Source organism: Falco punctatus, assembly GCF_963210335.1.
Source record: "Falco punctatus genome assembly, chromosome: 7".
NCBI classification, from domain to species: domain Eukaryota; kingdom Metazoa; phylum Chordata; class Aves; order Falconiformes; family Falconidae; genus Falco; species Falco punctatus.
Window position 1 is genome coordinate 12,090,984 of NC_137587.1, and position 71,244 is coordinate 12,162,227.

Below are 71,244 nucleotides of genomic sequence, written 5' to 3' on the forward strand. Positions count from 1 at the left end.
AGCCGCATCCAGCCTGGCCTTGGACTCTGCCAGGGATGGGCACCCACAGCTTCTCTGGACAACCTGTGCCAGTGTCTCACCACCCTCACAGTAAAGAATTTCTTCCTAATAAATGATCTAAATCTACCTTCTTTCAGCTGAAAGCCATTGCCCTATCGCTACATGCCCTTGTAAAAACTCCCTCTCCAGCTTTCTTATAAGCCCCCTTTAGGTACTGGCAGGCTGCTATAGGGTCACCTCGGAGCCCTCTCTTCTCCAGGCTGAAGAACCCCGACTCTCTCAGCCTGTCTTCATAGCAGAGGTGCTCCAGCCCCCTGATCATCTTCATGGCCCTTCTCTGAACTCGTTCCAACAGGTCCATGTCCTTTTGTTGAGGGCCCCAGAGCTGAATGCAGTACTGCAGGTGGGGTCTCACGAGAGTGGAGTAGAGGGGCAGAATCACCTCCCTTGACCTGCTGGTCACGCTTCTTCTGATGCAGTCCAGATTAAGGTTGGCTTTCTGGGCTGCAAGCTCACATTGCCAGGTCATGTTGAGCTTCTTGTCAACCAATGCCCCCAAGTTCTTCTCCTCAGGGCTGCTCCAAATCCATTCTCCGCCCAGCCTGTATTTGTGCTTGGGATTGCCCTGACCCATGTGCAGCACTTTGCACTTGGCCTCGTTGAACTTCATGAGGTTTGCACGGCCCCACCTCTCAAGGCTGTCAAGGTCCCTCTGGATGGTGTCCCTTCCCTCCAGTGTGTCAGCTGCACCACACAGCTTGGTGTCGTCAGCAAGTTGCTGAGGGTGCACCCAGTCCCAGTGCCCATGCTGCTGACAAAGATGTTAAACAGCGCCTGTCCCAGTACCGACCCCTGAGGAATGCCACTTGTCACTGGTCTCCACTTGGACGTCGAAACATTGACCGCAACTCTTTGAGTTGAGCCAATTCCTTATCCACTGAGTGGTCCATCCATGAAACCCATGTCTCCAATTTAGAGACAGGGGTGTCAGGTGGGATAGTGTTCAAATGCTCTACACAAGTCCAGGTAGATGACGCCAGTTGTTTTTTCTGTGCCCACAAACACTGTAACCCTGTTGTAGAAGGCCACCACATTTGTCAGGCACAATTTGCCCTGAGTGAAGCCATGTTGGCTGCCACCAATCACGTCCTTATTTTCCATGTCCCTCAGCATAGTTTCCTGGACGATCTGCTCCATGATCTTGCTGGGCACAGAGGTGAGACTGTCTGGCCTGTAGTCTCCTGGGTCTTCCTTTTTTCCCTTTTTAAAAACGGGGGTTCTCTTTCCCCTTTTCCAGGCAGTGAGAACTTCACCAAGCTGCCATGACTCCTCAAATATGATGGACAGTGGCTTAGCCACTTCATCCGTCAGTTCCCTCAGGACCTGCGGATGCATCTCACCATGTCCCATGGACTTGAGCACATTCAGGTTCCTTAGATTGTCTTGAACCTGATCTCCTCCTAAGCGGGTGGTTCTTCATTCTCCCAGTCCTTGCCTTTGCCTTCTGCAGCTTAGGTGGTATGGCTGGTGCACTTGCTGGTGAAGACCAAGGCAAAAAAGTAATTGAGTACCTTAGCCTTCTCCATATCCCAGGTAACCAGGTCTGCCATTTCCTTCCAGAGAGGGGCCAGCTTTCCCCTAATCTTCCTTTCACCACCGAGGCATCCATAGAAGCTTTTCTTGTGGCCCTTGACATCCCTGGCCAGATATAATTTCATCAGGGCTTTAGGTTTCCTAACCTGATCCCTGGTTGCTCCGACAATTTCTCTGTATTCCCTGCAGGCTACTTGTTGTTGCTTCTACCCTCTGTAAGGCTTTCTTTCTGTGTTTGAGTTTCTCCAGGAGTTCCTTGTTCATCTGTGCATTTCATGGTCACTGCAGCCTAGGCTGCCCTTGAGCTTCACATTGCCCACCAGCCCCTCCTTGTTGGTGAGAACAAGGTCCAGCATAGCACCCCTCCTTGTTGGCTCCTCTGTCACTTGGAGAAGGAAGTTACTATCAACACATTCCAGGAACCACCTGGATTGCTTATGCCCTGCTGTGTTGTCTTTCCAACAGATATCAGGGTCGTTGAAGTCCCCCATGAGGACCAGGGCTTTTGAATGTGAGGCTGCTCCTTTCTGTCTATAGAGGGCCTCATCTGCTCAGTCTTCCTGGTCGGGTGGCCTGCAGCAGACCCCCACTACAATGTCACCTGTTCCTGCCCTCGCTTTAATCCTGACCCATAAGCTCTTTCCATCCCCAGGTGGAGCTCCATGCAATCCATCCATCTGGTCATTGACATAAAGGGCAACACCCCCTCCTCATCTCCCCCTGCCTGCCCTTCTTAAAAAGCCTGTATCCTTCCATTCCAACACTCCAGCCATAGGAGCCATCCCACCAAGTCTCCATGATGCCAATAAGATCACAGCCCTGCAGGTGTGCGTGCATCTCTAACTCCTCCTGTTCATTTCTCATGCTACGTGTGTTGCTTTTGCACAGAGGCATTTAAGTTGGGCCCCCGATGAAGCTGACTTACTGGCTGGAGTGCCTGGAACTCCTCTGTGCTGCTTTTCAGGTGTTCTGCTGACGTGTGATTCCTCTCCAGGCTCTGGGAAGCTCTTGCTGGCACTGGTATCAAACTGGTAAGAGTGGGATGGATTGAAGTTCCTCTCCCCTGGCAACTTTAATTTAAAACCCTCTTCACCAGCTTGGCAAGCCTATGACTGAAGATGCTCTTCCTCTTCCCTGACAGATGGACCCCATCAGCCCCCAGCAGACCAGGTTTCTCAAAGCGAGTCCCACAGGCTGCATAGCCCAAACCCCTGGTTGTGACACCAGCCCTGTAACAATTTGTAGATTCACCAGATTCAACTGGCCCTTTCAAACCCCTTCCCTCTGGCTGGGAGGACTGATGAAAAAACTGCCTGTGCTCCAGAGTCCCTTACCACCACTCCCAGGGCTCTGTGAGCCTTCTTGATGCTCCTCGGTCTGCTCCTGACTGTATCACTGGTGCCCACGTGAAACAGCAGCAGCAGGTAATAGTGGACTGCAGGAGGCTTGGTAGTCTCTCAGTGACATATTGATCAGAGAGATGTAACAAGAGACAGAATTCTTAAAAAAAACCCAAACAAACATAAAATCCACCAACAAAGAAAAAACAGAACAACAAACTAACCTGGACACCTCTGTTATTATCTTACTGACATTTCAGCAGGACAGTAAGTGCTAAAAGCCAACTGTAATCATCAGCACCAGCTAGAGATTTCCCAGAAATGAAGTTTGCCTGTACTGACAACTGCACAGTGGAGGCTTTAATTACAAACCCCAGATGATAAACTGTAGCTCATTCATTGACTAACAGAACTGAAAAAGTAGAAAGTCTGATCCCTAAACTGTCCATTCCATCCCCAAAGAGCCCCCCCCCCTTTTTTTTTTTTGTTGAGAAAGGGGATTTTTGTTTACATCATATATTTATTGTTTTCCTTAGAAGCTGTGGGAGAATTAAAAATGTGAAAAATCAGCAGCTGCAAACCAGGAGGGAAGATATTTTAAACACTTTACCTCTTGCTTTCCTCCTCTTCACCTCTATTGACGCTAAATGACCAGTTAATGTCTTTGAGGAAGAAAAGACATAGGAAAGATTTCGAAGCCTGGTCTTTTCAGTAGAAATCTCTTTAATGTTAAGAACTTTGATTTCTGGTTAGGGCTCTCTGACTTGACATCCTTGGCAATGCAGCTAACTCGGTTATGGCTTCAGTCTTCCGATCGGTGGATTATTGCTTTCCCAGACAGATTCCCTATTGTATTACAGTGCACCATTTGGGGCAGACTTATTTCTCTGTTGTCAGGATTTACTGTTTAATCCCAGAAACACTGAGATACACCTGGTAGCAAAGGATATGGTTTCTGGGAAGGAATATCTATTTTTAAAAGGTAATCATAATAGTATCTATGGTCATTTTCTATGTAATTTCAAATGTAAGCAGTGCCTTAGATGTAGTTCTTACCACTCCATATCAAAAGGGTAAGACAAACCCCTCTGAAACATGGAACTGTATATATGGATGTCTGTACGGTGAGATACCTAAAAGGGATGTTAGCAATTTAAATATCATTGAATCTTTGTTTTACAAAAATACTACGCTAGCAAAGTTTACTGCTTTCCCTTGTTTGCACTATTTACTTATGCCGTGACCCGGCAGGCTTCCCGCCTGCTACTCAGAGCAGGGAATCCACTTCAGCAGTTATGGGCCTGGGTGGCACAAACACACACTGGGACTCACAGAGTGATTAATACGAGTACTTTAATAAACACCATAAATCAATGCCCACAAGCAAACCACCATCCTTATGAATATAATGCAGGCAGTGATCATATGTTGATCATCTTTGATAGGATTATAATAAGCAACACACAGAAAGGTAGGAAAAATAGACTACGGAGCTGATTAAAACTTCACAGTAAGCTACAAGCAAAAGAAAGTAAATAGACATACGACCTGCTCAGAGGGAAAGTGCAGTGTGGGGATGGTAGGGAATCTCAGGTGGGCTGAGAGGGCACTCCATCGAGTGCTCGCTGAGTCAAGATTTTATACCCTTGCAGTCCCGTAGGCTTTTCCTATGGATAATTTCGATAAGCAAGACTTTTTTATCAATTTAGACAGAACACAAGCTGTTAACAACACTGGATGTGTGCTCCCCCTGCCCTGATAGACAGTTTTTATCTCTTGGGTTTTGTTCCCTTTGCAGAGGGTGTGAGTGAGGCAGTGTTATCACATACGCACAGTGGGCATCGAGCCTCAGAAAGAAGTGACCCAGCCTATGCCCCGTCCTGCTCCTCTCTTACAGCTCCAATGGCAGCTCCCTTCTTCAGCACACTTATTTTTTGTTTTTCCCAAACAGCAGCCTGAACCTTACAGCTGATAGCCATAAAATTAACTGCCAAGTGCTATACTGTCAGACCGTGCATTAATTGGGTGTACCATGCAACTTCGACTGTTCTACTTGCATTCTGCTCACTGGCTAACTCCCTGCAGGATGGTTTTGAACACCCCACAGCTCTTCAAACAGCTGACAGCTTGCCACAAACATCCATTCCTCCAGGAGAGATGCATGACAGGCCAGTAAAAGCTGCAAGCTTACAGTTCCGCATATCTCAGGGACTGCTAGAAGAAGATAGGGGCACTAAATCCCATCAGCTGGGAATCTCACTTCCAAAGGGCTATTTGTACACCTAGAAAGCTGCAGAAAGATTTTGAGAAAACACTCAGTTGTCACTGATGCTAGCTGAGCTCCCATAGTGCTAACAATGTCTTGGCTTTTCCCAAGACTAGGATTTGGAAGATAGTTACTGGTACATCGGTTAGCGCGTGTTCACAGCCTACTACAGATGAGGCAATCTTTGGCAGATGTTAAGCCGAGTCAAAGCCTACCCTGAAGTTTTATCACACATTAACTGACTCTGAACCCCAGCGAAGAAAAGGTGCCAGTGAGAGCTGAGGTATCAAATTGTTCATCCCTGCCCAAAGGGGTCAGTCCCGGTGGTCCCCATCCTTTCAGTGGATCTCATGGGACTTGACCCGAGGCGATTCAACTCCCTGACCTGGCAGACAGTGACTGGTCACTGTTTTGCTCAGGATTGCTTTTCTGCCACCTTAGCAGATGGGATTGGCCATGGAGGAGTCCAAAGTGTGCCAAAGCAAGTGCAAAGAGGGGTGTGGGGGAAGAGGCGCTGAGCGAGTTGCTAGATCAGCTCAAGCTGTGACACGTACCTTTGCCCTCACACCTGCTTTCAGTATGACATAATATGACAAAGGTGCTGACAAAGGAGTTCTGGCAAGTCTCACTGTTGTTGTCGGAGGAGACACCACGCCAAAACATGGCTGCTCCGCCAGGAGCTGCTCCCTGAGCAGCAGAGGAACAGGTGCCAATGCCCCAACCGCTTCTGTGTAGAACTGAGCCCCCACTGAAGGTGGGTTTGAGGCTCTGAGCTTTGCACTTTTGAAGTGGCTGAGGTACAAACCCCACATGTTCCCTTCTGTCAGCCCTGCGGAGGAGAGGCTGAAACCTGCAGCAGAGGGCTGGGAAGGGCAGGTGGGGTTGGTGGCCACTCAAGCAGTCATAGCAAGGTGTGCTGGTTTGTCATCCCTGTAAAAACACTGCCTGTCCCTCCGCCAGAGGGGTTGTCTAACCATACCAATGTTGTCAGAAAACTTCCTTCCGTAGGCAGGGCTTCAATTATTGTCTTACTAGATCTTGTGACACCAGCTCTACAAATCACATTATGAGCTTTAAAAAATACTATTTTTCAGTTTCTCGCTGCTACAAAGAATACACTTTCCTTCTTCCCTTTCTCTCGCTGGGGCCTTTGCAGTTGGGCTCTTGGCACTGAAGCAGTCTGGCTTTCCAAAAGGAAAAATTTGAAAACAAGATTCAAAATATTTAAAACTCACTGCCCTGAAGAAGTGTGAAGTGGTTCATCCGTAAACTCCACTGTCAAAATAAGTGTGTTACTGTGTAATAAGGTATCCAGGCTTTACTGACACTCATCAATTATTCTCATCCTCTGAAACAAACCTTCTTAAAATCATTCTGCCAGCATGCTAATGTCCTGGTTTAGTGTACTGAACTCTATTAATATGTACCATGGAGGCAGGTGGAAACAACAGGTATAGAGGACTCCAAAGTTTTGCAAATGAGATTCTAGAATGGAAAAGAAGAAAATATAGAATTAATTTTAGAAGGGAAAAGAAAAGTTTCTACAGTGCAAGAATAAACAGAGCTTTACATGGCAGAGGGATAGCTCATATATAATTGAATGATGTAGGATTTTTAATTAAAATGTGGTGACGCCTTTCATGGCTGTGATACACAGTAAACAAACTTTGTGCCTGTCCAAAGGTACAGGTGACATTGTGAGTTTCCTTATTTCACACCTTCATGCCTTTATTTGTGACCTGTGCAACACCCGTATTGTACGTGCTGCGTGATAGCTCTTGTCGGGAGCTGTGGAGTGGTCACAAGTGCTTGGGAAGGTTCAATGTCTGTTCCTGCTGCGCCTCTTCTGTTCCTCTGGGTGGTCCTTGTGCAGGATACTATACGTTGAGGAGTGCTTTGCCCCTTTATGGGCCATGACTTAGCTTGGGAGTTACTACAGTTGCAGCCCAGCACCTCTCTGCTCAGCATTGATGCCCCTAAGGGGAATGAGAGAGCTCTTGCAGGGTGCCTGTGGGCTAGGCAGGAATTTGCCCTTCCTTGGCAATGAGGAAGGGGTGTGATAGAGATTGTGACCGCTTAGGTTACCAGCATAATGGCATGGAGATTGGTGCAACCTGTATGTGTGCTGAAAAGAGTTTCCAATCTAAGCAGTCACAATATCACACACCTTCATCATCATCACACTTCCCACAAAAGGCAGGGGCAAACAGATGAAGTAAAATAGCACAAGTAAATAAAAATAATTACAATCGCTACTTTTTGGGCTTGTTTTTCCTGGTGTTTTATCTTGCTGTGGAAAAGTAATGTGGCTGACTGCTACTGCAAACACTGGCTGTGAAAAAAACATCCTGCTTCGAGGGAACAAGCACACTGTCCACCAGAAAACCCGATTTGCCAACAAAGGGCAGTGGATGCCCTCCTGAGGAAAACATGACTTATCAATGCTTGTGGAATAGAGGTATTTACAACACTGTGAACATCACTCTGCAAGCGGGGCTGTGGACTCAGCTTTCTTAGACAATCTCCAACCCTGTACTGCGGCTTTTCTGATGCAGATCTGCCTAACTCATTATTTCAATCTCTCAAAAGGAAAGAAATAGAGCTGTAATGACCAGATTAAGGTACAGCCAGAAGATATCCCTCTGAGCCCTTGACTTGTCAAAGTGGCAGGATTACCCTCGATAAAAAGGCTGGATGTTCAGGGTCTATAAGGAACTTGACTCTGGCACAGGACCATGTGCACGCATGTACATGTAAACAGGAAGGGGGGAGGAGGGGGAATCCAAGAAAAATCAGTGGATTTTGGCACATTATGGCTTTTACCTGACAGAAATGCGTGAACAGTACAACAGTGCAGCAATAGTGTTTCCTAATGCATCCAAATTTCATGACATTGACATTTTGCAGTTGAATTAATCTTGCACCCCTTGCTGATTATTATAGCTGCTCTTAGCTTACCATGCCTGACTGATTTTTCAGATAAGCATTAAGCGATTAATAACATTCAGAACTGTATCTTATTAATTATAACCACACTTTAATGTGAAGTGTGTACCTAAATCAAATAAAGTCCTTTGACAATCCGTATCTGACCACATATGAATTTATCTGATGTAAAAGTATTGCTTGGCTTGTGATGGAGCTGTCAGGGGGTGACTTTAGAGGACTAGACCTGCGCTGAGTGTGACGCACCCGGGGGCAGATACCGCTGGGTTCAAGGACAACAAGCGTGGGGGTACGTGACCCGCTTCTGCATGTGCCAGTCCCTGGAGCTTGCAGCTCAGGCAGCATCAGCAACACGGGCTGCTTGTGATCCCGGTGGGATTTGTGGCTTGAAGGGGAAGCAAATGACCAGCGTGGATTTGCACTTTTTGGGGGTGAGATGTGCTGGGTTCCAGCAGAAACGCCTGTAAGGCCGGTGCCGCGTTGTGCCGTGCCCGCTGTGCCACAGCGCCGGCCCCCGTCGCACGGCCTGGCCGTGGGTGAGCCGCCACCCGTGGGCACGTCCCCCCGGGGACACGGGGGGAACACGCAGCCCGCGCCCGGCGGGGGTCTCGGGGCGCAGCGGTGGCGGTGCTGGACCGGGGGGGTGCGGGGCTGCGCGGGACGCGGTGCCACCGCGCGCGCGGGTCAGCGCAGGTCGCCGCCGTGCGGGTGGATGCCCCGCTGGCGCGGGCGGCCGCGGGGGGGCGGAATTAGTGTGTGTAGGGGGTGATGTCGGTGAGTTCAGTGACAGCGAGCTGGGCAGGGACGCCTTGTCCCGCCGGGTTTGCAGCCCGGCCTGGCCTCAGGCGGCGTCTCTGCGCGGCGTGCCCCGGCGCTACCCCTGCGTTCTGCGGAGGCTTCGCGTGTCTGCGCCGCAAATCCGGCGCGCAGTGCGCAGCTGGGGAGTTATCCGCTCTTTGCTCTTCCTGACGCGTTTCTAACGGCACCCGTGCAGTTCGGCCGGGCTGGGGCTTGGCGGCCGCGGCTGCGCCAGGAGAGGCGCGTTTCCCCTCGGACGCGGGGGATGGAGCCCGCCGCGGCGTGGGACGGGCTGTCCCGCGTGGCACCGAGTCCCCGACAGCCCGGGAGGGGCCTCCCGCCGGCGGAGCCAGGCACCCCGGCGGGCCCGCTGGGGGTGAATCGTTCAGGGGGGCTGCTGGTGCATAAACCTTGTCAGAACCAGCGCATTCCTCGCCCAGAAGAGCGGTACTTGCCGCCAGCGCAGTGCTTCCGTCTGGTGCCGGAGCGGCGGGAGGCGGGTGTAAGGGGCGGTGGGAGAGCGCCGGGGGGAGCCCATTTGCAAACGTCGCTTGGGCCCACGGCGGAGCGGGGCGAGGTGAGGCGAGGCGAGGCGGGGCACCGGTGCCCCCGCGGCGGGACGGGGCGGCGGGGCCGGGCTGGGAAGCCGGCGGGGCCCGCCGACATGCGAGGGGAGAATTCCTCAATGGCGCTGGCCACGCCCGCTCCCCGGCGAGGCGGGGCCGTAGGCCACACCCTCCAGGCGCACGTGCGGGAGCCCCCGCCGCTTGTTCCCCGCAGGCTGGCCACACCCCGCGCTGGCCGATTGGCTGTCGGGGCGGGGGTGGGCGGGGTGGGGGCAGGGCGAGGCGCGCCGGGCGGGCTCCACCCACGTGCGGCGGGGCCGCGCGAGCGGGCGGCGGGGCGAGCACACATCCCGCACGTAGCCGGCGCATTAATCAGCGCGGGGCCATCTGCCGCCGCCGTCCATAAATCGGGCGGGGCTCCCGCGCGGCCCCGGGGGTCCCGGCGCTGCGCGGGCGGCGGCATCAGGAGCGGCAGCAGCAACAGCAGCAGCGCGGGGTTCCGGCGGCACCGCCGCCCTCAGCAACGCCGGGCCGGGGAGCCCAGCCCGCCGCGGCGAAAGTTTTGCCTCACCTGGCCCCGCGCGGCGGCGGAGCCCCTGCCCGGCTCGGCCTGGAGCCGGCGGGCATCGCCTCCCGACGCGGGCGCCGGCGGGGCAGCGGTGCGGCCGTCCCCGCCGCGCCATGCCGCTGGGGCACATCATGAGGCTGGACCTGGAGAGAATCGCCCTGGAGTACGTGGTGCCCTGCTTGCACGACATCGGCTTCTGCTACCTGGACAACTTCCTGGGGGAGGTGGTGGGGGACTGCGTGCTGGAGCGGGTGAAGCGGATGCACCGCGACGGGGAGCTGGCCGATGGGCAGCTGGCCGGCCCCAGCCGCGGCGTCGCCAAGCGGCACCTCCGCGGCGACCAGATCAAGTGGATCGGGGGCACGGAGGAGGGCTGCGAGGCCATCAACTTCCTCCTCACGCTGATAGACCGGCTGGTGATGTACTGCGGGAGCCGGCTCGGCAAGTACTACGTGAAGGAGCGATCCAAGGTAAGGGGCCGCGGGGCCCCGGCCCGCCCGCCGGCACCGGCTGCCTCCCGCCTCGCAGCCGCCCGTGGGACCTGGCAGAAAGTTTCCGCGGGCGCCCGCCCACCTCGCGTCCGCGGCCCCGGCAGCCCCGCCGGGCGGGCCCCGCCGCTCCGCTCCCGGTGGCGGGGAGCTGCCCCGGGGACGCCCGCGGCGGGCAGCCGCTCGGTAGACCGTGCCGCCGGCGGCCGTGTGCGGAGAGCTCGCTATAACCGCGGCCGCGGGGCTGCTCCGCCGGTGCCGGCAGCGCTCCGAGGCTGCACGCCGCAGTGCTGGGTCTCCGCCGGCCTCCCCGCCTACCGGCCGCTGGCCGGGCCCTTGCCCGTAGCCCCGCGTGCCACCGGTGATGACTTCGCAGGCGTCCCGGAGGCTCCCGACGGCACCCCGGTTCCCGGCCGTGGGGCCGGAGTCCGGCTGCGCCCCGCGGCTGGCTGCGGAGTAGGGGGGGCCGCTGCGGCGGGGCGAGCCCCGGCGGGGAAGCCAGGCCTTGGCCTTGGCCGTGACCGCCCTTCGGGGGATTGTTTCGGGTGGCGGGGAGAGCTCCCTGCCCGCTCCCCGCACACCCGCGGGGTCGGACCCGCCGACCCGGCCGCTTGCGCCCATTGACAGCGTTAGCCAAAACAGTTTCGATGGTCAACTCCTGCCAGCGTCCTACGGCTGCAGAGGTGATCGGTGCTGCCGGGGTTGGGCGTGCAGCACAAAGTAAGGGATGCTCGGTTTGAGCACGGCAAACTTTTTTTTTTTTTTTTTTTTTGTGAAGTGTGGAGTTGTTTTTTCTAGGCTGTATTGCTCATAAATGGAGAGGACACTTGTATTATAGGTTTCTGTCCCAGTGAAGTTTATTTGCACTTGTAATGTCATTACTTCAGTTTGGGACGACTTGGCTTTTCTTTCCTTGTCTGTTTTGTGGTGGCAAAGCAGACTGGTTTGGAACTGAGTTTGCCTCATTGTCCTGAGTGCTGAAAATGTCCCCGCTTCTTTATTTCTGACTTATAAATTCTATAATATGTAGCACATTTTCAAAGCATTCACTGCTTTAGAGCTATGCCAGGAATGATAAAACTCTTTTTCAAATAATTACAGAAGTGTAAAGTCAGGCATTTCTTGTGGTCCTAACTTGTACTGAACTAAGGGGATGTGTTGAGTGGTACTGAGATATCTCCCCCCCACTCCCCTTCCCCCCAAAACAAAGGAAACCATATGGTGATATTTACCAGTTGCTTGGGAACACCTTAAAACCTGTGCATGCAGGCCCCCCCCCCCCCCCCCCCCCCACTTCCACACAATAGTGGGAATAATAAAAGGTTGAAACATTGCTCCTGGGCTGAGGATCTACTGATCATCAATTTGGTTAAAGCTTGGGTAGATCTGGTTTAAAATGTGGGTAGACTGGATTTCATTTATTCCTGCTGGGAGCCTGGTGTTAGGAGGTATAAATAACCATTCTGCTTTGGCATGGCTTTAAGGTCATCCTAGTTCTTTCTTTGGATGACTTCTGTTTGCCTGATTACTGCTGGAAGTGCATTGCTGCATTGCATTGCAGATGACCTTGGGGAGGGAAACAGGGGCTTACATTAAAGCTGGCCCGGAGTAAAAGGAGGCTGTCCCCTGCTTTTACAAGGTATTTGAAGAAAGAGTCAGCTGGATGGGTGAAGGCTGTTGGCACCAGCTGGGAAGAAGGGTCTTTTGGAGGGTGACCTTGCAGTGTATAGATGACTTTAAAAACTGAGTTGTGGTGTTCTTGCAGTCATTTTTGTACAAATAGTAATAACAGACAAGACAGAACTTGTTTTATAAGTTAGATACCAAGCTACTTGCTACAAAGACTTTTGGCCCTTGTCTTCAGCGTGGAAGATGTCAGGTTCTAGATAGCACATGGAACAACAGTTCAGGCCTGAAAGGCACTTGGTATTATTTGTAAAACTAAACGCAGAGAAATTTCCATCATAAATTAATAGTAATCAATGCCTTTATTATAATAAGTACCATGGATATGTGAGGCCCTGGAATAGCAGCTGCTGTCCGTAACTGAGATGTGGGATGCCTTCAGCAGAAAGATTATTTCTGTGACTAACGAGCTGACTACTGCAGTGCATGCAGGTTCCTACATCACCTATAGACATTTTCCTTCCACCACTATACCTGCCCATTTTGCTTATCTAAAGTCTTGTGAATGCATGCACGGAAATCCTAAATGTAAATTCAATGTATTTTTTATTTTATCTGCTACATTATACACATAAATGGATGCCCAGTAAACTTCCGCAGCTTAACATTTGGAGGAATGTGGGGTGTTTCTGAGCAACTGGACCCGAACTTCTTACCTGGATGTATGCTATTATAACTTATTGTTTTGGGGTATAGGTATTAGATGGAGCTAAGTGGCCCAAGCAATTTGTTTAAAGTGTAAGTCTTTGGCTACATGGTAACTCCTCTTGTCATGAAAAGGAACCTGTGCAATATCAGCCTCATCATTATTTAGAGGTTTATGCTTTTAAACCAATAGTATGACTTTAATCTTCAGCCCAGGTGTTGGAAAAGCGGGAGAAATTTGCTTTGTAAATGAATTTGTCAGCTTTATGTCTGCTTACTGTGAAGTGCTGCTGCACATTGGTTTTGTAGCTACACAAACATAAGAAGTCAAGAACTATTTTTCTCCAATAAAGGAGTCTTTCATTGTAGCTCCATGAGAGAAATGAGTCAGTTAGGGTTTTGATGTTTCCAAATGAACATCAACAGCTTTGCAAGGAAGTTAAGATCGCATCAAAGAGAACGGACAGAAGTAAAACTTCACAAGGGTACTGGATACTCTGAGGAGCTGTTGGTTGATACTTGAGGGCTGATAATGAAATGTAACCTTCCATCTTTGCAGACCAGTGATCCAAATCTATCATTGCAGTAAGTCATATTTTAAAATATTAGTTGACATGGTTAAACAATCAAAATAACCAGATAAGATTCTTCTAAAGGACTCTCTGTCGACAGACAAAGTGTACTGCTTGTTGGCTTCTGCGCTCTCCTCAATGAGAGCTTCCATTTTCTAGTAAAATAATAAGTCGTTCTCCTTTTCTAGTGAGTAAATGGCTTAAAGATATCACTGAGGCATTGTTGACCTGGGTTCAGTTGTTTTAGAATGAGAAGACTCACGTCCTTGTGCATAGGGAGGCCTGGCTGGCGGACTAGGGTCACTGGCTTTGAGGACCTGTGCCCACTCTGCTGGAGTGCTGATGCTTGGTGGAGAAAAGCTGGCGGGTGGTTGGGGCTGGGAAGCAAAGCTGCCGCTTGGTCTGTGAGGCCAGTCACCTGGAGTGCCCCCAAGTCAGCTGATGCTCCAGGGACCAGGGTGAAAGGGTGATGTGCTGCAGCTTCTGGCTCCTCAGGTCCCAAAGTCCTTTCTTGGGGTTAATTGGTGCTTGAGGGAGTGCCCTGTAGAAAAATCCCTGTATTATAAGTAACTAAAAGCAACAGTGTGTTGTTTTTTTTTTAAAAAAGGCAGGAAAATATTCCAGAAGAAAAGCCATTTGAGAAATGTCTCCTTCAAGACATAAGTGCCTTTAAATGCTGCTGCGCTTTTTTTTTAATGTAGAAGCTGCAGATGTGCCAGGTGCTCTGGAATTTGGGATATCCATCCCTTTGGCAGGCTCAGATGTTGTAGAGACTGGGAAACCCAGGGCCCTGGAAGTCCCCCCTTCAGGGAGGCAGGGGCTGGGGGCTGGCTGGTGTGTGGACACGTAAAAGCTGCGTTTGCAGCGGGATGTCTGGGTAGCTCTTTGGCTGACGAGAGGCTGTGGCAGTTCCCCCATTCTCATTTTGCCTCTGCCAGAGAAGAGCAGGTCTCCCTGTGGTCAGGCAGGGAACCAGAGTGATGCCGGCAGTGCCTGCTGCCCTGGGCCGCGTTGGCTAGGTCAGTGCCTGACGTGCTGCCAGCAGGCTGCATTGGTCCTCAGGGTGAGGGGTGGAAGGTACTTTGAACTGGTGTGGCTGTGCTCTGCAGGGACTCTGCACCCTGGTCCTGACAGGAATGTATCCTACTGTGAGTGACTGGTACCCTCTTGGGTACCATCGTGGGTTGAAATCCATGTTAGGGCTGCCTTTGGGTACCTTGAGCTCATCTTGCACCTGCTGGGCACCAGTGAGCCCTGCTGGTTAGAAAGTAAGGCAAGAAGTCAGAATCCAAAGAGCTGACCTGTGTTGAAGGAACCCCATGACTGGATGTCTTCAGCTCAGAACCCAGCTGCTCACATCCAGCATCATGTATGAAGTGAAATGTGTTTGCAATATGAGATTAGTTAATTTGGAAGTCTCTGTGGGATGCAAACCCTCTTGAAAACTTGCTTCAAAATCTCTGTGTGGGCCTTTCACTATTTTATGGGATGTTTTCTGCATCTTCCACTTGTAGCCGTGACACCTGCCTGCTCACCCCACCCTGGTGGGCCCTTTCTGACTGTCACAGCAGAAGCAGGTCTTTTGTGGTGGCACTTCAGCAGACACCCACTAGCCATGAAAACCAGAGCGGGTCCTTCTGCCTACTGCATGAGGGGTGTTCTTAGGTGGATTCTGAAACACGGTCTGTCTAGCAAGCTGTTAGCAAAATTTCTGTTCCTAAGAACTGAAAAAAAAGTGCATGAGATGTCACAGGCTTGGGTTGAGTAGTTTTACAGAGTCCCTCATAACTCTGTTAATGAGGTGAAATAGTTTTGCATTTATGTATGAAGAAAGAAAAGTTCTGTTCTATAGCATTCAAATTCTATCTTTTGCAATTAAAATACAGAGTGAAATGCTGAATTTTCTGATGTGAGTTGTGGATGTAAGGAGCGTGATAACAGAAAACTGGCTATAGAGATGAAGGCAATACTGCCTATAAAAATATACGGGTTTATTATATGTTACAAAGTATTTTTGATACTTGTGTAGCAGCATGCCTTGCAATTAGTTTACAATGGGAGGTCTGATGAATACCACCATCCAGAAGAAATATGCATAATTTTTCTTTCTTCTAATCAAATGCACATGTTCCGGCATAATGGGTAAGTTCAAATCTGTTCTTCTGGCCGGCTGCCGGCAGAGTCCAGAGCCACTGGAACTGTAAATACAACAGACAAGTCGTTTTATGCTATCAGACTGAGGAATTCAGTGTTGGCACAGATCCTAGAGTGGTTGCTTTGGCTCAGTGTCAAAGCCGATGTTTATATCTGTGTTTGTCAAGCAAGATTAGTTAGCCTGGTTAATTATACACAGGAATGTATAATTTTTACTTGACAATCAGAGCATTAGATGAGTATAAACCTGGGCATATTAGCTCTTGTTTTTGTTCTTCATCAAATTATTTTCAATGACTTTTTGAAACTTTTGAAAGATACTTCTCTGCAAGAGGCACTCAGAATCTTTCAGATTGCCGCTTCACTCAGCAGGGACAGGGTATCGGAGAGACAGGTCAATATTTTACAGGCAGTGATGCACGTATCTGTAAGTGGGTAGCCTCTGTGGAATGGTGTGTGAGCTCATTAGCTGGGTGTTGCAGTTATGAGCAGCTTGAATTCTGTACCTGCTGTGTGTCATCACTCTTAAAAACCTGACTGTAGTGCACTTATTCCACAGTAGGCAGTGGGAAAAAAAGTGCTACCTGCAGCATGTGACGCCAGAGCCTCAGGCAGCCAGGTGGCTGCTGTTGGGCCTCCTTTCCCTCTCCTGTGCAGAAGTCTGGAACCACCCAGCGACCTCTCTTCGGCTGCGTTCGGAGCCTGTCCCTGTGCTTTATGGTCGCAGTCACAGAAGGGCAGAAGGTGGCTGATCCCGTATGAGAAGGGAAGTAAGTCTGAGCTCTCAGGCGATGTAAAGAGCCTGTTTATCCTGAGTTTGTGCACGTGTTTGTGGCATTAGGGCAGGTTACTTGACTCTTTTATATTGTCTGCAGTTTTGCAGCCAAGAAGAGCTTAATGAGTCTATTAGTCTCTGGAGCTACACAATGATGGCAAAGCAGTGAAGTTTTTTACAATCTGTCCCATACCGGTAGTGCATTTCCCTCGGTACGTTCTTACGCCTTGCCATGGACTGCTCTGGTACCGCTCCTTCCCAGCGCCACTACATCAGCTCTTAAAGCTGGAGACTTGCAGTGGTAGCCCTGCTGGCATGCCTGCCAATATCCCTATTACTTGCAAGCCCTAACTATGTGGCTCTCAGTTTGATTTTGTAGGAGGGGTCATGAAATGTTGGTGTGAGCCTTCTGCAGCTGTGTGGGTGGGGAGGGACACTGTAACAGAGGTGGCATTAGTGCCTCTGGGTGCAGGGAGCATTTGCCCTTTGGACTGGCAGGGGTGTGTGCAGCATTGCAAGGCACAGTATCTTTGGGAGAGCCACTGGGGAAAATGGCAAGATTCAGAGTTCAGTGCCCCCTCCCACTGAGCCTGCCTTGTGGAAGGGAGGGGAGCTTGTCCTTACTATTAATATTTGTGCACAGACTCTTCCCAAGGTAGTTATTAGTGAATAGTTCAGTTCATTACAGCTCACTGCTAATAACAGTATATGTTTAAATGGAGATGCATTGATGCTCATAACACTGATGCAAGGCAGCATGTACACAGTCAAACTGAACTTATTTCTTTGCATTAAGGATTCCAGTTGTCTGTGTTAATCCCAGTGTCTTTATTTGATTTCACAGTAAACTCTTCTTTGACTTCAGAACTTACCTGGATGGTAGCTCAGTGTAATACAGCCTTACCCTGCATATTGCTTCCTGAGCAATTTGCTTGATGTAGTACGTGGAAGCATCTTCCTTCTTTTTCTCCTATGCTGCACAGATATATATATATTTTTTTCCGGGGTGTGTGTGGGGTGATGGTGGTGGTGGATGGTTCAACAGTGTCTGTATTCCCTCAGCACTTCCTTTCAATATGTGGAAGGGTTGGGATAGAGGGAGAAGATAAAACCACAATGACCCAACCATGAATGCATTTTTAATCAGATGAAATCTTGATGTTTGCTGAACAGACTTGACACACTTGCAAGAGATCAATACTTTTATCAAATGTTTCAAGATAACTCCTACAAAGTCAAAGTACTTTTTAAAATGTGAATATCTAAAAAAAAAAAGTTTTTCTCCTGTTTCAATTGGATTCCTGTTGTGTAGGTTAGGGGCAAGTGGTCCTTTGGCACCAGCAGGCCACATCTGCCTTACAGTGGATGGCTTCTGAGAATGAGGAGGTCAGAAAAGGAAGCCTGTGACTAAGTGTTGCTGGTTTTAGACTGATGGAGAAGGGGGATGTGTACATACCAACTTGAGGGAATTTGAAGCCCTGGATTTGATTTATCGTGACTGTAATCCTTCTGTCACAAAGCTGAAGACTGAAACAACGTTGTTAGAAAGCTGCCAGCAACATGAGGCTTCATAAGCTTCTGTGAAAAAGGTTTTATTGGATTAGGAGAGGAGGTCTTGGGTAGAGGTGCTTTGGGAACTCCGTCTGGTACCTGTGCCTAGGGCAGCTGGTGGGCCCTGTGGTGCGCACCAGAGTGAATAACTGATGTGTCGGCACAGAACGTGGTGGGGCTTGACAAAAGATTTTGATTGATGCCTAACATTACATAGCAATTTGTTTTAGACCATAATTTTATTGCTTTGAAAAGAGATGGCAGGGAGTTGGTCAGAAAAGCAAGGAGAAGGTCCCTAGCTGTTCAGGCAGTGATGTGGAGGCTCATGCCAAGTAGACTATCTCCTACTGCTTAAACTCTTTGCAGGCATGTTGTCCCATCAGCATACTACTCCTGACCATTCCTGCAAGTGATTTGGAGAGAGCTGTAAGCCCCATTTCCCCTCTGACACTCAGGCACATACATGCATCTGCTATCTCTCACTGACAGAAAGGAGCTTTTCCCTACAGTCGTTTTTCTCTTGTCATTCTGTTTTGATAAGATTAGTAGACAAAGAAACTTAGTGCCACCATGCAAAGCACTTAATAGAAAGCAGTTGATTAAACAAGCTACTTGTTGCTCTGATTTTGCACAAATAAAGTAATGCAAGAGGATTTTCCTGACCATAATGGTTCCATGGAGGCTTATAAATGTTCGTGCCACTGGCCAGCTGATTTAAAATGAATAGTATAAATTGCAGGAGTACAGCGTAGCACGCTATCTGCACAGCCTGGAAACAGCTCGTCCAGCTTTGTCAGCTGGAAATGGCAGGGTGGCTGCACCTTGTGCCAAACATTAGGGAATTGCATCCTACTTTGTAGCAAAGATAACAATTTTGAGCCTCATATATCTAGTTCATATGAATCCTTTGGTTACAATAGACTCTTTTCTATGCTTTCTTTTTGGACCTGAAAATTCAAAGAGGAAATGTGTTTACATTTTTCCTGTCTGTAAGTCATGATAATAATAATTCATCATTGCTTATGTCATTTTGCACTGTAATTTTTTTATACAAATTGATAAGGCATTTTTTTTTTAAAGTTTTGGCCCCAGTTCAGCAATTCACTTAAGTACTTTTTTTGTTTTTAATATCTCTTTCAAATCAATGGGACTGAAGCACATCCTTTGGTACTTGGCTTAGACTACGTTAGGATACGTTTAGAAAACATCAAGGAAAGTTGCGGTGACTTCTTGTGCTGTCTCTGGTATTTGTCTACATTTAGTCTTAAATTTGAATTACGGGTCATCTTTTACACGGTGCCTTGGCAGGGAGCAAGGTCCCTTAGCTGATGGAAATTATAGATAGCAGCTATGATTTGTAACTGACCTTTGCAACTGACTGTCTTGCAGCAAACCTGTCCTATAGCATTATCGGTAGCCATTATTCCAGTCGTGCCTACAGGGAGATAGATAGGTGCCAGTCAGGGCAGGCTGGGGAACGCAGCCCTGAGTGGGAAAAGCCTGGGATGTGAGATGCTGTTGGGCAGCGGGCTCCAAGGCTTCGTGCTGGCATCCACTGCCTCCCTGCTGCCCCGAGGCCCCAGGGAGTGAGGAAGGGATCTTGCACACAGCCCCTTGCTGGACCGTGGGGATAGAAAAAGAATGCAGAACTGGGGGGATCTGGAAGAGGAGACTTAAAAAAGAGGGGAGGGAGAGGGGAAGTGTCAATTAGTCCTCAACTTGCCTCTTCCTAGGTTGTTAAGTCTTAGGGTGTTGTGCTTGCTGCTGAAGACTACAATGTATGACTGCACCTTCCCCTTCTGATTTCCCACAGGGAATCAGGTGGAAGTGGTTTGAGAAGTGGAAAAAGGAGAAGCTTCACTGTAAATACTCTCACCTCTCCTGCTGTTCAGACATACAAGCCACAGCATCTGACTAGGTGTGCACAAACAGAATGGGGTCGCCCGGGATGTATTGATAACTTTGTTCTTTACAGTATTCACCAATGTTTCCGCGTCCCTACGTTAACTTGTCCTCTGCCTTCCGTTGCCTGCGGCACATATGCGTGGTGCCGCAGCAGCAGGCGGGCAGGAAGGGTCGCTGCCTGGTTAACTGCTTTACAGGCTTCCTCTTCGCAGGGGAGCAATGAGTGGGTTTGCGGATGTTGGTCCTCATTGCCAAATTTACTATAATTCAGCATTTGGTGGTGGTCAAGGGCTGACATGTCAAAGTTGTGCGTTTTACCATTATATTTCTCAGTGCATAACTTGACATCTAACTGGTGACCTACAGGCTCGGTGCCAGAGTGACACTGACAGTGATTATTTCTTGGCAAGGATGAAAATGTAGTTGACTTGTGTTTTTTTGTTTCCTTACACTTACCTAAGAAGTCTGCAACTGAAACAAATACATTTTTTTTCTTTCTTTCTTAGTTTACTTTTGTCTTTTGCTGGCAGTCGGTTAAAAACCTGTTTTACAGCTTACAACCAGTAGAAGCTATTGCTGCTAATTGAGCTGTGTTAGTACCATGTCTTGGCTGTGGTTAGGAAAGGCACCAGTTGCACCAATGGTGACCATAGCTATGGGCACACACAGTACCTACTTCACCCCCACACATAAATATGCATATATACCCCTATAGCTCTGACTTGCCACCATGTATCTTGTGCCACACACCCCTAGTAAAGCCAGCTGTAGCCCCTCAATGGGGGGTTTCTTACCTCCACTCTTTCCACAGCCTGTTGTGCCTGTGCAGCCACTGTCTCTCCTCTCCATCCCAGGCAAGAGGAGAGACAAGGATGAGGGCTGCTTCCTCGGCTACCCAACCCCCTGGCATCCTGGGAGGGCAGCTCCCGTCCAACCTCCAGCTTGGCTCAGCCTTGGCCACCCCTGCCGTGGCTCCAGTGCACGCTGCTCTTGTCACACTGGCTGCCAGAGAGGAAAGGTTTTGGAGAGGAAGAGGAAAATAGAGGGAACAGAGCCAGAAAGACCACTGCAGGCTTTCTGCATCCTCAGGAAACACCCTGAACGCACACCAGAGAGACCACCTCCCTTCTCAACAGCTGCTGTGCTTCCTGCAAAAGCTACCTTCAATGCTGAAGAGCATTATTACATTAAGACCCGGTCCTGGACTGAGTCTTGAGAAACCTCCCAAGGACTGTTGCCTCACTGAGTTGCAGTGGGAATGGCAAACGGGGTAGGGCTCCCGAGGGGACAGCGGTGGCGCAGAGCTGCCGCTGTGGAGGGGGAGCTGGGCAGGGGACCCCTCGGGCGTGGCTGTGTCCCCTGGCCGGAGGTCGGAGCCCCTGGCAGCAGCAGCGGTGCAGCCAGCCTGTAGGGTTGGGCTCTTCTGTCGGGTGGTGGCAGCATAAATCCGTGGGAGAGGCTTAACCAGTGGAAAAAGTGAAGTGGGAATTCAGCAGCCCCTTCAGGTCTGGAGTCTGGTATTGCCCTGCAGCTGGGTTTAAGACCAGGCTTCCATGTCTAGGAGTTAAGAGCTTTTGTGAATAGCTTTAAGGTGTGCAAATGTAAGGCTTGAGCCCAGTTTGTTATGTGCGTGCATGCCTGTGTTTATGCATGGTTGCTTTGTTCAGAGTTGCCTAGTTTCTGTCTACACACACCTTACTGGTGCAAGTACCAGCTGTGTAGGTGGTGGGGATGACAGGCATTACAACACTTAATAGGAATTTTTTTTTTACTGATACATTTTATTGCCTAACCTTAGAACAGGTGTATAGTTATTATTACAAAATTGCCTTGAATCTGAGGAGCTTGTTTCCCTTCCTGTGTATACACGTTCACCCCCTTTAATTGCACCCACACTAGAGAGCTTGCACCGTTGTAACGTACACGTGTAGTCAGAGCAGTACAACTTCTCTAAGGCTTTGCCTGCATGTGGTAAAGACTACACATGTTATTTAAGCATAGCAGAAATTATTTCTGATGGTAATTTATTGTGGGTAATCTTAATGAGTTTTATCCATAAATATTCATTTAGACAAAATCCTATGCAGGAATGAATGCTCTGTTAACTAGGCAAGGTCCTCTGAAAAGGTGGTGGGGGGTGAGTGAGACAGCTTCCTTCCAGAGTTAACTGGTCTCATCAATTAGCCTTAATTTGGTGCTACTGCTGTGATAACAAACACTTGAGAACGGTTCATCTCTCTGTGTATGCGGTGCAATAGTGTCACAGCAGCCTCAGAAGCCCAGACGACTCTGACAGTTTTGGAAGGACCCTTGAGGCATATTTGGGGTACCCGCCAAGTGTGACGGCGCTAGTCTGAACCCAGCCTGCCTCTGGCAGCTGGGAAACTCTCGCTGAGCCAAAGGGGACAAAGAAAAACATCTCCCCGGTGCAGCGCTGCCCCTGCCACTGTGGGAGCATGTGAGGCCACGGAAGGTGTCTCAGCCGCTGGCCCCAAGGAGGGGCCATGCTGGGGCCTCCCTGTCCCCATGGCACATCTGCTTCAGGGTGGTGGCTTGTCACCTCCTGTGCCTGCGGTCGCCCAGGGGTGCCGGCTGTGAGCCTCTGAAGGGGAGCGCTCAGGGCGCGTTAGGGGTGCTGCGTGCCGGCTGTGAGCTGGTGGAAGTCTTGCAGGCAGTGTTGCTCACTCTCCCTGAGCCTGCGGGCTAAAATTAAATAAATAATAATAGAAAAGGGATGTTGGCCAGCTCGGGCAACTCCAACACCAGCAAAACACAGTTTGCCTGTGTTGTGGGTGTGTTGTTAAAGGTCGGGAAATAAGGCCACAAGACCATCAAAATACATAGTTCTTTAAATGTTGCAGGAAATAAAGTGGTGTAATCCTCTGGGTGATTAGTAGCAGAATTGAAAAGGTCTTAAGTGCTGACAAAGAATGAAAGGCTGGAACATTTAAAGAACTATGAAATTATCTTTCTACCACACAGATGAGGATATTCCACAGAGGATGTCTGTGCTGGTTACCATGCCTTTATTCCCTGCTGAGAACCTGAACACACGGGGGACGGTCCTTATAGATTTCCTTAATGAGCCTGCACTTACTTACGAATTTGCTTTTCTGCTGGGGTGGCGCTTGTCACCGTGTCCCCTGGGACTCATTACAGGGGACACTTTCTCTATCTGCATTGATTGCTTGGGATGCTTTCTTGTCAGTGCAGCTCGTCCAGGTTTGGCTCTTGAGGGAGAGGAGGGGACTGAAAGAGTTTTCTGGGTGATGAAAGAGGGCTTCAAGAACAGGCAAAAATAATGCTAAAATTTAATCAAACAGAGTATATTTTTTAAAAAAAGTGTGGGCAATAAGCATGTGTGCTCAGGCGTGCAGCAGGAGGGGGAGGGAGACCAGTAAGAACCAGAACAGAGAAGCGCTTTGAGCGTCTGTGTGCTGCAGGCGTGGGTTTCCCCCTCTTCCCTCCACAGCGTCTGTGAAGTGCACTCTGGAGTAAAGTTTGCGTTTGATCGCCGATCGCCTCACGCTCCGCACGTAGCACTGTCGTTAAGCCATCATCTCACTGGCCCCAAGCCAGGGCTCAGTGGCGCAGGGGCGGGAGGTCTTTCTAAACTGAAACAGCCTTTATTGATACATTGATGCACTGCGCATGTTTACAGCTGCTAATTGGAGACTTAATTTGAATATCCTTGACTGAACTAATTCACTGGCAATAGCCTTTTAAATTTCAGGTCCTGCCGCGATGGCATGCCTGCTCTTCACAGCACGCTAATCTCTTCTGAAACTGTATTGTCTCTGTGTGCATGCAAGGCACAACAACCGAGTAATGTTGCAGCCTAAAATGCAGTGTTAGGTCAGAGGAGGATGTAAAATAAAAATCTTACCTGATTTTACCATTGCAGGACATGAGAGAAGCACTGGGGAACTGGAGAAAAGCGTTAATTGACATACATGCAGAAATATGTAGATTAATTAAACGTACAAGGAAGAAGGTTAATCCTTTTAACTATTAGAAGAAACAAAGATGCTCGCCGCAAAGACGGTTGCAATCCTATGGTAATTCTAGATTGGTTTCCTTCAACTTCAGCCTCTGGGCACGGCCAAGAGGAAATGGAATACTGAACATGGAGAATTTGGGTGGTGATCTGAAAACAAGAGGTGTTTTTTTTACTGGCCTTTAAAAAAACAGATGCAATGTAGACAGTATACAGTGGCAGGTGAACGCCTGGCTCTCTTCTTGCCCAGGAAACCCCATGGGAGGCTGGAGAACTCCCTTTTTGCCCAGGAAACCCCATGGGAGGCTGGAGAACTCCCTTTTTGCCCAGGAAACCCCAAGGAACGCTGGAGAACTCCCTTGGTCAGGTTCTTTCACAGCTTCCTGAATTGCCTCTTCACTTCAGGATCCCAGAGATCCCCTTCGCATTAGGATCCAGCAACAGGGACAGCTCAACAAAACTCTCCACTGCCTCCAAAGCTTGGCTCGCAAATGCTCCCTGTTCTCTTGGCAGTCGCATACCACCGACACGAGGCATGGCTGTTCCATGCCTTCCCACTTCACAGCAGCACTGCCCTGGCAGCCAGCTTGAAATTGAAGGGCATCCAGATTTATCTCTAAGTGGGTGTTCTGCTAAGAAAAGAAATAAGAGTCACAGGCTGAAGCTGTCCTTCATGTTAATGGGACTCTTCAGGCCATGAACTAAATTTTGTTGCCAATCATTAGAAAAGCTTCCTAAGCCCCATCACAGATTCATTTAATAGGGAGCTCATTTTTAATGTAGTATCAATCTGTGATTTAGCTTCCTTACAGACAGATTCCATAAGATTTGAAAGCTTATTATGGGCTCCTTGAGCTACCACTAGATAACATGCCAGTCATCAACAGCTGTGTGGCATGGAGATAATTCATAAGAAGATCTTTTATGGGTAGTTTTTTGTTTCTACCCTTAGTTCTAGAAGATTTTTAATAAGCAGGAGCAGTTTTCTACTAACCAGTATCTTTCCATATCTTTCCTGCAGATAAGAACAGTAGTCTTTCCCACAATTCCCACTCTCAGGCTGTTCCTCAAAAAAATTCTCCAAAGTGTGCCTCTATGTACCTGGAAACAATAATCAAGCTGCAGTGGTACATATGAATAATCAAATAGAATAAAAAGGGAGAGATGAGATTTGCAGTTCTTGGAAGATCTGAATCTGATGATCAAGGTCGCGTACATGCAGGGAGAAGCAAGTACCAGACCACCTGGCTAAAATGCTATCCATGGAAACATGGTTTTTGTACACTTACAAATACTTGCCCAGCAGGAGGGTATTATTAGAAAGAGGTGGTACTGGGCACTGCAGAAACAGCATTGTGTTGCTGAGAACTTTTGAGCATGACTGTATCTTTACTTGTGTGGCTGCCTCTCTGGCCATAGAAACGCCTTCTCCTTTCCCCTAAAATTTTCAGGGTTACTGATACAATACAAGAGCAAGAAGCAAAATTAGCTGTGATCGTCGCAATCTAAAGTGTAGTGCTTCAGATGAGTCACCTGCTGGTACAGGGTCCTATCAGTCTTTCATATCTTGTTTGCCATGGCGCGTTTGGCCCTTCAGCAGACAGCTGTCACCTGCATCCAAGGTACCGTCCTTGCGTGGGTCTGTTCCTGCAAGCTAATGAAGGAAGTGTTCAGCAAACTCTGCTTGTGGCTGAGTTTGCGGAGTTTGATCTGCTTTGTATTTCATGAAAGACAGTAACTGCCCCAGGGTTTCTGTTGTTACTTCTGTTGGCTTTTTTGCTTTTTAGATGCCTTCCATATGGCTTCAGTTTAGACCTCTGTATGAAGATGAAAGGTGCAGGTGTCTTGCCCTGCCAAATTCTAGCACTTTCCCCAGTGTTTCTTAATGTCTAGGTACAGACTCCTTCCTCACGTAACTCTTCCCCTCTCTTGCCTCCACCTCTGAGCAAGAAGCTGATCAAAGAGGGTGGAGGTGGCTAGGTTTAGCTCTGTAACAGCTGCTTGATTGAAGACTGATAACCAGGTTATGGAGGAAGAAAATGAAGTACTGGTTTCTCATGCATTCTCACTGCTATAGTAGCCCACTTCATGTTTTGTGTGACTGAAATGAGCAGGGTTTTACCCCTGCTTGAAATTGGTGGCTCCCTTTCCAACAGGCGCGTTTGTGTGTGCTGATGTCTGATTTTTTTTTTTTTGCTGTTTTAACATAATTTTCTTCTCTCTGTTCCCTCCCATCTCCACAGAGTATTAAATTAGACCAACCTTCCTAGGTCATGCTTCAGTGTAGCAGTTGAGCGTTTTAACTTTTCATTAATTCAAACAAACTAATATTTAATAATGTTCATGAATATTTTATACTTAACCATTATAAGCTACATAGTAGAAAACACTTGGGCACAATTGGGTGCAACAAGAAAGTACTTAAGATACACCCCGTTGTGCCTGTGTGTCAGACAAGCCTCAACTGAGAATCTCTTGTCTTTGATCGTGAAATGTCAGACTGCTCATGTTCTTTTATTGTAGAGCATGCTGTGTGCCTTTCCCTTTCTGGCTGTACAGACTGTGCGTGTCTACAAACTAAAATCAGGTTGAGCATGATATGCGCTCAGACCTACGTCAATCAGGTGAATCCTTGTAGTCCTCATTTCCTAAAGTCTGATTCAAGTGTGGTGGTTTTTTTTTTTTGTTTGTTTGTTTGAGCTCAAGTTCAGGACTGAGAACCATGTCTTGGACTGAGATTTGGGAAACTTGGGAGTGTGCAGCAAAATAAAAATGTATTTGAAAGCTGCAGTAGTTAGACCACCGTTAATTCTTAATACCATTGTTTTCTAGAGAGCCATGACAGTGATATTATAGATCAGTGTTGCCTTGTGTCTGTGTAGTACCTGCCTTTCATCTAACAGACTTTACAAATTTCTGAATTTAACTACTTGATGTACAAGCTGTACGCAGGGATGATCTACACCAGGGTTCAAAAGTAGGAGCTGTGCAATAATATATAGGACAAATCAGGTACAGAAGGTGGAAAAGCATATTGTGGAGTCTTTAGCTTAATCTGGAAGGGCAGTTGGTGTTGGCAGGGTAGAGTTACAGAGGTCAAAGTTTCCTCTGCTGGTTGCTAAGGTCATACTAGTTCTGAGAGGAAAATACGGGATCAGTATAGGGTTTCAATACCACCTATACGGTCTGCACTAGGAGTACACTGGGGCTTACTGCTAGTAGGCACGGAGAGCATCTCCTGACCTGCTGCCATCACTGCTTCCTGTTAAGCACTGTTCATTTCCACTTAGGAGCATCTGCCAGCTGAGGTATTCTCTGAAGCGTTTTGTTCCAAGTATCAGTCTACTCGAGCACTGCTTATTTTATGAAATACAGCAGAATGATGCCGCACAGCATGGTCCTGGCTATCAGCTAGAAGGATTTGTTTTTCCCCTTGCTAGAGGCACTAGGAGGCAAGGAAAAATCCTCTCTAAGGAACTGTTGTTTTTTATCCGCCTCCAAACTTTGCTGGTGTCTTGCAGTTTGACTTGCAGATTTCTCTGGCTGACTTGAGTGTAATACTTAAAAACTGAATGATGAATAACTTATTTTTGCAAGCTTCTGTGCAGTGCTGAATTTACTGATGATTCTTGGTTACTTACTAAAGCTGGTAATTACTGCTTGTTTAACTGGTAGTTGATTTGCACCCTCTTGGGAAACCTCACATCTCTGAAAATGACAGTGCAGAAACTGCAGTCTTGATTTGCTTTACATTTTCCAAGTTTTGTAGGGTTTTAATTTATGACTGTTGACTAGACCACCAGAGCATTGGTCTTCAAACTATGGGGGTATGTGCGACTGCAAAGGCATGCATTTGTGTATCAGAATTTTTGACTGTTCAGCTGTTTAAGACTAATTTTTTTTTTAACTTATAATGGGGGTGGTGGTGTTGCTGAGCTTGCTCTTGAGTGCTTACACTAGGAAATTAAGCCAACTAACAGCCATTGTAATGGGTTGTATTGTGAGGAAGAGAAAAGTTATGTACATTCCTGCTTCCTACTGCCTGCTATAGCTAGTTTAAGTTTGGAGTTGGTTAATGAAGGGAGGTGCTTCCAAAACCAGAGTGTGCTCTTCTGGGAACAATAGTTGAAAGTATAGGAATTCTTTTTTTGTTTGTTTTGTTCTGACACTCAGCTTGCTCACCTGGTAAATGACTTGATTATTATGATCTACCCTCTGGTTTTTGTAGCTAGCCCATGCGCTGAACTGGCAAATACCAATTACCTAAATTAAGTCTGGGTCACGCATCTCATCTCCTGTTTCTTGTTTGCTTTGAATGAATCCAAAAGTAGTGCTAACAGCTGGAATCCCTGCTGAGGCCAGCTTGATCTGCTCTGGAGCTGCTCCAGCCAGTGCTCTGATAAAGCTTGATATCATTTCAACAGGCTCTAGGAGGACCAGAATGATTTCCCTTCATTGTTTAAGGTTTCATTCAAATATTTGTCACGCCAGGAAAAAGGATATTTCACTTCTGCTTTTCTCCCTTCACTGCTGCTACTAGAAAACTTTTTTTTCTCTTTTTTTAAAGTTAAGCTAGAGTGTGGCCAGTGCTGTCGGATTCTATGGGGAATTGTTCTACTGCTTCATCCCCTGGGACTCTACGTTGCAGTTGCAAAAGGTGCACGCTGTAAATAAATAATGCATAAATATCTGAGTCAAAGCACATATTCTGCTAAGAGAACATATTATGTGGGGGAGGCTGGGGAAAACTCTGGCCCTCTGCCCAGATTTTGGTAGTAAGTAAAACACCAAAGTCCCTTTAAGGATCTGGCCTGCAGTCTGTTCTTCTTTCAGCAGCTTTTTGATTGTGGCATTAAAAAAATAGTAGTAATATTGGATTGATTTTTAGGCAGTTCAGTAATCTTGGAGTAATGTCTGCTCTCCAAAGAGACCTCCTTTGAGCCTCCATAATTTTGCCTTGTACATCAACTTAAAAATGAGGTATTATCAGTCAACAAAGTTTTATTCCTGCCATGCATCATCCCTCTGGTATGATTAGCAGAGTTGTGCTGAGGCGAGCCTCACGCTGGCTGGGTAAGGCGTGCGTCCCCTCGGCAGCAGCCGCGCTCCCCCGGCACAGCTCTCCCTGCCCGTCCGTCTGCTGGAGTCGCTGCGCCCTCTCCTCTGCGCTCTTGGCTCCCAGGGTGTGTTGGGGTTGCATGGCACCCCCATGTTTTGGCAGTGGGGGGCTATGTGGTGGCTTGTGTGAGGAGCTGCCGGCAGCTTCCCCCATGGCGATGGAGCCGATGCCAGCCGGCTCCAAGACGGACCCGCCGCTGGCCAAGGCTGAGCCCGTCAGCGACGGTGGCAGCGCCTGGGGGTAACGTATTTCAGAGGGGGGGGAAAAACCTGCGCAATAAATCGCAGCTGGAGAGAGGGGTGAGACTGTGTGAGAGCAGCAGCCCTGCCGGCACCCAGGGCAGGAGGAGGCCGGGGGGCTCCGGGCGCCGGAGCAGAGACCCCCCGGCAGCCCGAGGTGCAGCCCCCGGTGCGGCAGGCTGTGCCCCCAGCCCACGGAGCCCACAGGGGAGCAGACACCCCCCCGCAGCCCGCGGAGGTTCCTAGAGAAAAATCTATTGCCTTTAGTAAAGCCTCTACTGTCAATCTCGTGTGCTGTCAGCTGTGCTTGGCAGGTTATTGTGGGCAGATCATGCAAGTGGTGCACAATCTCATCCTCGTTCTGTGGGACAGGTGTGTGCAAGACTCCTGTACCTGAAGTTAGGATGTTATGGGCTGGCTGGGTGGATGGAAAACTAGATGGGTAAAAAACTGGTTGGATGGTTGTGCTTGGAGGGTGGTGGTTAATCAGTCATATTATACCTAGAGGCTGGTAACAAATGGAGCACCGCCGGGATCTCTCATGGAACCTGACCTGTTAACCACCTCTATCAGTAACACAAAGCAAGTGGCAGAGTGCACTCTCTCAAGTGTGGAGATGGCACCAAACTGAGGGGGACCAGTTGATGCACTCAAGGGCAGGGCTGCCATTGAAAGGGCTGGAGGAACGGACCAACAGGAACCTTTTCAAATTAAACATGGACAATGCAGAGTCCTGCCCCTGGGAAGAAAGAGCCCCCTGCAGCAGTACAGGCTGGGGAGCAGCTCTGTTCCCTGGGGACCCTGGTGGTCTTGGTGGGCAGTGAGCTGAACATGCCTGCAGCGTAACCCTGCACAACAGCATCCAGGGCACTGTTTACAGGAGCGCAGCACATAGGTTGAGGGGAGTGATTACTGCCCTCTCCTCAGTCCTGGGGAAACTGTATCTGGATACTGTGTCCAGTTTTCCAGCCGAACTTAGCCCTTCATCTCCCATCACAGTTGTTGCTAATACTGTCAAGCAATGAAAGTATGTGTCAGAGGAGTGGGAACAAGACTTCTATTGCCACAGCTCTATTGGAGTAAACTCCATGGAAGGTGACTGATATCACTTCCAAGTAGTCCCAATATTAAAGACGTGACTGAGACAAATATCGGGTATCCTGCACCAAGCAGTCTCACTTTCTCTTCCTTGCATCCTGCTTAGGCTGCAAATTGTGTGAACTCAAGTTTAGTAAGTTTTTGCTCTAAAAACCCTTTTAAGACCTTGTGACTGTTGTGTGGTTTGGAGTAATTCATGTGAGGCTTGTCTCATCATTCAAGGTGAAAACTAAACAAATTATGAATTATGTGATTGTATCAGCAAGTCTGGAGATGATCAAAGAGAGAAGTATGCTTCTGAAAGCTGTTTGGTTAGTTCTGTGGTTCAGTCCATGAAAGCAAACATGCGCTGCCCTGTGCAAACACAGCACAAAGCTGCAGACTTTTGCAGACTTTGCTCTGTGGACTTCTACCCACATCTCCTGGGGACCCTCATTTTGTGTTGGACCATAGAGTTGTAAATGACAGGGACTGAAAGATATGAATAGAGGAGAATGGTGGTGGTAAAGCAATCCCAGGATGTCATGCCTGCTACTTTCATTATGACTGGCAAATTGGTTTAGCAATGACTGCTCATCTTTAGAAACCCAAGCAAAATTTAGGTGAAACTGCCTTTGAAGTCGCATAGCTTGTAGAGAGAAATAAGCTTGTATCATGTATACTAGTGTTTTAGTTTAATTCAGTATTTTTGTCTCCTACTTTATTGTATATATTGCGAAATATAAAAGATATTTATTTCATACTGGCTGACTCATCCAGTGAAAGAAGCTTGTGCAAAGATACCTTTTGTTGGTGTCTGCTGCAGGTTTTGCATTGATCATCTCAAAAAATACTGAGCCAAACTGGTGGTGGGAGAATGCCTAGCAAAGAAAAACTGCAGATGGGCAACCTGTAGGATTGATTTTTATTATTTTTTTTTAACTTAACGATCTTTTTTATCTTTCAGGCTATGGTTGCTTGCTATCCTGGAAATGGAACTGGGTATGTTCGTCATGTGGACAATCCAAATGGCGATGGGCGTTGCATCACCTGTATTTATTACCTGAATAAGAACTGGGACTCCAAGGTGAGTAAGCCACAGGTTTGAGGCAGAACATGAAGGAAAAACTACTTCAGAAACAGAGCTCTGGAGCTGTCAGTTGCTTCTGTGAACTCTGTTGAACTTTCAAACAGCTGGTCCATTCTTCATTTCTACATTTATTTTCTTGGTGTTTATGGCAACCCTTTGGAAGTAAGAATCTGAACTGTTCCCTTATAATTCTCTCTCCCATCCCACACACATACTGTTTTGTTGCTATAGAATGAAGCTTCTAAGCACTGGCCTGCTGGCTTTTACACTTTGTTTAGAGGAAAGAACAATGAACCACTAGAAAAGAAAACATAATCCACTAAAGAATAAGTGGATTCTGGAAGCAGAATAAAATGACAGCCCAGACTTGGGGCTCTAGTGTTCTTGATACTGTTCCTTCAGGCTAACATGCAGAAGATCTTCAAGTAGTTACTGTTGTGGCTTTCTTATTTATGAAGTGATGGGACTTAGTAAGAGCATCGAGCACATGGCTTGGTTGGTCCTCTCCATCTTTGACTCCACCAGTGGGTCTCCTAACAGAATGGTGTGCTTGTAATACAGGGAGAAAGAAACTATAAGGCAATAAAGTCAGCCTTGAATTTACCATACCTTTACGTTAGAAACTGAATAAGGGTTTGTGAAATTACAGGATGACTCTTTACACTTTTATTGTCATAATGCGACACAAACCATTCATGTGGATTATCTATTAAAAGTTGCCAAATGTTTGTTTTGTCTCTAACCTGTCGTGGCCACTCTAGTTTGGTGCTCATTAAGCACGTGTAAAAACTATGAACCCCCAAAAGTGAGTTCAGATTTAGAGGCAATGTCAATGAAAAACATGCTGTTTGTGAAAAACACGTTCCTTTATGGAGAGTACGACAGTGAAATACCTCAGTGTAATAAAATGGAGGATATGTAGGAGAATATGTGAATACCTAATTTTGTGCATTGCACTCTTACTCTAATAGTGAGGAAGCACCCAAGTGGATGAAGAAAGCTAACTGAAATCCAGGATGCTGGTGGAGAGTATTATATGTGTGTGATGGTAATTTTATGCAAATGCTGGAGGAGATGCAATATAACCTTACCGGTCTTTGAAAGCAACCACGTTGCTTTAAACCTGGCCTGACAGTTTCTTACTGAGGTTTGCATGCCATGTGGAGGTGTGAAGTCGGGTCAGTGCTGGGCTGACAGCATCTTCCCTGCGCTCTGTGGTGCAGCATAAAAGCCTCTAAAGAGCTCTCTAACAGCAGCAGGGAGGAGGCAGAGTTCGCGGGCATCTTTTGAAGTTCTACTGTGTGTTCAGATCACCAGACACTTTCCCTGGCACACTCGTGGCATGTAGAAAGAGAGAAATGATGTGGTAGAGAAACCAGGCTATGCCGTAACTAGGGAAAAGACTGGCTGGGAGATGTAACAAACATCTCAGAAATGCATTATAAATCCAACAATAGAACAGACTTCAGTCTTCCCAGGGCATAAAAGTTAAATCTTATGTGATCAGATGCAGGGTCTGAGATACCGTAAGGAGGATCTAGCAATTGCTGGGATGCGGTGGAGCAGCTGGGAGGAGGCTGGGCAGGTGGAGCAGCCTTACCTGCCTTGTGGTATTCCCTGGTTCTAGAGACGTCACTGGGAGCTCAGGAGTTCCCCAGTGTTTGTTACAGGTCCAGTGTTGTCTTTATCTTGGTTCATTTACTTTAGCCAGATATTTATCCTCATAGAATCATTAAGGTTGAGAAAGACCTTTGAGATCAAGTCCAACCATTAATCCAGGGCTGCCAAGTCCACTGCTAAACCACATCCCTAAGCACCGCATCTGTGTTTTTTAAACCCCTCCAGGGATGTGATTCCCCTGCCTCCCTGGGCAGCCTGTTCCAGTGCTTCACCACTCTTTCAGTGAACAAATTTTTCCTAATATCCAATCTGAACCTCCCCTGCTGCCGCTTGAGGCTATTTCCTCTTGTACTGTCCTTTGTCTGGGAGAAGAGGAAGAGACCGACCCCCACCTGCCTACAGCCTCCTGTCAGGCAGCTGTAGAGAGCGATAAGGTCCCCCCTGAGCCACCTTCTCTCCAGGCTAAACAACCCCAGTTCCCTCAGCTGTTCCTTGTAAGACTTGGGCAACAAAGCTGGTGAAGGGTCTGGAGCACTTCTCTGGACATGTTCCAGCACCTCTATGTCCTTCTTGAAGTGAGGAGCCCGAAACTGGACACAGCCTCACCAGTGCTGAGTACGGGGGGACAATCACTGCTCTTGTCCTGCTGGCCACACTGTTTCACATAGCAGCCAAGATGCTGTTGGCCCTTTTGGCCCCCTGGGCACACTGCTGGCTCATATTCAGCCAGCTGTCAACAAACACCCCAGGTCTTTTTCCCCCAGGCAGCTTCCCAGCTGCTCTGCCCCCAGCCTGTAGCGCTGCGTGGGGCTGGTGTGACCCATGTGCAGGACCCGGCACTGAGCTTTGTTGAACCTCATACAGCTGGCCTTGGCTCATCCAGCCTGTCCAGATCCCTCTGCAGAGCCTGCCTGCCCCCAGCAGATCAACACTGCCCCCCAACTTGGTGTCATCTGCAAACTCACTGAGGGTGCACTCGAGCCCTTAGTCCAGATTGTTGATAAAGATACTAAACAGACCTGGTGCCAATACTGAGCCCCGGGGAACACCACCTGTGACCATCCACCAGCTGGGTGTAACTCCATTCTCTACCACTCCTTGGGCTCAGCCGTCCAGCCAGCTTTTTACCCAGTGTAGAGCACACCCGTCCAAGCCACGAGCAGCCAGTTTCTCCAGGAGGATGCTGTGGGAGACAGTAGCAAAGGCTTTACTAAGTTGCAGGTAGACAACATCCACAGCCTTTTCCTCACCCACTCGGCAGGTCACCTTGTCATAGAAAGAGATCAGGTTTGTCAAGCAGGACCTGCCTGTTATAAACCCGTGCTGGCTGGGCCTGAACCTTCAGTTGTCCCGCACATGCCACATGATGGCACTCAGGATGATCTGCTCTGTAACCTTCCCTGGGACTGAGATCAGGCTGATCAGGCCTGTAGTTCTCCAGATCCTCCTTGCATCCCTTCTTGTATATGGCTAACCTCCAGTCTGCTGGGACCTCCCAGTTTGCCAGGTCTGTTGGTAAATGACGGAGAGCGGCTTGACAAATTCCTCTTCCAGCTCTCTCAGTACCCTCGGGTGGATCCCATCTGGCCCTATAGACTTGTGCATGTCCAAGTGGAGCAGCAGGTCACTAATTGTTTCCTCCCAGACTGTGGGGACTCATTCTGCTCCTCCTCATCCCCACCTTCCAGCTCAGGGGGCTGAGCACCCAGAGGGTAACTGGTCTTGCTATTAAAGATTGATGCAAAGAAAGCATTAAGTACCCCAGCCTCTTCCTCATCCTTTGTGGCAAAGTTCCCCCCCCAACACATACATACTAAAGGATGCAGGTTATCCTTGGCCGTCTCGTGTCTAATGTATTTGTAAAAACATTTTTTTTTTTTTTTTTTTTTAATCTTTTATGGCAGTGGCCAGCCTGAGTTCTACCTGGGCTTTTGCCTCTCTAATCTTCACCCTGCATAACCTCATGATGTCCTTATAGTCCTCCAGAGTTGCCTTCCCCTTCTTCCAAAGGCAGTAAACTCTTCCTTTTTTTTTTTTCCCCTGAGTTGCAGCCAAAGCTCTCTGTTCAGCCAGGCCGGTTGTCTTCCCTGCCAGCTCGCCTTTTGGCACGTGGGGACAGCCTGCTTCCACACCTTTAATGCTTCCTCCTTGAGGAACATCCAGCCTGGGCCCCTTGGCCCTTCAGAACTATATCCCAGGGAACTCTGTCAGCCAATGCTAAAACATTATAAACTCTCTGGGAAAAACAAAGTGGCCAAGAGATTTAGTGTGTCATTTTTCCGGTGTTGTCATATAGCTATCTCTGTTATCATTAGATTTATTCCCCATTTGTTGGGTGCTGAGGAGGGAGAAATAAGTAATTGTTCACATTGGTGAGTGGGTGTTCGTAGGTGTAAAATGCAACCTTTCATTTTCTTTCAGCTGCATGGTGGAATACTTCGGATATTCCCAGAAGGAAAGTCCTATGTAGCAGATGTTGAGCCAATTTTTGACCGATTACTTTTTTTTTGGTCAGATCGAAGGAACCCACATGAAGTCCAGCCTTCTTATGCAACCAGGTAAGCAGCATATTTGGTATTGATATTTGGCCGGGAGAAAACAAACCATCCATTTTACCAATATTTGTACCTAAAATTATGGCCGTCATTTGTTTGTTTAAGTACACATGTATATTAAAAATAGATAGCTGGATTTGGAGTATTTTCTGTTTTTGAGTTACTGGGAATTCTCTCTTCAAATGAGGAAGAACAAGCTTGAATGATAAGATTCCTTGTGTGATGGAAAAAAAGCTGTTTTACCATTGACAGGAGAAATCTTCCAAGCCAGGCACAGTTATTTAGCTGGGAGATTCTGGGTTATACTTTTGCCCTCGTAACACTATAGGGATTCTTGGGGCTACCATCTGTCAACAGGCTATGAAAAGCTGATGTGACGCAGGGCAACCCCTAAGTTGCCTGCAGGCGTCCCAGAACAGAAAAAACAGGCAAAGGTCAGTAAGCTGCTTTTGCCCTCTGTAACCAGGGGCTGTGCATCTTTTATGCCTCCAAGCAGAAATTCTCACCTATATTTCACTCTTACTTAAGAAAACACATTTAAAATGCTGTCTGTATGTGTCTGTAAAGACGTGCCGTTTGCATCTTGTTTTTTTATCTTCTAATTGAGTTTTGGTTTTTTGCTTTCTCCATGAGCGTAGAGCTCCAGAACTCTTACTTTAATAGTGAAAGTTGAAACAAATACAAGATTTCTTTCTTTTATAGATATGCCATGACTGTGTGGTATTTTGATGCTGAAGAAAGAGCAGAAGCCAAAAAAAAGTTCAGGAACTTAACTGGTATGTTTCTTTTATATGTGTTCACCAGAAAGACTGTAGTGCATTTTGATACTTTCGAAGTCAGAGACAGACTGGGAATAGCTCTGTAGCTAGATGGGTGGGACATTCATTTTCAGAAAGCTCTTTCATCTCTAATCACTAGTCAGTTGTTTTATGCGAAGTGGAGAAATAGTGACAGCAGAAGATTCAGGCCTGTCCCTAGTATCCATGATGAGCGTGATGGGGAACACGGGAGAGGTGATTTCTGATTTCTCTCCCAAATGGGCTGCTGAGACCGAGATTTTGTCCCACCCCAGGTGGCTGCTCCAGTCACTGGGAATCTCTAAGCTCTTGTTATTTGGGAAGTATATTTTGTCTCCTCCAAACTTTGTTTACAGAAAGTCATGAGACTTACACCATTTCATAATCATGTCCTGGCCGAATAGATCCTGTCTTCTGTATTAGTGAAGGGCAGCTGGGGCCTGCAGTAGTGCAAAAGGGATTTGTCTTTAATATAAAAGTAATTTCTGACGGAGCATATTCTTGATGACCTTGGAACGTAGAGATTATGAGTTGGAAGGGAACTAAGTTTAGAATATGTAAGTTCGTCTCTTGGCGAGTAGTTGCTAGAGTGATCATGGTGGACTTCAACAGCTGCCTACGTTCAACTGGGTCTCACAGAAAGCTTAAAGTCAGCCCAGAGGCATTTCTGCAGAAGCCTGGGAAGAGGTGACCTCAGCTTTCCTAATAGCAGCCACGCTGCCATAGTAATGGCATGAGTAATGGACTGAGTTGTCCACATGTGCTTCAACACCCTGCCTGGGGCTATGCTCCAAGGTTTGCTGTTTGGAGCTGTTCGAGATCTGGTCTTCAGGGACTGCCTCAGGCAGTTCCTCAAAATACAATGTGGAAGGCACTTGTCTCTTAAAATGTGTGCTAGGCAGCTGGGGAGCAGCAAAGTCGTAATTAGTCAAATGCTTTTCAGAGCAGACTGTTGTTATCTCTCTAGCTGGTATGCAGAGCTTCAGCCTTAAAGGGGATCAGGAACAAGGGGCCAAGAGTGGAGGGGGAAAGCATCACAGATCTACAGTCTGAAAGTTCATTGGGCTACTTAAATACTTCATGAGTTACCTTCAGTTTCAACAAGGCAAACGCACAAAACTTTGGCACGAATATCTTAATTCATACATGCATCATACGTGGATTCATACAGCATCTCAGTCCATGTAGTGAATTCGTATCACAAGTCTGAAATAGAAAGCGCTGACCACTGAAAACAAACCAACTTTATTCTGTTTCTGAATTTTCCAATGAATGTTGTCAGAACCCTCTGGCTAACTGCCTCTCCTTCTTTCATCTTTTTGATGTAGATGCAAGGAAGAAAGAAGCGCCTCTTAATGAAGACTAATCAACAGTTCCTGAACTCTTCGTGAGGAATTAAGATCCCAAAGATGACTTCCATTTCCAGCAAACATGGGCAAATTCTTGTTATACACAAGAATGTGCTGGTTGTGTCTAGCATGTGCATCTTATATTGATGGTACTTAAGGCAGCCTCCTGTCATGCGTGCATCTGGCAGAAGAAAAACTTGTTTTTAATTTGCCTTTTGCTGGAAAAAGTTACCAGGGTTTTTTTTTTTAAAAAAAAAAAAAGGGGGGGGGTATCACTAAGCCTAGTGGTAGTGGCTCAGCCAACTGGCTTTTGATCTCTCTCGTAACCAAGATAACGATCATTGGAACTAGTGGTAAAAACCTGAGTCTTATTTGCACTTTATAGGGGAAAAATAATCTAGCTCAATGGGAGGGAGTTTTACAAGTTTAGAATTTGTGGCAGACTGCTAATGGGCAAGGAGAGGTATTGGCAATGTGAAATTAAACTGGATTGTTGTAGGGTGTTTTCTTATGGTCTGTCCCACGTGGGCCTGTCAATGTACTGTTCATCACTCTGCTGCACAGAACATTGGCTCAGCTCTTCGATACCACGACTTTCCAAACAGATTTTTGTCTACACAGTCATTGCATTTCCTGGAGACTGTCTGCTTTTCAAGAGTCAAGTCCTAGCTGTGCAGTTGCACTGCCCTTTCTGTCCCAGGACCGATGGGGAAGTAGTTGTGTATTTGTCCACAACTTTGTTAAACCATTTCCTTTCTGTTCTGAGCAGGATGGGCTGTACTTTTTCTATTTTCATGGTTTTGTAAAGCAGCTGTTTTCTCCCAAAAGTTTGGTAAACTTGGAAGGCTGGTGGCACACAATGCCTTGGCACTAAAGGCCAACACAACGGTAAAGTTAAGTGTTCCTTTTGTGACTTGTCCATCTGTTTTGTATGACACAGATATGAATCTGAAAGGAAAAGATATGTCTGGCAGTCTGACAAATGTATGATAAATAATGAGTAACTCTGACTTGATTTCTATGCTGGTTATCCTTAGTTAACACACTCATTTAACTTCACACATATGTAATTTGAATGAAACAGCAATTCCGTTTCAATTGATCTGTTATGCCAGGTAACTATTTCTGCTGTGCCCAAGCCACAAGATCAGAGTTATTCAAATGGCAAAGCACCTTTTTTTTTTTTTTTTTTTTTTTTTCCCTCTCCATTTTTTTAAAAACTTATTAGACTCAATGAGTAACTGGTAAGCTATTTCCAATCTGCCTAATCTTCTACAACCAGCACTTAACTATGCAGTTCAGAATAGCTCTTAATGAAGCTGGGAGCTGGCAGTGGGTGTATTTATTACTCACGCTAATTGTTCTCAACCTAATATTCTCACTTGCATTCATTTTTTTTTTCTGGCTTTGTCAGTGCGTGTGTCAGACCCTACTAAACATTCCAAATAGATGCCCTCTTCAGTGTCCCATGTTGTCTGGTGCCACTTGCCTGCAGCAGTGAAGGTGATCTGAACCACCGGCCCCTGGACCAGCTCACCGTGCTGTGCTGGGCTGACATGCTAGTGACGGGTCCGCGGGCCAGCTCTGTCCCACTTGAGCTAGGGAATGAAAAGGTAGTGTGCAATGGTAACTACTAAATGTCAGTGAAAGAAGGGCAACAACTGTATAGGACTGAAAAGAACCAACTTTCATGACATAAAAATGGTAATAGAAATGGAGTATTTTTAAGCAGTTCTGTCTCTTTATTTAAAAAAAAAAAAAAAAAAAAAAAAAGAGAAGAGAGAGCTGGGCATCCTTCAGCCTGCCCTTGAGTTCTGAATGTAAATACAATAGTGCTAACAAATCCCTCATTCTCTCTGGCTTCTCCCAGAGATCCAGCTATGGTCTTATGGGCTAGACTTTGTTTAGCCTGACCACCATGCACCTTAAGAGAGGATTATGAGGGACCACGTGTGAGAACTATTCTTACAACTCAAGACTAAAAGACCCCCAAATAATCTGATAAATGTCATTTAATATTAGAAAAAAAAAATTATTCCACTACAGTTGCTTCTGAGCAGCACAACATAGACTTGAAGAAAACTTCAGGGTAACTTGAAATTCTCATTCTGTAGCGTTCCTGTGGGAGGAATATGAGTTAGGGCTCTTCCCAGAGAGTGAGAGGTAACCCTCTGAAAAATGGGAGGTGTAGAAGAAGGGGGCCCACATGATGATTACTTAAAAAGGAAGGGGGGAACCCAACCTGTTGTACTACTATGCAAAATTGATAATGGCATGTTAATTTGAAATTCTAACATGATTTTAAAAGGGGGTAAAACAGCTAAAACAGAGCAGAACAAGTCTTGTTTTGCCTTTAGAAACTGTAATCTTAAAACAAATGCACTAGAAAGGGATGTTAGCATACATCTCACTGGAGGCCAGAACAGTAGAAAAACTATAGGGTCGGAGGAGAAAGGCTTTGTATAAAGGTTGGAAAAGAAAGGTACTTTGGTTACTGCTATTGCTACCACCTAGCTTCAGCAGAGGTCAGCAATATGTGTGTGACGGATGGAGCAGTATAGATGCATTTATTGTAAATAAAGTACATATTTCCATTTTTAGCCAATATCTTCCTGATCGAGATAGAGCAATTATTCTGTGGCAGAACGCATTGTCTTTTTCTTTATTAACACATATAATTAAGTACAAAAGAGGTTGAGGGCACAGGATTTTGAAACCAGTTCCAGACCTTTAGCTTGTTTCCAAATCGGTGAGATGATCTCCTGGAAGATGCTGTAGTTTAATTAGGGGGGAGGGCATTTCAAGGAGACTTTTCCCTTTCCTTCTGTTTTGTCTTCATGGCAAACACTTGGAAACATCTATGGCTCAACAGTGCTTGTCACCTGGTTGTGAAAAAGAGTGTTGTTATCTCTAAGACACTTTTAATCTTTAGTCCTCCAAAAGCTTTGCTATTTTTTGGTTTTTGTTTTTTTAACCTTTAGGTAATGTGCCTTCACCGTTCATATCTGTGAAGATGTTACATGCCACATGTGCATGTGATGCAAGTTTTTCATGGCTCTTTAAGAAATATGGTTGCCTTTCCAAATGCAATTGCATTGGCAAAATATGCAGAGCCACTAAGCCACAATTTCCAACAGGTGGTTTTTGTTGTGCAGGGAGGAAAAAGGCCAGGAGACAGTACTGAAAATCAAGAGACTATTTTTATTCTTAAACCTGTAGCCACTGGCCTTTTGAGCAAAGTAGCCTCTAATAAATCTTATTTTCTCTAGATTACTTCTGGTTCTATGAGGAATGGCCTCTGCAAAGTAGTGTCTAAAAAGATCTGTTCTTTTTTCCTTCTCTCTTTAAATGGTTTTAGTCCTTTCCTATTGTATTTTTAAAAATGTTGGAATATATTATATGTATTTTGTTGTTGTTGTTGCAAAATAGCTGGCTCTAACACCACTTGCATCTAGAAGAAAATGTATCTATTTGCAGGCAAATAACTAGTTCTACTTTGACTGTGATGTACTCCCAGCAGATATCTGAGAGTGAGTTATGACTACATCTTCTCTTGTCAGGTTGTATGCTGGTCAACAATGCTGGCACTTTGCATCAGATTGATATAGAAACCCCTTGTAGTATTTTACCATACATCACATTTTGTGTTACTATTAAAAAAAGAAAAAAAAAAAAAAAGGCAAAACGTGGCAGGAGTCAATAAACACTGGGTCATGTTAAACGTTGTCCTGTGCAAATCTCTTCGTCTTGTGTCTCACCATAGCTAGGGTTGCAGCAGGTGGATGAAGGGTGGTGGTGATGCACGGAGGTGACACCAAAGTCCCCAGCCACCGCTGTGCTCCGCTGCCAGGGGGAGCTCTGTTTGTTGCCATCAGCTTGGCAGGTTTGCTTGGTCGCTTCCTGCTATTTTGAAGTTATTTACCTTGCTAGTGACCCTCTTCTTGAAATGCCCATTTGTTTTCACACTCCTGTTGAATCAGATAACATTATCGTGATTTAATTGTTGTCTGGTAAGTTTTATTTTTAACAACATTCACATCCTCCTCCTGCTACTTTTCCAGCCCAAATCCCACAGTTTTCTCCTGCAGTCGTGGGCCAGGCTTCTCCCTACTCCCACTAACATTGCAGTTGAATGAAAGCCAGGACATTTTTTTTACTGGTCTGTTAAAATGCTGTGAACTTTTTTGATTCTTTTGCAATATTGTGAATAGTGGGAGTTTTCCCCTCTATGTAAAAGATGCTTTCTGTTATGGAAGGCTTGGATTTAATTTTGTTGTTGTTGTTAAAGAGAGGAGAGAATTGTAGGTAATTTGCCACTTTTTTAAGCATTTCTTTTGCACCAAGGAGTGCCTAGAGCACGTGGAGAAGACCTAAGGAAAGCAGAGGGGTTTCTCTGCTGCGCATGCTCCTCACCGACTAAGGGTTTGTGGGGACAGCTGAAGAAGCAGCTGGCCATCCAGCTGCCAAGGACTTATCTTTTCTCTGAACTCTGACTAAACTTTCTCTAAGCAAATGTGCTTGCAGTAATTGTTATCTTACAGCTATTTAGGGGTCTTTTTCCTCCCCCACCTACCCAATGGGGCATGGCTAAATATACTTGCACCGACAATTCCCATGACTCTTGAGAATGCATCTCATAGCAGAGGTTGCACTGAAAATTATGAAGTAGTGTGACAGTGGGAGAGGTTAGTAAAAATTGAGTCTCCTTTTCCCACATAATTTCATCTCTGTGGAGTACTTCCACTTCAGAGAGTGGGTAAAACTCCCATCCCCTTTCACAAAGGGTAGATGGATGTTTCTTTTTTAATCTGTCTTGTGGAAAAAGGAGCTAATTTCATCTGCATGTGTGCTTATTTGAAACAATGCTGGAGATGCTAAATAAACTACACTAGGCCAACAGCAATTCTCATGCGGTGGCAAACCCAGTCCTTGCCAGCATGCGGGTCTGCTCCTTTGCTCGACACCCACAGTGGTAAACCTTCCTTCTAGCGGTGTGAGAGGAGGTGGTTTGTGGTCCCTGATCTTAGCCAGCACCCTGGAGACTGATTTAGCAGGAGAGGAGTCAGAGTGTGGCTACCTGGTCCTAAAGGTTTTGGGAAAGTGTTAATCTGGCTGGCTTTTAAAAACCTACTGTATGGCTGGCTGGTGAGAAGCGTGGGAAGAAAAACCCTGTAGTCTAAGCTAACAGAGGTCTGAAGATCACTTGTGGTTACATGTGGCTGCTCTTACTTTAATTTTGACGTTTTTCTCAGCTCATACCTGCTGAGTGTCTTGTGCTAAAACACCTCAGAATAGCAAAATTGGAATGGGGGTTTGAACTAGAGCACTTAAGGGGAAAGAGATCTCCAAACAGTAGAGTCAGTACATTTAAACAGAAGGGTTTCCGTGCCTGAATGTGTCTCTTTTTTCCCAACTCTGTCAGTCTGATTAATAAAAAATACTATCTCCCCTTACAAGCCTTGCCTCTCTGATACAGCTGCTACTGTTTAGTAACTTCCAGAACTGTGGACTTAGAGCATTTTTCTCGTCCCTGATGCCCCATGAGCTATGAAGCATTGCTGCTACATGATCTTTGAAACACCATAATGCTGTATGCAGCACAGATTTCTCAACTGAGAAATCATCATCCCATTCGGCAAAGAAGCAGCAGAAGGGACGACTCTACTCAGAAGAGGTCTCCTTTGCCCTACGGAGCTGGTGGCACTGCTGTGGCAGGTGGTGTTGTTACACTTATCCGTTAACAGGACGTATGACAGCAACAGGTGAGAGCAGACCTGGGCTAGCACAAGACTTGACCACAGGGTTGTGGTGTGGGCTCCGGAGTGGGATGGACAAATTTGCCCAGCACCCTGGGAACAGCAGCCGCTGGCACTGAGCTGTGCTCAGGACCAGGCATGTCATCCTGCCAACCTGGAAGAGCCCAGGAATCGGCTGGGGAGTCTGATGCAGAAAGCTGGGAGTGGGAACCCTAGCATTTATGCATTTGGGGGTTACAACGTGGAACTGTGACCACCCTCCACAGGCTTTGCCCCCTCCTGGCAGAGGGGACTGACTTCACAGCTCCCATCAGGATGCTGGGGGGAGGGAGCAAAGCCATCCTCCATCCAGGCTTTTCTTTCTGACCAGAGCATTACACAGGTAGGTATGGGAACTGTGTGAGGGAACAATCAGCAGCGAGTTAAATACCCTGCCCTGGGAAGCAATGAATCTCCGCTTTGGAGCAGCGCTTGTCCAGGAACTGCAGATTGAACTGGGACTGTGCAAAAAGGGGGCGTTTCACCTCATCTTCAGTGTTTGTGGTGGCCTGGCTGAGATGTTTGTGTGCCTGGGCTGCTGGCTGATGTAGCGTTCAGAAGTGCGTGTCTCTTAGATGTCGGTGCTAGGGAGGGAACTGTAAATGCAACCAGTGGGGGCTGCAGCACCCAGTACTGCACCCTGCATCTTGTAAGTAATGCCTACAGCTTGTAAGCAGTTAAAGAGTCAAATCCCTCCAGTGCATGGAAGCAGTAAAAAAAGTTTTACAAAAATATTAAAAGATTTAGGATGGTGGCGCATATGGGAACTGGCAGGGGCCATTTCCCCTTCCATGACAGCTGTTGCAGCTGGAGTTGGGAGGAGAAGGATCTCATTCCCCCTAGGCACTGGGAAGTCACTCACACATCTCCAGCCTCCCAAGAGTGTGCCCGAGTGCCTCGCTCGGTGGGGAGCACAGGCACATCCCAGCCCTGGCTATGTGGGGTGGTGATAGCATCGCCAGTGCTGGTGAGCTTTACAGAAGGCTGGGTGAGACAGACTCCTGGGTGTAGCCGTTGGTGTAGACAGACTTGCCACCCCTCACTGGATGAACCACGTAACCACCCAGTCCCCTCTGGCCACCCTTCTCTGTAACTCCTGTCCCACCTTCCTATGGCAAACGGCTGGTTTTGTCCCACTTTTATTTTCTCTCCCTTTCTGCGGAGTAAGGCTGTCTCCACAGCTCCACCACCACGGCTCCTCAGTCGTAGCCACAAATTTGCTTTCATGGCAAAGAAAAGTTGCTTTTGAAACCAAGCCCCAGTTATCCCAGAGGAGAGCGCCCGGTGCCGAGCATACACGCGGCCACGGGAGCCCGTGCAGAGGCCGGCTGCCCAGCCCTTCCCTGGCAGAGGACATCGAGGCAGTAGCATTTATGAGCGATGACATGTTACTGTCACCGGTCCCTCTCGCTTGCTCTGATACCGGTATAAGAAAACAGCTACATCTTGGCAGTGCTGTAGCAGCGACTCGGCAGCTGTGGGAAGAGAAAAGCATCTGAGGGTCTGCCGGTCTCGGTAGGCACAGGTATGTGTGTGTGTGCGTGTATGAGCATGCGTGAACGTGCGTGAGCGTGTCTAAGTGTGTGTGTGCATGTGCTTCTTTCCCTGTGCAGCTAGAAGGAAGCTGATTTCCAAGGGAAATTAATTTGAGAAAAATGAAAGTTGCTCCTCTGCTACCAACTAATGTCGGTAATATAAACCAGTTCTTTTTCCTAGAAGGACTGCAAAATGAAACCACATAAGCGTATCTTTTGAAAGCGGAATAATTTAGACTGCAGTAATTTTTACCGTCAAGCCTTTGTTACGGCTCAGCTAACCTCCCAGGCTGCTTCACTAACTACTGTTACCGGAGGAAGGATACTTTGCGTTTCCAGTGCACAGGAGGGACTCATTCCCTCTGCCAGGACTGACATAGGAAGGGATCTATAGTTAAAATATTTACTGTTCCTGAAACGTGTTCCTGAAAGTTATCTCTTTTTTTTTTTTCTTTTCTTTTTTTTTTTTTTCCTTAAGTAAACTGAAGGAGCGGCAGTTATAAAAACATCATATAACATCTGTTCATGACTCAGCTAACACTTACTAGCAGCAGTCCCATGAAGAAGCAGGCTTCGGCTGGTCGGCAGCACTGTAGTAAAGCACAGCAGCCCCCAGCTCTCCTGCCCGACCTCTGCCAGCTGTTTTGCACCATGGCATTGCTGCATGTCAGCCAGGAGCATGGAAAGCAGGAAATAAGGTAGGTGCTATGCTGCTGTCGCACTGTTGCTGGCCCTGGATTTGTTTAACTCTGTTGCACCTCATCTCTCATCAAATGCCTCCACGGGGCAAGGCTGAGGGCTGTTTTACAGGTGCTGCCTGCGACAGACCTGATAGCTCTGAAGAATGTCTCCAGAGGGGTATTCCCAAAAGGTGTAAAGCTCTTACCTGGGACTCAAGGTCTTTGCCCACCTCCCTGCTGCTGCCCACCCCTCACTGCCGGCTGCTGAGCTGTGGGGGCTGAGCCCCTGTGCACCACCCTGTTGGGGCAAATGGCCCGGGATGAGCTTCAGCAGCCTCAGGCAGTGTCCTGCATCACTGCAAGTGTGTGTCCGGCTGCTCCGGGACCTCAGTAGCTGGAAGGGACCTCTGAGCCCGTGGCCTAGCTGTTGGCCAGACCTAATGGCAGAGATAAGAAAGGACCTTTAGTGTGGAAACCTGAAAACAAACTTAAGAACTTTTGAAATCCAGGAAAACTGCGTAACACTTCCATATTTGATCTTAAAGGGAAAAGGAAAAAGGGAAAAGGAAAAAAAGAAGGGAAAAGAGAAAGGGAAAGAAAAGGGTACTGACACTTCACATTTAGCCAAAACCTCAGGCTTGATCAACCTGTCAATCATGCTATTTCTAACTACATGCAAAGTACCCAAGAGCTTGGTATTTCCCTGTAGCGGTAAAGTCTCCTGATCACCTGTGGGAAACACCTGCCCTCCTCCTCAGTGGCTGCTGTTACCCCAATAAAGTATTTTTCCCCCCAGAGACAAAGACAAATTTCACATTTTATCTTGAAACTATCTTCATTTTTCAATATACGTTGTAGTCATGTGAAATCAAGGAGAAAATAATCAAGGCTTGGTTTTGTTCTTGAGCTTGAATCAAAAATACCTCCAGAAAAGTAAGAACAGAAGATTGAATGAAGCTTTTCTGGCAGGAAGAGAAACTGGATTCTTAAAGCAAGGGGAGAATTAGAGCTCCCACGTTGTATTTAAACATTCTGTCTTGGCGGCTTGTCCATACAGAGGGCAGAAGGTTATTATACAAAATTATTATATGCAGTATACAAAGGGGATAAACTGGCAGCATCCTTGCTGTTTCAAACCCACTGCAAGTGGTAGGACCTTTGAGTGCGTAGCTGGGGCTGCAGTGAGGATGCTCGTGGCTTGCAGGTGAGTGAGCAAAGGGAGGACCACTTAGGCAGTGGAGCCCAAATGATCTCAGGAGCTCAGATGTCAGCTGCTGGGCCCTACCAAGATGTGGGCAGCGGAGGCACTGGGAGAAGTGCAGATCCGATGCCTGAAGTAAGTACTTGGAGAATAAGGGTTCTCAGAGTGTTAAGTTAGGGGGTAATTGGCAGAGGGATTACAGGAGCTCCTTGTGGATCGATGTATTTTAAGAGCTACCATTCTCTGGCCCCTGCAGTGGACCATAGGAAATATAGACAAGTTCACTGATTGCCCAGCAGACTAGTCAGAAAGGTACCAGTAGATGGAACTGGGCTGCAAAATGTTCAGCTTCTCCACCTGCATAGACAAAGTTTTAATTTCCACTGATAAAAGACATCCCAGCAAGGGGGTGACCAAACAGGCAGGGAAACTTGGATGAAAGTTACTCCAAATGTGACCAAAAAGTTGGTCAGCTTCTTGAAAGGGACTGGGCATCCCCTACAGCACCCAGAGGTTGTCTGTGTGACACAGGGAGTGCTGATCCAGGCGGGCCAGGCAAGGTGGATGTGCCTGGGCCGGGTCTGGTCAGAGTGTAACTTCGGAGTGATGTTGTGGCATGCAGTGACAGTGGGTTGCTTTTTATTTACTAAATGTTGTACTTCATGCCAGCCTGGTCACTTGTCCCACATTAATAGTGGTTCATGGATGTCCCGTGTTCATCACTGTGTTGTATGGTTGCACATCACTTTGTGCTCCAAGCAAGAAAGAAAATGCCTGTTGTTAAGAGGTACCAGGGGTTTCTCTTATAAGAAGAAAAAAAGAAAGAAAGAAAAAAAAAAAGACATCTGAACAGACATTTAATAGGTGAAGGAAGAGGCTTAACAGACTTAAGCTTGGCTGTCTTTAGAGAGCTTTCAAAAGCTCACTGCAAACACTTCTGTTTCAAAGCTTATGCTCCTTTATCTTTGAGAAGCTAAACACTGGCTAATTCTTTAATTAGTTCCCAACAAGATGTTTTTCTCTGTAGCCAAGGCTTGCAACAGGATAATTATGTCTTTAGTTTAAAAACAAGTGTCAATACAGAAAGTTGTTTTGATTTCTCTTTCTTCAGATGTTTTATTTCCCCTTCTACTTAGTTCCCGCTCCATTGGTCCTCACCTGCAATATCTTTGCTTGACTGGGGAAAGGCTGATTACTTATTTTAAGCTCCCTGTGCTGCAATCCCAATGCATGGTCAGGACAGGGCTCGAGCCAAGCCGGTGCTGTGATCGGTGGTGCAGCGGTGTGAATGTAGTGCTTGGGCTGTGAATTGCTCCCGGGGCTGGGGAGATGGAGGGCTCTGAGCCACCATTAGCTGAGCAGCTCATCTTATTAAACTGTAATAACTAATTGTCATCCACGTTCCCCTGGGTGCCCAAGTGCTACCCTCCATGCCAGAGACCTACATTTGGAGCTTTCCAACCTCCTGCCTACAACCACAGTCATTGACATTTATTGTAACAAAGCTCCCAGGGCACTCACAGATCTCCTTTTAGCTGGTGAAGAGCTGCCTCAGTCTTCACAGTGCTGAGCAGCCATGAATCTTCTGGGCCTGGATCCCGTGTGGACCACAGCAGGAGGGAGAGGAGCTGCCTGCCTCTGCCCGTCGCTGGTCCCCGGCTGTCAGTGCTTGGAGGGAGATGATGAGGATCTCACACCAGGCTTACCCAAGGAGATTCAAACTGGCCTCAGTCACCCACTAGGACAAGATCCTGAGTATTAAGTTACACAGCATGTCCTTGTGGTGAGGGAGTGTGACCTTTCTGGTTAACCCATTGAAGCTGTTCCAGTTCCAAGGGAATAAATACAATTTCATGGATTCAAGAGGAAATTTAGCTGAACTGGAATATTGTGGCTCAGCTGTCTTCAACAAAGACATGGAAAAACCCTGTTCCTCTATCAGTCCACTAGAAAGAACGAGTATGATCAGAGACCTAGACAACATGACCTGTGAGTACAAGCTAAAAGACCTGGGGATGTTTCTTCCAGGGCTACAGAGAGTGGGGAGAGGAGCAAAGGAGGAAGTAAAAGCACAGTAAAACTCTTAAAATACAGGGAAGGTTACTGCAAAGAATAAGTAGTTTGTTCTCTATACTTGTGATGGGTGACACACAAATTATGGGATAAAACGGCAGCAAGGAAGTTGCCAGTTAACTTTCTTATGGCTGGGAAACTGAACCACCAGAGTGCCTGAAGTTGTGGAGGTGCCATTACCATGGGTTGTGGTTGGAGAAATGTCTGCCAGGAATGGTGGAGGTAGAAATAATTATTTTTTTTTTCTTGGAGCATAGAGTAGTGACTGACCAGACTGGATGACATGTCCTGTGTCATCGTAAGTGTGATATTGGAGCCTCAGTGGGAGAGGTACTCCATGGAAGTGAAGAGGTTTGGGGTTGTCCTAATCCAGTGAATGGTTATGGGGACCACTAACACTTGGTGTGGGACTAGGCCAGTGCTGCCCTTCCTGAGGAGTGAAGTTCAGCCCAACACTGTCACGAGTGGTTGTCCTTCCCTGCTCTCTTCTTTCTGGCCCAGCACGCTCGCAGGTACTCATGCTGCACTCACCATGCAGCAGGCTGGGCATGGTAAGCCTGTACCCTAGGAGGACCCTGCAGCCTGGCACTGCTCTGTGTGAGCAACACCCCTCGTCTTCCTACACAGCAAAGAGCTGAACCCACATCTTCCACAGGGACAAGGTATCAGTAGCTCCTTTTGTACCCTCTCCCTGTCGGATAGTTTGTGCAGGTTACACTTATCCTATTATTTGATGCCCAAACCTTTTGATGTGGTGGATTCTCCATCTCTTCGTCTTGTCTCAGACTCTGGAGATGCAGTTCTGAGCCTGATGCCCCTTTGGATCTAGCCTCTAGGTAAAGCTGAAACAGATCTCAAGCAGGGAGCGCATCCTGCTGTCCCTCCTGTCTGGAGCAGCCATGCAGCTGGCTAGGCTCTCTGTTTTCTAGGAAATCTTTAATTACAAATGGAAATAATACTGGGGGAAAGAAAAAGGGAATGATGAAGAAATATACAGTAGGGTATCAGAAGTTAGCCTTCATGAGCATATGGGTTTTGAAGGCAGGAACCTCTGCTCCCTCCCCCAGTTCATGTCCCGATTAAAGAGAATGTGCGTGTGTACATCCAAAAGTCAGCATTTGCTACCTCCATTGAACATTTTCTCCCCTTTGCAAAGCTGTGTTGATTTCCGAATGTATTGTAAGTAAATTCTCCGTTGAGTCATTAATTCTTTCAACACATCTGAAAGAACTTAACTAATGTGATTGTAAATTCAAGCGCTTGGAATGTCAGTACTTGAGCCTAGATGTGTTTATTATTAATATAAAATACCATGGGTAGTTCTTGCAAACTTTTTTCTTTCACTTTTAAAACTGGCAGTCCATCAGAATTTTATATAAGGTTGAGACCTATAGTATTCTTGCTGCTATAAATATGTTAATATCATAAGCCAAACATTTCCCCCCTTATTGTTAGTGTATTTCCTTTGCTGAGTCTCTGCGAATATGCCCAGGGAGCACATGAAAATTGTTGGAGTCTCAGCTTCCTTTCATTCCCCTTGTCAGCAAATCAGGGCCAGAACATGTAGCGAGGCCATTTTGGAGGAGGTGGGGGCTTCCCCAGCCTCTGCAGAAGGCACGTCCTCTCCAAGCTGGCTCAGCACTTTGGAGGGCCTGGACCCCTCCGGATGGAGCAGCCATGCCAGGAGCCTGCCAAGCGTGACCCTGTGCGGCAGGCACAGAGGGCAAGGGAGTATCTAGGAGACTTCTCCCTTGCAGTCTTAGGACTCAAACAGTCTCCATTTGCTGTGTCAGCTGCTGATCTCAAGGACTTTGTATGATGACGTTTGAGCTCTGTCTCCTAGCAGGTGAGGAACAGGTACCTGCAGGTCCCTTTTCCATTGTCGCTGTTCTGCCTGAGGGTAGAGCAACCCGGGCTGGAGGGCACTCCTGCAGGCTCCTGCAGCACGTGAACCTCACCTACATCATCTGTGGACTGCTGTGGTACCCAGAAAATCTGCCTGTGGCAGCGAGCAGAGACCCAGGAGCATCCCCATTCTCAGCACCGCACCTGGGCTGCTGCGTGACTTTGGGCTGCTTTTCCCGGAGCTATCCTGCCTGCCCCTGGACAGCCTTGGGGTGACATGTCACTGTGGGGGCACCTGGCAGAACAGGACACAGCAAGCTGCATGTATGGGCCCAATGCCGGTGAGTTTGTGCATCCTGCAATTTGGGAAATTATTGACATGGATGACACTAGTTGTCAGGTTTAGCGAAGTGCCCAGACTCAGGCAGGTGGGGACACTCAGTGATCTTTGCTTGGAGAATGAGTCTTGCAGGTCTAACTTCAACTGCAAGAGCGAGCCATGGCATGGCTGTTGTTTGGGCACCGTGCAAGGCTACAGCTTGCATGCCATTTGGATGCGCACCTGCCGTCTTAAAACACACTTGCAATGGAGAACCTTGCACAGTTGTAGCCATCTACCCTGCTTTTCCAGAGCACCTGCTGCTCTTGCAAGCAGTTGGTCAACACTTCCTTTCATGGTTCTGGTTGCACATTGGAAGAAATTGTTTTCTGCTGGTATTTAAGATGAGATTGCTGTACAAGGCTGCTCAGTGACGTCTCTGTGGCATGTGAAATTTTCCTATTAGAAATGTTCCAGGACCTAAAGCGGCATGCTCTTGTAAACTATTTACTATGAATCCTGGACAGAAAGTAGCAGCAAAGCCATGCAAAACTTTTCTTTTTATGGTCTGCGGTAATTAATTGCACATATCAGGGCCTACACTTGTCCTTTCAAGTATCAAAAGAAATATAACGAGAAAGGTTCAATAAATCAAACATGGAAGTGTTGCCACCAAGTGGTGCAAGCTGTGTTAGGCAATGGCTCATCACAGTGATGTATCTGAGACGCCCTGATGTATTTATAAAAAGATTATTTTTTTGCTTTGTTCAGCTATCTTTTTCTTTTTTTTGTGATGCATTGTACTTCCCGTGGTGTTAAACGATCGTACTAGCACCCATCTCTGTGCAGTCAGGGGGTGTAGTACAAGTTGCTTTCAGCTTCTTCTGGAGCTGCTGGCGGTGGGGAGGCAAATACAAAGGGTCTCCTGGGTGTATGGGGCTGTTCAAACTGGTTTTGACACAATCCCCTGTCTTTCTGGGATCTGGCATATCCTTCCCTCTGCAACCTCATGTTTGAGCAGAGAGGGTAACCCTGCAGGGGGACGTGTCCCCCAGGCCCTGATGGCTGGCTGAGGAATGTCCCAGCCCACCCCTGCCATTCCCAGTGCAGCCATCCTAAGTGACTTTGACACTTTTGAAACCATCTGCAATTTTATATGGTTTTTCAATGGCACTTACGTGTGTGCTAAGGTCTTTTGTTTTTCAGCCAAAACACTCAGTACACTCTACTTTAGCCACATGCTTTTCTTTACTGTGCAGGAGCTGAATAATGGCCTTTGCTTCCCAGTTGTATAGAAAGCCTAGATTTAACAAAAAAAAAAAAAAAAAAAAAGAAGAAAATTTCTGTGGAAACAAGGCTGAGGCACTTTGTAATTTATATTGTGATGCACATAATGTTATTCTTGAGAAGTGCCTCTCCCATGGGGACAGGGCTCCCTGGAGCTGCCCAGGGCACGAGGCAGCAGCAGGCAAAAGGAAGGATATAGCGCCTTGTGCACATGCACACGTACGTGTGCACACGCAGGTCCCACCTCTGGGCATGCACGTTTAAATCCCAGCACATGCCAGGGGCGCGGAGGGCTCTGCCTCCCATGCAGCATGGCTGCCACCATGGCAAACCCTCTGGCTGGGTGGTCCTTTCCCTTCGGTGGGTGGAAAGGTGCTGGTGCCGCAGGAGCCCAGCGAAGGGAGAGCCGTGGTGGGTCCTCACACAGCGGTGGCAGTGCCGTGCTGGGCTGGCCACCTGGGTGAGCTGAACGCCTGGAACAGGAGCCCAACGGGAAAGATCTAACTCAAAAAGATGCTTTTTCAAAGCTGACATCTTTTCTCAGCAGACACCGCTTATTAGGTTGCTTTCAACAACCTCTCCCTTTCTCTCTGGCTTTGGATAATTGCCTTTTGTTTCTTCGAGTGAAAGCCTGAAGTACACCTTTTTTTTTTTTTTTTTTTTTTTTTTTTAACATTGTCAGTGTTGTCACCATTATCTTCAGACCAAGCAAGCGATGGCAAAAGGCAGAGGTAGTCACGAAGCTCCTTTTATTCCAGGTTTAGTCTCTGTTAACTACAAATCGCAGCAGAGGAGTTAAATTAATGCAGCTGATCTCCTGAAAGGAACCACTAGAAGGGAACTGGCAAATATATGTGCTACTGAAACCTGACAGCAGAATAGGTCTCCAAAAATCTTGCTGTATAACTCTTCCAAGTCTGAGTGTGCATACATTTCAATTTTATTTTTTCATATTATAAAGAGAAAGAAAATAAATGTGAAGGGGGATGTTAACCTGAATAACACCTAGCAATGTTATCCAGAGGGAAAAGATTCTAATTAGGATAGCAGAACTATTTAAAATATGTCTTATCAGGAGCAGGGGAACTTGCCTGAAATGGCTTATGTTTTACTCTGTTATACAGAGTAAGTTTAACTTGACCATTTAGGAACAGCTAATTCTTCTTCAATATGATGACTACTCATTAGACATCACACTTGCGTATGATTCTTCCACTTACTTCTACTCCTACTTCTTTAAAAATAATATAAAACTACAGATAAAACAGGCAGACAATTTGATATAATCAATTCACTAGCAGACAAAGTAATTATTTTGGAAATTATTATAGCAAAATTAGGTTCTCTTTACTTTCCGGTGAGGTTTTGCAGGTGGAAGAGACCAAATCTTTATGACACAGTTGTTTGTGTATGGTGCTATCTGTCGTACATCTGTATCTCTATTGCACCTACACGGACAGCCTTCTATGACTTCATTTAAAACTCTGTTCATCAGCAAGGAACAGGTTTAAGCAAGGTATTTGATAACTATTTAGAACCGTCTTGTTTATTCTTGAAAGTTTACAAGGGCCAGGAAGCTCTCTAGTTGTTTCTACCTTTGCTTATGGGCTTAACAGTGCCTGCACTGGAGGTGTTAACTCTAGTGAATAATACTGTGTTATATCTCTTTGACAGAAACGAACCAAACAAAAAACCCTCAAGTACGTTTGGTTGAGCAGGGTGTGTACATTTTGGTGAGCAAAATGGTAGACCACATATTATAGGGCTACAGCGGGTTGAGAACAAAACTTGGAGGCAATTGACACAAATTAAAATGGGCCATGAGCAATAAGCAGCCCACTAGCAGCAAAGACTTATTTCTGAGGTGGTAAAGGACAGATGTGGCATGCAGTGTGCCACATGCCAAGATCATCATCTTCAGAGATGCATCCCGGTCCTGCTGGATGCTGGAAGCAGCCACAGGCAATCCATTGGGGACGAGCAGCTGGAGGATTAGGTTTGCAGCTGCTGGCTTACATGGGGACTGTATCCAGTAAATACTCTGCCAAGGTAGCCTTGCCGGGTGTCTGGAGATGGACACCTCCAGAGCACAACCTGGCTGGAATCACCTCCTGCGGTGCCAGCTGTTCCCCCCCGGCAGTGAGGGTGCCCCCCTTCATCGGGCAGAGACCCCGCGCTAAGGCACAGCCCCAAGCCCTGGTCCAGCATGGCCCATGGTTTGCTCGTCTTCCACAACTGCAGGTAAGGATCACACCTTGGTAATGACCTCTGAGGAGCAGCAAAGAGAAACAGCTGCTGGCCCTGAATGTTTCACTTTGTTTTGCATTCATTTTTGAAGGAAGGGGAAAAATTATGAAGAATTAAAGCTAAAGTACCTAGACTCCCCTCTTCTTTGGTATGTTAGAAAAGGCTTAAGCATTTAAATAATTGAGCTATATGGCTAATCTACTGCCAGCTCTGAACTTTAAATTAGTTAAAAATATATTAAAGGATTATAAAATAATTGTCATATTAGAATTACAGGGCATGAACATCGGCACAAAGAGACCTTTCTGCACGCTACTCATGCACCCTCAGAGAGCAGGCATGCATCGGGGAGCCCCCTTTCCGCACACCTGGTTTCACCACTGTGGCACCTTCCCCCGCCACGTCCCTGCGATACCACACAGCGGGAAAGGACGTGTTCACACAGAGCTACTGCTATTTTTTAAGGTATGTGAAGCACTTGTATTTGGAGGAAGAAATGGCTGCCATTCATACGTTCCTGAGCTTCTGGTTTTTATTTCCCCTGTTATTATTTGCATTAGGAAATGTCCTAGTTTGAAGTCCCCTACCCAGAAATCTCTTTTTCTTACTTTCTCCACCATCTTTCTGTGTCATGACCTAAGAAACATCTTTGGGGTTTGCTACTAATTAGCTGTGGCAGTGCCCTGGTTAATGGTGTCATAGGGCTGCTTCTCCAGCAATAGCTACTGGCACGAGCCGACCTTGCAATATTCCAGATACATTTCCTCGGTTTGTGTGGAAGGACACCAGGAAAACAAAACAGCCCTTGCAAAGAACAAGTACAACTGCAGCGCACTGTAGCAGTTCAGTACAGAGCTGTGAAAACCTCTTTGAACATGTAATGCTCCACTAGAAACCAAAGCCTTTCTGCTTGCAGTCTGTCATTGGTGCCATCAACGCATTTTGCCCACTCCACACTCCTCCCCGTTTGCTGGAGCTGGAGGGTGCTGGAAAAGGCTGGGGCTCTTGTTTAGGCACATTTCAGCTGCTCATCTATCACAGGAAGAAGGGAGCTTGTAAGGGATCCCAGGTGTATCCACGGCAGCGGGGTCAGGCTTTGAAACACTTGCTCTGTGGCACGGAGACTTGCTGGAGGAGTGCTATTGATTTCAGTGGGACTGTTCCTGGGAATATCTGCTCTGCGAGGAATAGAGTTGTTTTGTCTTCCTCCAGGATAATACGGGTCAAGTATTTTCTGAACAAAAAGGAAAATCTGGGTGTAGACCCACTTTGATGCAACTGGGGAGCAGGGTATGGAGGTGCCAGGGTGGTACTTTTTCGTCTTTGCCCCACCCCCGAGGAGCCTCACAGCTGCACAAAATCTCACTGGCTTCAACCAGGCACTGTGGTCAAGAAGGCGGTGGAAGGACGGTGGTTGTATAATGAAGATGTTGCTTCTTCCCACTCTCTTCCCCAGCCTCCGGGGCAGTGGGGCCCAGAAGCCTGGTACGGTTCACATATATAACCTTTTATTTTGGGTTTTTTTTGAGAGATGTTGATGGGTTGTAACCATGACACGGCACTCGTCTGTACACAGGGGCACAACATATGTGCCAGCTCCACAAGTGCAGCGCTTGGGAACACAAGGGCTACTGTATAGAGATAAATTAGATATAGATAAAATGATTAAATGTAGATTAAATTTAGACAGACTAACTTTCCTCTGTTTAAAGGACAAATGAGATGCACAAATGCCCGACTGACAGTGGAACGGGGCCCATTTACGTTGCCTACGTATATGTCTCTGTGTTTTTCCTCAGAGATAATTTTGACATTACAAAGACTATAAATAGAGCATCCAGAGCAGATAAGTACAGGAAGGAAGAGGAAACCTCTAATAAATCATATATCTTAAAAGGATCTGAGTAGAGTGAGGAAAAATATACCTCCAACAACAGGAAAGTTTAAAAGAAGCTTGTACTGAACATTATAAATTCACATGAGAAAAAAGGTTTTGACTTCTCTCAGTGTGGGAAGACACAAAGATTTCAATACTTAAGTGGGGAAAAGGTTGCGACTGCTTTTGCCGTATTGTGATTAAAAAACCATGCTGTTAAAATTGTATTGAATGGGACTCCTGCTCTCTTGCAGCCACAGATTTCAGAGCAATTGCTTCTCATTCAGTTTGTCCAAAGGTTTGTCTACGAAGAACCTGGCAATAAACCAGACCCAAAGTATTGTTTAACTTATAATAAAATACAGCAGTCTCATCCCAAATGCCCACTGCTGTGAGCTGCAGACAAATCAGGAATACCAGGTCCCATTTGGGGTGGGGCGGGGATAGGGTGTGTGTGTGTAACCTGGGGTGTGTTTTAAATACATGCTATGATTTGGCTTGTGGTGAGTTGTTGCAGCAATCCAGGTTCCCCATGAGTGATGCCAGAGATGGCAAACGCCCCCCAAACAAGCAAAGTGTTGGGGCTGTCACTTGCTGGGGAGCATGTGGTGTCCTGCAGAGAGCTGCGCCCCCCACCCCCCACCCCCCACAGAGTCCTCCCCAGGCAGCTGCTGTTGGAAACAAGCCCTGTCATTACCTGATGGCTTTGCACATGGGCTGTGAAAGGATGCTGCTTGCCCGGTGGTTTTGCTGGTGGACTGTGGAGCATAGGACCCAAATCTGAATGGAAGCTGCGATAGCATGAAGATGAAATTGTGTTTTCCAGCCTCCAGCCCAGTGTTTCAAAACTCTCTTCTTCCCTTTCTAGTAAACATGAAGAAAAAAAGACATGCAATATAAATTCACATGCACACAGAGTGAAGGATCATGCAGTTTTTACAGTCAAATTTGAAGATGAATTAGTCTTTGAGATACCGTCTGTTTAAGGATTATGTTGTTAATAACCTAAATTTGACACACATTTTTTTCCCCCTTCAGTCACTACCTGCAAAGCCTCTCTGAAAATTATCTCTTATGAAGCTGTGTCATTAATGGCTTCCTGCGAGGCTTCTTTTGGAAGCGGTGGAAAGGTAAATAAAAATGAATTAATACAGCATTTTGGGTTTGTAGGCAAAATATGCAAATATCTTACTGACAAAGCCTTAGCAGTATTAAAGGCTTTCAGATCCTATTCTCTGAGGCTCTGCTTGTGGAATCAGACGCCTTTAGGCAACCTTTAACTTAGTTTACATGTAATACACACACACGCACGCATGTGCACTCTCTCTCTCTCCCTCTTCCTAACGTCCTTTTGGACCAATTCCCTCTGGTGCAGTTTTCAGCTTCACAGTTCATGAATTTTATTTTCAATCAATAAATAAACCTATTATCAGGTTTTGTATTCTCATCATATATCGTCATTTCTCATAAACCATTTCACTGTACGGGTCAGCTTCACCGAGCACGTGCCACTCACCTTTATGTCTCAGCAGAGGGCTGTCAGGTATACAGATGGGATGTGTGTGAAAAGATAATCAGATTGCAGTTCTAACTAACAATTACGAATAACCCTGTGTAACTATTATTATTATTATGTAATATTTTATTATTATTATTATTATTATTATTAACCCCTGTTGAGTTATTAATCAGCATTTTGGTACTTTTTGAGCCCAAGTCTGTAATATGTTCTTTTACTATGGAGCAGAGGATTACCTTGCAGTTCCCTAGACTCACCCATAACGTCAAAGAAAATGTTATTTTTGACATATAACGTCACAGCATTTATCAGCCGTTTTAGACAACTAAAGAAAAGCTTCTTGCATGCCCTTTACAAGGTTGTCAAGTTCCCACTGTAGCAAATTATAAAGGGAATCATTTTAAGAGCCAGTGACCCACCATGATGAACCCCTCCAAATTGCTCATATTAGTTTGGGCATGGAGTGAGAAGGCAGGCCATCTTCATGGTGATCAGGTCCTTGGACAGTTACTGATTTGTGCCTTGAATTTTATCTGTCAGCCCAGACACCGTATTAAATGCCGGTGTCATATGCAGTTATCAAATGATAGTATTACAAGGTCAACTGACAAAATAATATTCCGAAATGAAGCCTCCAGATTGCCTACTTTGCTAACCTCTGACAGTGTGTAATCTTGTACACAAATGAAAAAAATGAGTCTATCCGTGACCAAAAAGGGTAGAAGCAAGCACAGAGTCAGGGAAGGTGAAAGTAAACATTCCCAGTTAAGTGCACTTTCATAAGCACAGGAAAATCCAGCCAAACTTTGAATTTATCCTGATAAGACCTCAGTTATTTAATCGTCACTGCTATCGTTACCATGGGATAGCAAATGTGATTGGTACTACTGCTACAGTACAACACCACTACTACTGATGCTAATACAACTACTACTGCTAGTAGCAGTGGTATCATTACCAAGTAGTATCACTATACACTTCTAGTTAATTAGAAGCGACTGTTTTCTCTCTCCAACATTCTTTCCTCTTTTGGACATAGCCAAAACAGCCGGGGAGAAGATATTTTGAGCCAAAGCAAGAATCTCTCAAAGGAGGCATTTGAGATTTCCCAATTTTAAGGAAGTCATGTGTACTCCAGGGAGAGAGAACTTTCCACCTGCAGCAGTGGGTCAGTTACACAGAGTCTCTGTGAGTAAAGAAAGTTTGTGTTTGTGGTCTAATTAAGGGTCTAGGGTATTGTAGTGAATTAATTTAGTTTGAAAAAGACTTCATCTGTATCAGAAGATGAATTTAAGTAATGGGAATAAATGCATAGCTAGGTGACAAAAATCTGCGTCTCATTGCAGCACCACAAAGCCAAAGTTGGAGATGGTGCACACCTCAGCACCATGCCATGAAAGTGATGAAAGGTGTTTTTTTTTTTTTTTTTTTTTTTTTTTTTTTTTTTTGAGTCTGATATTTAGCCAACAGTGAAGTTAATACTTGTGAGGTTTGGGAAAATTGTTTTTATGGTGTGATTTCTGGTCATACGAATATTAATGTTTTAAGCAACAATTTAGATGGCCCCAAGCGTTTTTAGAAATTCTATGCTGTGCCTACAGACACCCAAGTTAGTAAATCCCTTACGCTGCCAGCCAGGAATGACAGCTAGGAGGGACAGTGTGCCGAACGTGCTGGCTGATGGCAAGACATGCCTGTGGTGGGTCCCCCGGCCCCTGCTGCCCTGCCGCGGCTCCACCACATGGTGCTTGAGCTGTCCCACGGGTGTGAGTCCCTGCTGCCATGGGAAGCTGGTTCAGTTTGGGTGTATGGAGACGTCACAGCACTCTCCAAACTATCAAGCTGCAACAAGGTCTTTTACCAGCACACTCTTCATGCCAGTCCCTCTGCTGCCTTCTCCTCATCTCGCCTCATCCAGGGTGTGTGTTCTCTCTCTTCTCTCTGCTTCTTCCTCCTCTCCTTCCTCAGCTGCTCCCTCTTCATTGGCTGCCCAACCCCTTACCAGAACCAGCCACAGCTGCACCTTATCTACATCGGCCAACCTGACACCCCTGAAGCCAGCCCACAGTCGTATATTATCAATGATAATTAGCCCAGCTTCATTGCTCTGCATGGAGATGTTCAAGCTGTGAACCAATGGAGACACATAATGCTGCCGTTGTAGGATATCTCCTAGCTCAAATGTCCCTTCCCACCCTCCCCTCCCATGGCTGATTTCTCTGAAGTGCCCAGATGATTCCTGTAAGCCCAACTCACCTGCTGCAGGAGAACATGGAGCCAACATAATACTGAAAAGGTACTTTCAATCCTTCACAGAAATTCACTATTTGCTCACAAAAATGTGCTGGAACTCATAGGCAGAAACTTGTAATCATGACAAATAATTTTGATGCTGTTTGGTTTTTTTGTTAATTTTTTTTGCTTACAGTTTAATGTTGCTAATTTGCCTAATCCCTAACTATACAAATTGCACAATTACAGAGTTTTTTTTACTAGTGTCAGCAAGGTCACTAATTCAACAGGGTCTTATGGTCAGAAGGGATGGTTACTATCATCTGATCTGTCACACATGATCAGATTTGTTCAGAAAAATAGCTATACAACTTCTGCTTGAAGGCTACAGTATATAACTTGCTGTCTGATGGAACTTTTTAGGGTGTGTGCTTATCCAATAGCTGATCCCTTAAAGAAGTTTGGTAACTTGGATTGTATGTATAACTTTATATGATGCCCCTGCTATAAAACCATGTTTCTTTGCCTGTGGGACTCTATACAGCTGTGATGTATCTTTATGCTAGGACAAGACTAGATGTTTTAGCTGCAGATGTTAGCAATGCGATAACTCTAGGAACTTTATTTAGTTTTGTGTTTGTGTTTTTTTTTTTTTTTTTTCTTTTCTGCTTTTTTGTTTGTCTAAGAAATACTTGATAGTTTTACTTCCTCTTCAGAACTGTTTCATCATAAAGCATGTGAGCAATCTTCTCTTCCAAACAGGGAAGACATGCTCTGACTCTTCTTTATACCCTTAGAACCCTTATCTTTAAGTTATGTTTCTCTGTATTGACCTTCTGTTTTTTGCAAGTTATTTTTCTGAACATGTCTGTGCTGGCTGTTACAAGGTCAAGATCTTGAAAGAAAGCCAGACTGATTGGGGGGCCTCTTTCCTTTGTTTCAGTGGATGTTTGCCAGAATATCCAAGTCCTGCAGCAGCACTGCCTGTGCTGAACTCTCCCAGAACATCTCTCCCACCATACACAGACCACTGCATTTTTGATTTGAAGGCATCAGGGAACCATACATGTGTATGTATGTAGGATATAAGCAATGAGCCTCCGCAGGGTGTAGATGTGAAGGCTCCCCGTGTGCACCTTGGTGTGCTGTGAGGCAGGAAGCCAAAGGTTCTTTTCCCAGGGGATGTCCTTGACCTCCTGTGTATCTCTGTGTGTTTGATGTATATGCTGTCAAACCAACTCAAGGCAGGCTGTTGGGAACAACTGGTTTTTACCTGCCCAAACTAAAGAGACCTCAATTACGCTTACAGCACTCAGGGAGACATTTCCAGTCACGGAGGCAGAAAAACTAGCAAAATGTACCTAATTTATACTTAAAATGCTGCCAGGAGTCACTGCCGAGAGCCTCTTACCTCACCCTGCTTCTGTCGGCTTCCACCTTTATACCCCAGCAAGCAAGCAAGGGGACGTGGTGTGTGATTCACCCAGCTGTCCCTCACGGCCCCTGCTGTGCTGCCTTTTGACATGCACCTTAGGCAATGCAGATACAGCTCTTCTCTGAAGCTGTAGGCCAGCATTCTGTTGAAAATGAGGTTTTTGCAACATCTTTGTGATTTTGACTTAATCCTAGAAGAGTAAAAGCAGAACCCAGTTCTCATCCTCAGTGATTACATTCACTTCTGCAACAGAAGCATGCTAGGCAAATGCAGGTAAAAGCTTTTTGTTTTCTCTGGAGGAGTTCTGGTTGCGACCCTGGGGAGGGATCTGGCCACTAATAAGTTATAGGCAAACCATCAGACCTGGTACTGTTAACTTCAGGATATCAGCGATTCCCATCTCTCATCTCCACAAGAAGCAACCTTAGGTTGCATTTATATTGCAGGCCCCCTCTGAGTCTGTGTCCTGATTTAATATCAATCTAATATAGATTGGTTAGAGATAGTCAGCATGGATTTACAAAAGGGAGGTCATGCTTAACAATCCTGATTCATTTCTCTGAGGAAGTGACAATGAAAGTGGACAGGGGTGAAGAAGGAGACATAATTTACTTGAACTTGAAAAGGCTCTCAATACGGTGCCACATAACAGATTAATTTATAAGGTTAGCCAGTATGGGACTGATGGTAAAATACTCAATTGGATATCAAATTGGCTTGGCAACAAGGGCCAGGCAGTGGCAGTAATGGTTATAGATCACGCTGGCGAAGTGCTGTGCACCCAGGGGTGTGTCTTTGAAGACACTGTAAAGCTTAAAAAGGATGGGCAAAGTCAAAAACAGAGCTGGTGGAAAAAGGACGAAAAATGATGCCATACAGAAAACGTGAAGGCTACAGCCTCATGGGAAGCAAATGATCATGTCAATATGCAATTGGAAATTTCAGGTAATGTCCACCGAAGAAAATTATCTAGGAACTGAAGGGGGCCAAGCCAGACCCATCAGCTGCAGGTCTTGCAGTAGAGAGAAGAGCAGAAGTACAGAGCAGCAAGGACATTTCAAGTGGGGAAGAGGACAAAAATCAGAGCTTGTTTGAAGTGCCAAGGAGCAATAAATGGAAGGCATCTTCACAGATCTTACCCTGCAAAGTCTAAGATCCCTAGGTCCTTGCTATGGGATGAATCACAGCATTTAGGGTGTGTTTTCAGCTTAAAGTAGATCTTTGGAGAATCCTAGTTCTTTCCATCTGTTGTAATCTAAGGAGACTGGACTTCCTGAGCTGGAATCAGCTTTTGCAACTATCCTGCAAGATGCTATCTTACATGCTGTAATGAAGCAGAGAACTGGCTAGAAGAAAGAAATGACATTTTAACTGAGGTACAGGAGAGATGGCCACGGATGCTAAGTGGCCTCTGAGATTCACAGCACTGAACAGAAACTGGGAACTGGTTTCAGTGAACACTCACGCTTTACAGTGTGCTGAACTTTGCCATCTCTTGGATGATATTCAAAGAGGGTCTGGGAAAGCTGTACTGGTGATATTGGTGCCGCCATCAGGGAGCGCTTCTGGTAGTTCAAGAAAATACAAGCTTTGATGTCCAGCAGAATTCCTTCCACCTCAGAGTCCTTTGCTTTCATGTTAAAGGCCCAGGCACCAAAGCCCACTCCCACAGAGCATGTGTGAGAAGGCAGAGTCTTTCCGGTCCTACCCGTGCCTCTGCCTCACTCCCCACCCGTTTTAAAGGCAGGAATCTCCGGAAGGATCAGACCATACAGTTTGGGAAGACTGGGAAAGACTTTTTAACTAAACAAAGAAGCTGCTCTCTTAGCTTGAGTCTTGTGGTACAGGATTCAAAAGGAAACTCAATGCACTGTACCCATTAGCCTGGCTCGCTTGCCTGCAGTTCGTGCTATAGGCTCTGCTTTGTTATTTGCTTATGAGTATTGGCTCAAAACTTCGGTCCTGTTCCTGAAGCCATTAAAGTCATTAGTCAAGCTCTCATTGATTTGAGCAGGACCAAGACTTGACCCTTTGTGGCTATTCAGAGGATACAGATAAACTTTTAAATCAATCAAGGGTGTAGACTAATTCTGCTGGGGTCATACGGTTAATACATCCTGTTCCTGTCATTTCCGCTATAAATCTGTGAATGCTTTTAAAGCAAGAGGAAAACCTGATTCCCTTCCTTTTGCAAGGAAATATTACATTCCCTTTTATTACAAACAAGACGGGTCCTTTTTTTCTCAGGGATACTTGTAATGGGAAAGGTAATGTCAACACTTTCCATGTCTCTGGAGTCAGTGAAGGGTACTTTGAGACAAAGTACTGGGCAATAAAGTCTCCTATCTGCAAATCAATGCAAACCTTCTCCCACTGGCTTCCCATAAGCCTTTATTGGGTCCCGATGCTCTTTTTGCCTGGGCATTATGTCAGTACTCGTTGTCCTGTCTGTGTCTATTGAAAGATCCCTTATTTTCCATATTGCATCTAGTCCACACAACTCCTACAAGACGGGAAAAATAATTAACTTCCTACAAACGGAATCAAACTCATAATTATTGACTTCATTTGCATGGCTTTGGACCTTAGTCACTAAGCTCTCTGGTTTTACTTCTAGAGTGGGATACTTCTAGAAATGTTACCTATATGAAATAATTTTGAACTTCTCTGGGCTTTTGTTTTGCCATAAGACCCATCTCACAGTGATTATGGAAATAAAAGCTGTTCTTCCACAATATTTTGCTGAATTTAGGATTCAGAACAAAACTGTGGTGGAGAATACCCATCCTGATTCAGGTCAATTACAAGCAGAATCTCTGCATCCTTGGCTTGTCTCAAGTCTTATTGCTTTCAGAAAGATCCTGTTTGATTTGGTGAAAAAACAGTGTGGATGTAACTGGACATGTTTTCCAGCTGCTTCCAATACTCAGTCCTTCGGATGAAAAGATGAAAGAATAGGTGGAAGAGGGGAAGAAATGACCTTTATTATGCATATGTACATAGGTACTACCCAGCCCAGCCTGAAAGCCCACTGGTTTTCAGAGGCAGCAGATCTGTATCTCTGTGTGCATGCATGTGTGTGGTTTATAAATGGTTTGATCTTACCTGAGCATCTGTGGCTCTGGTGACATCCCATTTGTTCACATTTCTGTAGGCTCCTCCGTAAACTCACAGGACAGATGACAGTTCATTAAATTAGTTGACAATGTACACCCAGTCTTTCCACCCTCCTCCCCCAGCTCTAAAATGAAAATAAAGAAATTACAATGGCAAGAAGGAAAAATACTATGCAAATAGCTCTAAAAGCACTGACACATTTAAACTAATGCGGTTCCTAGAATCGTAACAGTAAATATGCTGTCAGGGGCATTACAGTTACTCCAGTGACATGACCACCTTGCAACAGCCCCAGTGCAAGCTGTCAGAGCTGGTTATCTAAGTAGTTCTGAAATATATTTCTATCACTGTAACTTCTCAGAGTCGTGATGCTTCAAAAGAGCCCTTTCCCCCTTGTGACTCTTCAAGTGGCTTTTAGATACCCGCATAAATCGCCTTGTAAAACAAGCGGTTCAGGAACAAACCTTCCAGAGGTGGCAGTTACTGACATCAGTTGTTTTGGGAAATGCTTTTTCATGAAATGACAAAGTTTGCCCAACTTCCTGCAGGGCAAACATTTATTTTTTTTTTTTTTAATTATAAAAATAGCAAGTAGGTCAACCCCAAAGAACCCTTTTCAAAGGGTTCCACCCTTTCAAGCAGTTGTTTTTGTTTGTTAAAGTTGCTACAAATAATAATAACTTACAAAATCCAATACCCAGAGCTAAACCAATGCAACAGCATCACTATAAAGAAATTTCATGAAAAAGCCTTTCCATCATTTTCTTTAAAGCACAAACTTTCTTGTTCAACTGGGAGTCTTACAGCAGTCTGTCTATTTTGACCATCAACGCTGTGCTCTGATGCAATGTATAGGCAGTATGGTTGATATTTAAAAAGCCTTTATAACAACTCAGAAATGTCCCTTTCAAGCCCCTTCTTGGAATTAGTGGCTTTAGTTAATATTAGTTAACACTTATTTGGAACAGGCATGTTATTCTTCCATTAAGCTTTATTCTGGTCATTCTTCCAATCTCCATTTAAATTCTGTTTTCCTCTTGGCTGGCATCCGTACCCTTAGCTACCTCATAAACAAGATGCATTGCCAACTGGAACATGCGAGCAGAGCTGAAAGCAGCACCACTAACCTCTGCTCCTTTCTACCCCCTGCAAGTTGGAGAAATATCAAACTCAGTGCTTGGAGCCTGGGAAGTGGGCATCCTGAACTGCTCAGAAGCTCCAAGAGCCAGACTTCAGGCTATTAAGCTATTGGGCTGGCTCGCTGAGCTATAACTGCACATACATTTTTTGTGGTTGTTTTTTTTTTTGTTTGTTTGTTTGTTTTATCAGCCCAGCAAGCCAGATTCACATGCTCTTACTGCAGCTGAGTGTATCTTTTGCTGTAAAGAAATGTGCTGAAAACTGTGACACCAATTAAGACGGTTTGACCAGCATTAATAAGGCAACCCAGATCTGATCCAGAACGACTAGTCCAGCAGTTTTAACTTCTAAGTGGACATACAGAGGAGAAAAGATTTGGGCACTCAAAGCTGCTTACAGATTTTAGCTATGGGGAGCACTGTCTTGATTTTACATGCCCCAGATCTGCATTCTTAGAGGCTGCATACTCAGCAACAGCAAAATAAAATATGGAATCTTTGTCACAGGCGGGGGAGGCACCGTAAAGGAAGCCACTGAATGAAGGAGAAATGCAGAGACTAGGTGAGCCGTGGGTAAGGAGGCTCCCACTCCCCTCCCCTGCCATGCCCCAGCCCCTCCTCACGCGTGCAGCAGCCACCAGCAGCACACAGCGATGGGTACCTGGGGCAGCATCTCCCGAGTGTGGCTTTTTCCTGCTTTTCACAGCACAGACCAAACACACTTGCCTTGGGCCTTTTTTCAGAACTTACGCAGGCATAACCGCTGATGGCTGTTCCCTTTCTGGGGTCGAACACTGCGTGTGAATGTCTGCGTAATCAAAACTGTGTTTGACTTTTTTTCTTCCCCCCTTCAGTTGTGAGGTCAAGGCTTTTTGCCTTGTTTTTTTCTACACTGGTAAATGTTTTGTCCTCAGTTTGCAAGGCAGAAAGTCTAGCCAGGTGACACCAACAACTTACAAGTTGCCAGTCTGGGGAAAGAAAGTACACATTTAAAAGAATCAGCAGCCTAGGTAGGATATAATGTTACTGAAGAGTTTCACTGTAACATTGTAGAGTAAAAAAATGAAAATATAAAGTGTATTTTACATGATTAATGTGCAAAAGCTGACCTCTTCCAGTGTGCATTGATCAAGAAAAAATGCACACTTTCTATAGTGGTTAATGTTGCAGGTCCATTATTCAGCTTTGATAATGTGCATAAAAATGCTCAATATGACAATGAGTTGGGGTAGCTGAGAATTTAGGATGGTGGCAAGTTTGTTGTAGTATTTGGATTAGCATTCTTAACCTACATCTTGACAGCTTCTCTTCTTCATTTCACAAGCATTAATAAAATCTAGCTTTATCCTCTTTGATTTTTGGTTATTTTTTTTTCATTTTTTTTTCTTTTTTTTTCTTTTTTTAAACAATTAAAAAATACCTGCTCAAACAAATACTACCAGCATTCATTAGTCAGGATGGTTATATGTAAAAGAAATGATGCCAGATAGTAACAAATCCAAGAGAAGTTTATTATGAAAATGGCACCTGCGGGATGAAAAAAAATTAAGTTACATAAAGACAACCATGTATGACATGTATGAGAATCTACAAAAGTATAAAAAGAACCCTGTTGTAAATGAAGTATGTACATTTCTGATTTGCAGCATTATCAATGATCAATGAAAAAAATGTTTCAAATAAGCCAGGCACTCAAGAAGTTAGATTCGGTTAGCTTAACACAAAATAAATGTACCATAGCTGTCACTTTTTAACATTTTAATTTTTTTTATATTGTAGAGTTGGTAACACTGCTAAGATTTATACGAACAGAATCCCTTTCCCCATTATTCAGCTACTTGGCACCAGTCTCCTCATAAAAGATTTCATATATTTGTACAAGAAATAGTTAAAAACACAGACACAGTCTTCACAGGTAATGAAGTTTTTTTTTCATTTTGTAATTTTAAACACTATGGATTTAGACAGCAGCTGTGATTATCTGTTAGTTTAAATCACCAGAAATCATTTTGACACAACACAGAAACATTTATAAAAAAAAAAAAACAAAACAACAACAGCTGTCTAGCTGTTCTTTGTAGCTGATAGGTGCACTCCTTTGATTGTTCCATAGCTAGAGTAGAGCTTCCAAAATTAAACTTTGAATTTCCCAATCAGCTTTCTCGCCTTTTTTAGACCTACTGAAATCCTTCCAATGGAACCTTTAAAAGCTCATTAAATAAATTTGTGGCGTCCAATTCCTTTTTTGCTATTACTCCGCTGTGGTCTGGACCTACTTCTCAAATTCAAAGCTACCGCAGGAATTGACTCAACGCAGTGAGTGATCAAAAATTCAAAGGACAGCTGAGTTAATATATTAGCATTGCACACATAAGCAAATATATATGACAATTCTAAGCTCAGTTTCCTTTTTAAACAATGCTGGTTGACCTTTGAAAGCATTTCCTATCTCACTGGTAATTGCTCTACGTATTACTGCACCAGCCTACCTGGGAGAAAACCAAAGAAATGCACCCTCTGCTTACAGTTCGAGCACAAGGGACTCTGGGAATGTTAACAACTGAGGCTATATGGCGTCAATTTGCTTAATATATCTGAGCATTACTCTGGAGTGCATTGTGGGGTACACTGGAAGAGTAAGTCATACCCAGAATTCCTCTGTGGGAGAAATGGCTCCATTAACCTTGAGCTAGTTAAGAGTCTTTTATCTCTGAGAGTGAAGAAGAGAGAACGAGAGAGCGAGAGAAAGAGAGAGGGAAAAGTGGGGGGGGGGGGGGGGGGAGGGGGGAGAGGAAGGGGGAGAGAGAGGTTTGAGAATACACAACAGCAAAGCAACAGCAGAAATTAAAAGGTATACAGACAGTGGAAGCAGCATAAGGTGACATTACAGAGGAAGGCCACCACACAAAAACCACTAACCCCCAAGAATCACTGGTTCACTAGGACTGCAGGAATGGGACTTTACCACTCCGGACTAGAGATAAAGCACAGAGAAGACAAAGGACAAAACAACTACATTAGCTTAGTATATACTGCATATAGTAACACACATTGAAACTGCAATGGGACTGACAGCCAAGGACACTTACACATTGTACACATTACAGTTCTCACATCTGTTATTAGATGCCTTAACAAACAGCTGCCAAAGATGGAGTGGAAGAAGAATTTATATTTGACAGTCATTTGGAGTGTTTGACACTACACTGTGATTTCTGGCAACAAAGACAAAATAGGAGATTTCTTTTCTTTTACTTAATGTGCAGTTTTCAGTTGTAGTTATCTATTTCAAGCTTATTAACCCATTCTTTAGTTTTAAAACATATTGGTTTCAACACTAGAAATAAGGAAAAAGCAACAAAAAAATACCCAAATCAAAGAACGAAAAGAAATTTACAACCTTCCCTCTATAATATTAAATGAAAAACAAAACAAAACATGTTAAATAGTTCTTCTGTTTTTTTTTTTAACTCTGAAGTGTTATTTGATGTTGTAAAATTAGCCTCAGTTACACTGAGAAAAAAATAAAGCAAAACAATATGCACCTAAGAAACTGCTCCTCGCGTCAATTAAATTGAGTTTTTTGTTTTTAAGCGCTTTTTGAAAAAGGCTTCCTGACCCATTTAAATTTGATGTGAGGCTATGCTTGTTAGTTTGGAGGTAAAAAATTTTAAGTCCTGCAGCAAATGTTAATGAGGGCTTTTGTCTTAACTAACCAAGGAGACTGCAGCACCCAACTTATAAACCAGTTCAGAACACGTTCTTTCCAAAAACCCCAGCCCACAAGCTGCATATTGTATGAAGACATTACAGATTAATAAATGATAGCACCATGGTTTTAGAAATTAAGTTAAAGTTTCAGTAATTAACATTTAGTCCAACTTTTTAACATTCTAGTCACAGGCCAGAAATTAACTTTTTAAGAACCCAAATTATTTTATGTGCAAGTAAGAAAATCTTAACCATAAAAAGAGAATTAAACTCTGCATAAAATTCTAAAATACTATCCCCTATTTTTAAAGGAATTAGGAACAAAACCCCCTTTTCATTTGACTTAGTCAAACAGGGCACATTGTTTATGCTTGTCTCTTTTAATCTTGATCATATCAAGATCATTTTGAAGTAAAACCAATGGTTGTCACTTTAAAATCTCTTTACCACAACACTGAGTATTCTATGGCAGAGGCATACACATATTAAAGGCATCTTAATAAAGATGCAAAGGAAAAAACACACATCTTAGAAGAAGACAAAATGGCAGGCAACTGGTACTTTGACTCTCTGAAGGCAAAAATAAAAAAATATCTTTACATTAAAGAATAAGTCAAGTTAAAGAGAAAGGGAATGAAATGGGGACCATCATATTGAGAGAATAAGCTGACCTGCTCAAATTCAAAGTGCTAGAATTAAAGGTCTAAATTAAAACATAGTCTATGCCTCAGAGTATAACACTGAACACAGTATGTGGTCATATTTCAATCCTCTTTCCGTTCCAGAGTCTGTGTAGTGTGAATGCCATTGCTGTACACAGGAAATGGAAGAGTGGAAAAAAGTCCTTCGGCAGTCGTGAACACATTCCCTGCAGGCATTTGGGTCAGACTGGCCCCGCTCACAGCGCTTCCAAATGGTCCCGACATATTGAGTCGGTGAACGTGGTGGTAGAGCATTTCCATCGGTGTTTTAGGATCCAGCCCAAAGCTGGGGCTGTTAACATCAACAAAGTTAACAGCGTGGGTGTTGGGGAGGAGGTTGCCCTGCATGGCTAAAGTAACTTCAGCTGGAGCATACCGAATAGTGCCAGTGGTGTAGACCCTCTGAGCAGCAGTGCTGGTCGCAGCAAGGGTTCCTGTTACCCTGTGAACCAAAGGAAGCACCACATTGCCTGCTTGTAACCTCTGAAGGGCTTCCAGGTCCCCAGTGTACAACAAAGAGTTGGAAGTTGTGGGACCTCCTGGGTGTTTGTCCCGTGGAGACGCTGAAAGTGGGGGTGACAAAGGGTCAGAGGACACAGGAGCCAATGCCGAGCTGGATGAGGTGCTGAACTGAGTTTTACGGCTGGCAGTATTTTCAGTCCCTGGCGGGGTGAGAACAGAGTCTGGAATGGAGACATGTAAACTACTGCTGGCTTGGGGGGAAGGGAAGTGCTCGGAGCTGGGGGGCTTGGTCATACTGTAGGGTGATTCATTCCTTGAGATTTCCCTGTTGGGTGGGTAATTCCAAATACTGCTATCGTTATCAAAATTGATAG

General features: G+C 45.9%; 2 protein-coding genes across 4 annotated transcripts in view; one reads left to right on the plus strand and one right to left on the minus strand.

Annotated features, from left to right (window-relative positions):
• Window positions 1-9,539: 9,539 nt before the first annotated feature.
• EGLN3 (egl-9 family hypoxia inducible factor 3) lies at window positions 9,540-37,936 on the plus strand. Its single transcript, XM_080397049.1, has 5 exons — window positions 9,540-10,547; window positions 31,253-31,372; window positions 35,417-35,553; window positions 36,253-36,326; window positions 37,676-37,936. Exons 1-5 carry the CDS (start codon window positions 10,191-10,193, stop codon window positions 37,711-37,713), a joined length of 726 nt encoding a protein of 241 aa, XP_080253175.1. The 5' UTR covers window positions 9,540-10,190; the 3' UTR covers window positions 37,714-37,936.
• A 23,306-nt stretch (window positions 37,937-61,242) lies between these two features.
• The window catches only part of NPAS3 (neuronal PAS domain protein 3), a 622,181-nt gene continuing 612,179 nt past the window's right edge, over window positions 61,243-71,244 (minus strand). For all 3 annotated transcript variants that reach the window (XM_080397022.1, XM_080397023.1, XM_080397024.1), the window contains one exon: window positions 61,243-71,244. This exon is cut by the window's right edge and continues 537 nt beyond it. In XM_080397022.1, the coding sequence (XP_080253148.1) occupies window positions 70,472-71,244 (773 nt within the window). In that variant the 3' untranslated portion in view covers window positions 61,243-70,471.

What these genes read in the sequence shown, in the direction of transcription:
- EGLN3 (XM_080397049.1), top strand. Translation starts at nt 10,191, where the DNA reads ATGCCGCTGGGGCACATCATGAGGCTGGACCTGGAGAGAATCGCCCTG. An exon ending in ACGTGAAGGAGCGATCCAAG is followed by an intron (nt 10,548 to 31,252) that starts GTAAGGGGCCGC and finishes TTTATCTTTCAG; the next exon opens with GCTATGGTTGCTTGCTATCC. An exon ending in AAAGTTCAGGAACTTAACTG is followed by an intron (nt 36,327 to 37,675) that starts GTATGTTTCTTT and finishes TTTTTGATGTAG; the next exon opens with ATGCAAGGAAGAAAGAAGCG.